The 72,089-nt window shown below is 44.3% G+C and overlaps 4 protein-coding genes and 1 pseudogene across 6 annotated transcripts in view; all 5 read right to left on the bottom strand.

The window, feature by feature from the left end:
* Window positions 1–22,906: 22,906 nt before the first annotated feature.
* On the bottom strand, window positions 22,907–23,724 carry LOC136513728 (subtilisin-chymotrypsin inhibitor-2B-like). Its single transcript, XM_066507683.1, has 2 exons — window positions 23,598–23,724; window positions 22,907–23,514 (listed from the first exon to the last, which is right to left on the bottom strand). Exons 1-2 carry the CDS (start codon window positions 23,670–23,672, stop codon window positions 23,239–23,241), a joined length of 351 nt encoding a protein of 116 aa, XP_066363780.1. The 5' UTR covers window positions 23,673–23,724; the 3' UTR covers window positions 22,907–23,238.
* A 2,508-nt stretch (window positions 23,725–26,232) lies between these two features.
* Window positions 26,233–26,886, bottom strand: LOC136513780 (subtilisin-chymotrypsin inhibitor-2B-like). 2 transcript variants are annotated; one of them, XM_066507749.1, is made up of 2 exons: window positions 26,848–26,881; window positions 26,233–26,737 (listed from the first exon to the last, which is right to left on the bottom strand). In XM_066507749.1, exon 2 carries the CDS (start codon window positions 26,673–26,675, stop codon window positions 26,451–26,453), a length of 225 nt encoding a protein of 74 aa, XP_066363846.1. In that variant the 5' UTR covers window positions 26,676–26,737; window positions 26,848–26,881; the 3' UTR covers window positions 26,233–26,450. The 2 variants fall into 2 exon arrangements, with proteins under 2 accessions (XP_066363846.1, XP_066363845.1); XM_066507748.1 differs by having other exon boundaries at window positions 26,234–26,737; window positions 26,831–26,886.
* A 4,421-nt stretch (window positions 26,887–31,307) lies between these two features.
* Window positions 31,308–32,023, bottom strand: LOC136513662 (subtilisin-chymotrypsin inhibitor-2B-like). Of its 2 annotated transcripts, none has more exons than XM_066507626.1 (2): window positions 31,936–31,982; window positions 31,308–31,842 (listed from the first exon to the last, which is right to left on the bottom strand). In XM_066507626.1, exon 2 carries the CDS (start codon window positions 31,767–31,769, stop codon window positions 31,545–31,547), a length of 225 nt encoding a protein of 74 aa, XP_066363723.1. In that variant the 5' UTR covers window positions 31,770–31,842; window positions 31,936–31,982; the 3' UTR covers window positions 31,308–31,544. The 2 variants fall into 2 exon arrangements, with proteins under 2 accessions (XP_066363723.1, XP_066363722.1); XM_066507625.1 differs by having other exon boundaries at window positions 31,310–31,792; window positions 31,936–32,023.
* Window positions 32,024–60,957: 28,934 nt separating this feature from the next.
* Window positions 60,958–72,089, bottom strand: part of LOC136513883 (subtilisin-chymotrypsin inhibitor-2B-like) — a 15,120-nt gene continuing 3,988 nt past the window's right edge. Inside the window, exon 3 of the mRNA XM_066507861.1 lies at window positions 60,958–61,447. Coding sequence (XP_066363958.1) covers window positions 61,316–61,447 — 132 coding nt within the window. The 3' untranslated portion in view covers window positions 60,958–61,315. The remainder of the gene's footprint in view (window positions 61,448–72,089) is intronic.
* Window positions 68,214–72,089, bottom strand: part of LOC136513490 (alpha-terpineol synthase, chloroplastic-like) — a 4,019-nt pseudogene continuing 143 nt past the window's right edge.

Raw genomic sequence — 72,089 nt, 5'->3', positions numbered from 1 at the left:
ATTGAGATTGAGGATGAAGAGGCTCCCACCACCGCCGAAGAGATGCTACTCCAAAATAATGACATTGCTCTTAGTGCCATCCATGATGCTTTGGATGAGAGAACATTTGAGCAAATCAAGAACATTGAGAGAGCTCATGAGGCATGTAAGAAATTGGAGGAATCATTTGAGGGCACTCAAGCCGTGAAGGGTGCAAAGGCATACATTCTCAAAGAGAAGTTTGTAAGCTTCAAGATGAAGGAGAATAAGAGTGTGCCAGAGATGTTCTATAGGCTTCAAGTGCTTGTCAATGATCTCAAAGCACTTGAAGAAGAGGTGAAGGACAAGGAGTTCTCCCACAAGTTCTTAAGATGTTTACCTTCAAGATTTGACACATTGGTCACTATTCTAGTGAGAAGTGGTTTGGACACCATGACACCAAACCAAGTGTTGGGAGATATAATGACCGATGATACATATAGAGATGATGATGAGAAGGAAGAAAAGAAGGAGAAGAAAGATGAGAAGAAGAAGAGTGTGGCATTCAAGGCCACATCATCCAAGGGCAAGGCCAAGCAAGAAACATCAAGTGAAGATGATGGCTCATGGGATGATGATGATGATGAGAAGATGGCTCTCTTTGTCAAGAAATTTGGCAAGTTCATGATGAAGAAAGGGTATTGTGCTAGAAGAAAGAAGTCTTCATCCAAGAACAAGGAAGAGTCAAGAAGGTGCTTCAAATATGGAAGCAAAGATCATCTTGTTGCTCAATGTCCATACAATAGCGACAATGATGATGACAACAAGAAGAACAAGAAGAAGGACAAGAAGAAAAAGAAAGAGAGGAAGGACAAGATGGCCTTCAAGAAGAAGAAGGGTGGTTCATATGTGGTCACTTGGGATAGTGATGCTTCCTCAAGTGATGATGATGATAGTGATGATGACAAGACCACCAAGAAAAAGGCACTTGCAAGCGTTGCAATCAATGAGAAGCCTTCTCTCTTCGACACTCCATCATGCTTCATGGCTAAGGCCACTAAGGTACAAACTTGTGATGATGGAAGTGATGATGAACATGATAATGAAAATGTGAGTGATAGTGATGATGATGAACCTACTAAGGATAAACTATGTGATATGCTAGAAGATGCTAGAGAACACTTTGATATCAAGAGAAGGGAATGCAAAAGCTTGCGTAAGGAATTAAAAGTCATTAAGCAAGCCTTTGATGAGCTCAATGCATCTCATGAGAGGCTAGAGGATGCCCATGAGAAACTTGGCAAGGCTCACAAAAAGCTTGAAAAGGCTCATTCCTCTTTGCTTGATGAGCAAAATAAAAAGAAGCATGTTGAAACTTGCAATATAGGCTTAACTTGTGATATAATTGATGAATCATTATCTATGCCTATCATTATTGCTCCCACTAACCCTTCTTGTAGTACTTCTACTTCCACCTCATCTAGTAGTGATGGTTTCACAAGTGATGCCTCACTAATGGTTGAGAATGAGAACCTCAAGAAGGAGGTCAACAAGCTCACTCACACTTTGGCTAAGGCCTATGATGGTGAGGACCGCTTGCTTATGTGCTTGGGTAGCCAAAGAGCTTCTCTCTACAAAGAGGGATTGGGCTATATCCCCAAGAAAGGCAAGGCGGCCTTTGCTCCTCACAAGACTAGTTTTATGAAGAACAATGGTCGGTTTTGCACTAGTTGCAAGCAAGTTGGTCATGAAGAGCATGAATGCAAGAACAAAAGCAAAAATTCTAATGTATCCTTCATTAAGCTTGATTCTTTCTATATGCTTACCAAGGGTGCAAATGGTGTAAAGGCTAAGTTCATTGGTAAACCATGGATGGGCTCAAAGAAGAAAGCCATTTGGGTACCAAAGAGCTTAGTGACTAACCTTCAAGGACCCAAGCAAGTTTGGGTATCTAAAAAGAATTAATCTTCTTTTGTAGGTAAATTACAAAGCTGGAGGAAGGCATTGGGTTCTTGATAGTGGGTGCACTCAACACATGACCGGTGATGCAAGAATGTTCAACTCAATCAACACCAATGGCAATGATGGTTATAATAGTATCACATTTGTTGAAAATGGCAACGGCAAGGTCAAAGGGCTTGGTAAGATTACAATATCCAATGACATGAGCATTTTCAATGTGTTGCTTGTAGAGAGCTTGAACTTCAATTTGCTATCCGTGGTTTCAAATGCATATTTGGGGTAAATGATGTAGAGATCATAAGTGTAGATGGCTCTAATTTGATCTTCAAAGGTTTTAGATATGAGAATCTATACTTGGTTGATTTCAATGCTAGTGAAGCTAGTTTGTCTACATGCTTGTTCACTAAGTCTAGCATGGGTTGGTTATGGCATAGAAGGCTTGGTCATGTTGGAATGAAACAATTGAATAGATTGGTTAAGCATGGCTTGGTTAAAGGCTTGAAAGATGTTGTGTTTGAGAAGGATAAGCTTTGTAGCTCTTGTCAAGCCAGCAAACAAGTTGGAAACACTCATCCTAAGAAAAGCATGATGAGCACTAGTAAAGCATTTGAGTTATTACACATGGACTTGTTTGGGCCAACACAATACACTAGCATTGGTGGAAACAAATATGGTTTTATGATAGTAGATGATTATATTAGATACACTTGAGTATTCTTTCTAGTGAACAAAAGTGATGTATTTGCAACATTCAAATCATTTGTCAAGGGCATTCACAATGAGTTTGAAACAACCATCAAGAGAGTTAGAAGTGACAATGGTAGTGAGTTCAAGAACACTAGAATTGATGAGTTGTGTGATGAATTTGGAATAAGACATCAATTCTCGGCCAAGTACACACCACAATCAAATGGTCTTGTTGAGAAGAAGAATAGAACACTCATTGATATGGCAAGGTATATGCTTAGTGAGTATAATGTGAGTCAATCCTTTTGGGCCGAAGCTATCAACACGGCTTGCTATTGTAGCAACCGCCTTTATTGTCACCCATTGAAAGAGAAGACACCATATGAACTCTTGAATGGTAGAAAGCCCAACATTGCATATTTTCAGGTCTTTGGTTGGAAATGCTATATCTTGAAGAAATGCACTAGATTGGGCAAGTTTGACAAGAAATGTGATGAAGGATTCCTACTTGGTTACTCCACTACAAGCAAAGCATATAGAGTTTGGAATTTGGATAGTGGTACTCTTGAGGAAGTTCATGATGTTGAATTTGATGAAACCAAGGGTTCACAAGAAGAGAATGATAACTTGGAAGATGTTAGAGGCATTCAACTTTCAAATGCCATGAAGAACATAGATGTTGGTGAATTGAGGCCTAGGCAAGTGAATGATGATGAAGATGATCAAGTGCAAGTGCTCTCTAACTCAAATATGCAAGATGATACAAATCAAGCTAGTACAAGTGGCTCTCATGACAATAAACAAGATCAAGTGTCTAGTACATCATCTCAACCCAATGATCAAGCAAGTGCAAGCAATCAAGTTCCAATCCTCCAACCAACAAATGTTGCAAGGGATCATCCATTGGACACTATAATTGGAGATATTACAAGAGGTGTACAAACAAGATCAAGATTGGCTTCATTTTGTGAGCATTTCTCATTTGTGTCATCCATTGAACCAAAGAAGATAGATGAAGCATTGAAGGATGTTGATTGGGTGAATGCTATGCATGAAGAATTGAATAACTTCACAAGAAATCAAGTATGGGAATTAGTAGAGAGACCAAAGGGACATAATGTGATTAGAACAAAATGGGTCTTTAGAAACAAGCAAGATCAAGATGGGATAGTAGTAAGGAACAAAGCAAGATTGGTAGCACAAGGCTATACACAAGTTGAAGGTCTTAACTTTGGAGAAACATATGCCCCGGTTGCTAGATTGGAAGCAATTAGAATCTTGCTAGCCTATGCTTGTGCCCACAACATCAAGCTCTATCAAATGGATGTTAAGAGTGCATTTCTCAATGGTTACATCAATGAAGAAGTATATGTTGAGCAACCTTCTGGTTTTGAAGATGATAAGAAGCCCGACCATGTGTACAAGTTGAAGAAGGCATTGTATGGCTTGAAGCAAGCACCTAGAGCATGGTATGAGAGATTGAGGGACTTCCTACTCTCTAAAGGGTTCATGGGCAAGGTTGACACCACTCTTTTCATCAAGAAGATTGGAAAAGATCTATTTGTATTGCAAATCTATGTTGATGACATCATATTTGGATCAACCAATCAAGACTTTTGTGATGAGTTTGGAAAGATGATGGCTAAAGAGCTTGAGATGTCCATGATTGGAGAGTTAAGTTACTTCCTTGGTCTTCAAATCAAGCAATTAAAGAATGGTACATTTGTGAGTCAAGGCAAGTGTATCAAGGACATGATCAAGAAGTTTGGCATGAATGATAGTAAAACCATTAGTACACCAATGGGAACAAATGACAACTTGGATAGTGATGCAAGTGGAAATATGGTGGATCAAAAATTGTATCGGTCTATGATTGGAAGCCTACTCTATGTGACCGCATCAAGGCCGGATGTCATGTCTAGTGTATGCATGTGTGCAAGATTTCAAACCTCACTAAGAGAAAGTCATTTGAAGGATACAAAGAGAATATTGAGGTACTTGAAGCATACACCAAATGTTGGTTTGTGGTATCCCAAAGGAGCAAAGTTTGAGCTAGTTGGTTATTCTGACTCAGATTATGCGGGATGCAAGGTTGAAAGGAAGAGCACCTCGGGCACATGTCAATTATTGGGAAGATCACTTGTTTTATGGTCATCAAAGAAGCAAAATAGTGTTGTATTATCAACCACCGAAGCTGAATACATATCCGTCGGTAGTTGTTGTGCACAAATACTTTGGATGAAGGCCACTTTGAGTGACTTTGGAATCAAATTCAAGAAAGTGCCATTGCTATGTGACAATGAGAGTGCAATCAAGTTAACCAATAATCCGGTTCAACATGCAAGAACAAAGCACATTGATGTCCGCCACCATTTCATAAGAGATCACTAACAAAAAGGGGACATTTGCATTGAGAGTGTAGGCACCGAAGATCAACTTGCCGATATATTCACCAAGCCATTGGATGAGAAAAGGTTTTGCAAGCTAAGGAATGAGTTGAACATATTGGATTTCTCAAATATGTGTTGATGCACCCCCCCACTTAAATGGCATGCCTCTCCTTCGAGCAATCTAAGGTAAAAGATTGATTGGCATGGCATACATCCTTGCTAAGGACTTGTTTAGTGCATCTAGACATCTCTCACATTATATAGGCTCATTCATGAAAATCAAATGATTTTGATGTTTGTATGGTACCACTATTGCTTCTATGCTTTACTTGATCTAGTGGTAGCATATGACATGTTTGTGGGCTTGTAAACCTAGTGTTTGATCTAGAAAATGAGCTCTAAGTGTTTAACTCAACATGGTACAAGATAACCCTTATTTAGAGGTGTGAAGAAGCTTGTCCTTGGATCAAACCGAGTTAACTATCTTTGGCAAATGATCTAGATTGGACTAAATTTGGGAAAATGGTCCTCACCCCATTGATTGACATTGATAATCCTAACCTATCTATAATTTAAGTCTTTGTGGTCATTGATGACAAAGGGGGAGAGAAACAAAGATATGAGTGATAGGGGAGTATTTGACATAGGGGGAGAGATATGATAAAGGTGGTAAAGGAAAAGGAGGATCAATTAAAATTTTGAGCACACAAGTAGGGGGAGCAAGCTCATGAACTTGTATGGTGCATTTGAATGTGCATTTTATATGTTTGCTTGCATGGCACAAGTTTTAAATTTCAATATCCATGCTTGTGTGGTGTATGCTAGTTGTAGGTTTGAATGATAAAATGAAAATCTAGCATGCTTAAGTTTATCTAGTAATTTTATTTCCTAGTGTTTCCAAGTGGTATAGAGTTAACCATGATGCTAAGGATGGTATAATGTTGCACTCCGATTGGTATCACGCTTCAAAGGTCCATCTTTTATACCCTAGCAGCATTTGGTAGATATTGTCTCCTATATTTTCTATCTAAGCATATGTGCAAGCTACAATCCAAACTCTTAGCACATATGTAGGGAGAGCAATCGCTACCATTTGGGGTTCATGAAACTTGTCCATATCCTTTTACACATGGTAAATATGCTTGGACAAGCAACATGGATTCAATAGAATTTCAATTCATATCTTTGTGAAAGGGTTATCATGAATTACCAAAAAGGGGGAGATTGAAAGCTCTAGTTTGGTTTGGGTGAATTGATATAACCCTAAGTGCTAGCCTAGTTTATCAAGTGATCATGAGATAGGTAGCACATTCCAAGTGGTGAAGCAAATGAAGATCATGAGATGAAGATGGCGATGCCATGGTGATGATCAAGTGCTTGGAATTGAAAAGAAGAAAGAGAAAAACAAAAGGCTCAAGGCAAAGGTATAAATTGTAGGAGCTATTTTGTTTTGGTGATCAAGACACTTAGAGAGTGTGTATACATTTAGGTTTGATAGCCGTACTATTAAGAGGGGTGAAACTCGTATCAAAATACGGTTATCAAAGTGCCACTAGATGCAATAACTCATTGCATATGCATTTAGGATCTAGTGGAGTGCTAACACCCTTGAAAATGTTTGTGAACATATGCTAACACATGTGCACAAGGTGATACACTTGGTGATTGGCACATTTAAGCAAGGGTGAAGAAGATAGACGTGAAGAGGAGTTGGTCTCGCTGGTCACAAAGTGACCGGATGCTGGTCTCAGAGGAACCAGCGCGTCCAGTCAGTTATAACAGCGAAGATGCTAGCGTCGGTCAAACGACCGGACACTGGAAGGCTATGTCCGGTCATGTTGATGTGGTAGCATAGAGGAAGACACCGTGTGATTGGACGCAGGCTATGTCCGGTCAAGCATGACCGGACGTGTCCGGTCGGGAAAAATTGTTTCTAGAAGCTTACTAGAAATGACCGGACGCTGGAGGTCCAGCATCCGGTCACTGTTAGCTACTGCATCTAGTCATCTTCTGATGGTTGAGATCGGGCGCACAACATTTGAAGAGAGGGACACATGGCGTGCATCACGTGATCGGACACTGAGGTCCAGCGTCCGGTCAATCTGACTGGTGCGTCCGGTCGGCCCGTGTTCTGTGCAGTGAGGAGCCCAACGACTCTATTTCATGGGGACTTCTATATTAAGCCCCATGGCCGGCTCAAGCTCACTCTCTTGGCCATTTGCATTAACATAACAACCTTGTGAGCTTAGCCAAAGCCCTCCCACTCATCTCCATCATAGATTCATCATCTTTGTGAGATTGAGAGAGAATCCAAGTGCATTGCTTGAGTGTTTGCATCTAGAGGCACTTGGTGTTCATGTTTCGCTACGGGATTCGCTTGTTACTCTTGGTGGTTGCTGCCACCTAGATGGCTTGGAGCAGCGAGGATCATCAAGCGGAGGGTGGTGATTGTCTCTAGCTCTGATCGTGGTGATTATAAGGGGTTCTTGACATTCCCCAGCGGAGAGCCAAAAGGTACTCTAGTGGATTGCTCATGGCTTGTGTGATCCTCATCTTGTGTTGGTTGTGCGGCACCCTATTGAGGGTTTGGCGTGTGATGCCAATTAGCGCGTGAACCTCGCCACAACGAGGACTAGCTTGCCGGCAAGCAAGTGAACCTCGGTAAAAAATCATTGTGTCATCATTTGATTCCGAGGTGATTGGTCTTCATTGTTATTCATTCTTATGATTGATTGGCTCCTTCCTCGACACAACGGTATAATCATCTTGCTCACTCTCTTTATATTACCGCAAACTAGTTGTCAAGCTCTTTAGTGTAGCTAGTCGTGAGAGCTTGTTAGTTTGGTTAGTGTGGTTCTTTAGTTAGCCTTTGAGAGCACACTAACTTAGTGTAGTGACATAGCTATTGTGTGGATAGAAACTATATTAACTAGAATTGTGGTAGGTGGCTTGCATTTTTAGTAGGCTAGCGCAACACTTGTTTTGTCTCATAATTGTCTAACTGGTTTGCTAAGTGTTATTGTAGAAATTTTTATTAGGCTATTCACCCCCTCTAGCCCTTAGGACCTTTCACCTACCCATCCCAAGAAGTTCAGCAGCTTGCAAGTCTGAGTTGCAAGGAAGCAAAGCCTTACCTTAAGGCCATAATAACCTCAGAACAGGATCAAGTGGTGTGTTTTTTTAGGAGAACAGGAGGGGTTTCCCCCTACTAGAAGTTTATTGAAACAAAACATAAAAGGTTCATACACTGAGATTACAAAACAAAGAATGTCGGGTTCATAAACCCGGGGTCCCTCATGGACCTGCTTCCTAGCAAAAGCTCGGCCTAGCAGACAACGTTGTGAATGACGCGCAACTCCTAGGACGGCCTAGAAGGGTGATCCAATCTCTGACTGGAAGGCTTGGCCAAAGAAAGGACAATGCTCGCTTCCGACTTTGGCCCTCCTCTCCGACCGGAAGGCCTGGCCAAGGAGGAACGATGCTCGCTTCTGATTCTGGTCCGCCTCTCCGACCGGGAGGCTTGGCCAAGGAGGAACGGCGCTCGCTTCCGACTCCAGCCGACCTCTCCGACCGAAAGGCCTGGCCAATGCCGCTTCTGACTCTGACCTGCCTCTCTGAGCGGAAGCCTAGCTAGCACCGCTTCTGACTCCGACCCACGTCTCTGACTGGGGATGCACCGAATCTCTACTTACAACTCTTCTCTGACTGGCGCAGTCGGAGCCGACTGAGACCAACCGACCGGGGACGCCAGCTCGGTGATGACCTAGGAAACGAGCAGAGCAAGTAAGACAGGGCGCTCAAGTCAACCACAATACCAAAGACCATACCCTATACACCTACAGCACAATACCAATAGGGCATGTTAGAAGGGTGCTCTGCCACCTTCCAGGCATGTCAGAGCCCTAGCAGTGTTGTGGGCACCGACGTTTGCCCTACAGTGTTGTGGGCACCCTCAACTCCCATACCAGGCAAACACGGTAAAACCCCCCACATGCCTCTAGACATCAACAGTGTTGTGGGCGCCATCATTTGCCATACATGGTGAATACGGTAAAACCTCCCAAATGCGTCTGACATAAATAGTGTTGTGGGCGCCTACAATCATCATTGTACCCGACGGCGTGGACAACAAGACTTAGTAGCATATGTAAACTCTCCCTCTCTCACTTATAAAGCCATCCCCTTCATCTATAAAAGGGGATGCGCTCTCTCCCAATAAGGACGACTCTGGGGCGATTTAGACACACGAACGATTCGACCACCAGGACGATCGATTCATAAAGTTGAACAACCTATGATTCGAACGATTCCAACAGAGCACACGCTCAAATACTTAGCGCACGTAGGAGCTCCCATCTTTCTCGGCCCTTTGGTCCAGAGTCCGACTGGACCTCTTGCACCTCCCATCTTACTCCTTCTCGTTTGTAACCCCACAGCACACTTCGAGCACCTGGGCTTAGGAATAAAGTCACCGACCGACTCAAACTGAACGTAGGGCATATTGCCTGAACCAGTATAAATGTAACACTCCTGGTGTTACGATCTTGTTTAGTACTGCGATTTAGGCCTAAGCAAAAAAAAATTCTGAAGCGAGTTTCCTCGGATTTTTAATTTAAAACGTACAGGAGGCGATGAGCGAATCCTGTGCGACCCGGTTTTGTGGACTCGAATCAACGTCCAGGTTAAATTTCAGTGCGTAAAAATATTTAGGAACGTCGAACGATAATCCTGGTAAATAAATAGCGAACGGTTTGTTCTATTAGATTAAGCAAGAAAAGCAACCTTTATAAATAAAATAAAATCTATTAATAAATAGAACGATATATTCCGCTGTTAATATATCGTTCTGGTTGGCATCCTCGTATCAAATGTGCGCCCACGGACATTTAACCACAATTTACTAGTAAGACACGGGAAAAACTATATTCCTGCTGATGCATACAGACTAGTATTATAACAATTTTATACATGTTTATATTATCAGGGTGTAATTAAGTAAGTTCGGGGCCCGCATTAGTGTAATAATTATCTAACAATTTTGCCATGGTTAACGCTGAGGCTCTGCAATGCTCTACATTAGGAATCCACATTTTTGTACTTCTACCCTATGCATGGTCAGCTATTAATATATTTTCTAACTTAATTGAACCGTGCTGTTGTAAACCTTTCGCTTTGGCCTTGGCCCCTCTGGATGTGTCAGGCCACTCTGTCCTCTCTCACTGTACATTTGACCGACTGTTCTCTTTCTTTTCTTTTCTCCGCTGCAACCCTGTATGTTCCTGTCTCTGTCTGTCTCCTGCTTGCGTTGCTTCCCTCTCTCTCACCCTTCCTTTTTCTGCATGTCGTGAGGAGACGCTCTAGCTCCAGTTCACCATCGCCCAGCCACAGAGCACAAGCGCACCGAGCCCCATGGCGCTGCTCCTCCCGCACCCCGCTGCTCACCGCACGCGCAGGCGTGCCGAGTCCGCACACAACTCCACCCTGTCGTCCTCCCCGCGAGCGAGCCCCCGACCCATGCGCAGTTTTGCCGCTCTCCTTCTCCCCGCAGCTAGCCGAGCCGCAGCGTCCCACCGACGCTGGCCCGTCCCCACGAGCGAGCGCGCCTCACTCCTCAGGTCCGCGTTGGTGCCTACTGCTCCAACCGTGGCCGTCGTGTGTGCGCGTGTGCGTGAGTTCCTTGTCTGCGCGTGGCTCTCCGTTCCTTCCCTTTCCCGCTGCCGCAATCACCATGGCCGATGTCCCTCTCCTCCTAAATTCGTCATGCATGAAGAGCCTCCCTCTAATTTCCTTGCACTCCCTGGTGTCCAAGGTCCTTAGCTTGCCAGTGAGGTCGATCGCGGGGTAAGACGTCCACAGGCGAGCTCACCCGAAGCCTCGCCGTCGCCGCTGGTCACCGTGGGTGCCGCACCAAGCTCGGTCTTGAGCCCTCCCATCCCTTCCATTTTTCTATGATCTTTTTAGTGTTATTGCTCCACGTTGATGCCTCGGACTCGCCTGTGGCACAGGTTTGTTAGAGCTCCAGTGGTTCATCGGAACGACGCTGGCGCTGCCGTCGTGCCCGCTCGGATCCACCCCGCACGTGACCCACCTCCTTCGCAGCTTTGCCTCACCAACCAACCATCGCAGCTCGACCTAGGTGAGCCTTGGTACCTTCGATACCCCTCTGCTCCTCCGATTTCATAGCTATATCGCCGGTACGTGCGCGCCATTGCCACCTTTCGTGTCTGCACGCGAGCAGACAGGCCCTGCACGCCACCATGGGCCGTCGGGGTCCTATGTAGTCTCCTAACCCTCCGGTGGCCCTGCGCCTTTGGCGGCCACCCCTTCGCCGCCTCCATGCCCTCCCCCAGTTTGGCCGCTGTCGGACCGCCCCCTTGGCAGGCGCTCTGCTCTGGAGTACGTCGTGGATCAGTGTTTGTGAATATAAATGAGTATAGGGGGTTATTGTGATAAGGCTGAGAGAGTGATGAATAGTGCAAATAGGTTTTGGCAATTAGAAAAATAGATAAGGGGTTTTCTATAAAATGGGCGTCCAACCCTGGGCTTTCCTAGCTGGGCCGGCCTAACGATGCGGTGCCTAGGCCGTTCGCGCTGCGTGGGCTGCGCACGCGCCCCGCCTCGCCTGGGCCACGTGTCCGCATAGCCCGCCTACCCCCACTGGACCGCCCGCGCGCCCGTTGGGCCAGCCTATCACCGCCGTGTCTGGGCCGCTCGCTTCTACGCGGTGGGCCGGTCGGCTGACAATGCGCCTGGGCCGCTCGGTTCACGTGGGCCGCTGGCTTTTAAGTTCTAAGCAATTGTCAAATCAGTTTTGGAAATAAACTTGTAAAATTCGTAGTAAATCATAGAAAAATCATAAAAATGCCAAACTAGTTTTGTTAGTCTCCTAAAATCATGACATACCTGCTAGTATAATTTGTTCACATAGTTGGATAATAGTCTTAGGAAACTATATAGTTAATTAGAGATAATTAATATTATGAAAAGGTAAACTTGTAGGAGTTTCCCTAATAAATTGGTAATATTGTTGAATCCAAAATTTGTACAGTAGGCTCCTAGCAATATTAGGTATTCGCTATAATTTTTGTAGCTCCAGAATAATTAGTTTGCTAAATAGATAATGATGTCTTATTTCGAATAATGATTAAATCAATAGAATAAAATAAAGAAACACCTTGGTTTATATAACTAAAAATTATTGTTGGGAAATAACGCCTCATCCAACAACATGTATATGTGGCCTAAGTACAGTCGTCGTTAGAACTAGCCCGTTAACTTGAGAGGCATAGATCGTATTTTACGAATCACGATTACAGTCAATTAATTATATCTTTGCATTGCACTACATTGCATATCATAATAGGGACATCGATGGATCATGGAGTCATCGGGAGTTGCTGGAGAAATGGTGCTTTTGGAGATCATGTCGCCATAATGGAAAGCTAACTTCTGATTATATTTTACCCAGGCAAGCCCCGGTGCATAACCCCTACTTTTCTACAATTTAAATTATATTTGTGCATTAAGTTTTAAGGAGTTGAATGAAACCCACTTGCATATATATCTTTATCCTATGAGTCTTACTAGTATGATAGGATCGTGTAGATTGCTATGCTACAGGACTCTGGTAGAAGTCGAGTGATTGCCTGTCACTCGCGAGATATAGGAAATATATTATTGATTTATCATCACTTGGAAAATATAAAAAAATGGTGGAAAGGAAAAATGGTGACCGGGCAGGGATATGGTTTGGGTATTGGTGGGTGTAAGAGGTTGTGTCGCCATGGACACGAGGCATAGCTTGGTTACACTGCTTTCCCTATCTAGTCGGTTAAGGACCGTTCGTTGCATAAGACTCTAGGCAGGTCACAGACTTATTATCCCGAGCACATACTTGTGTATGGACGCTTGGAAGACTTGTTGCTCTCTTATTGCAGATTCGGCTCTTTTCGGACCGACTATCAGGGTTTCTTTTTGGTGGAGGAGGTCCTTGCACCGCACTGAGTCCAGGACTCAAGGGGCGGGGGCCTGGAGTCCTAGTTTGGATGGGGACCTAGACACCTAGGATAGAAGAGTGATGGGTTGATCCTGCTTGTGCCTGGGGTACAAGCGGGGCATGTGTTTTCGAGGTACCCAACTAGGGGCATTGATTCACGAATCGCTGGGAGATCCGGTATGGCTTGTCTGCGGTTTAGCATCGTAGTAAAACCTAAAAGATGAAAGATGGAATGGAAGGAGGAACTCTGATTGCTCACCACCTGCTTGAAAGTAGTACAAGTGCTTACATAGAATGGTTAGTTAATGAACCCAATGCGGCTATTAATAAAAATTGAATATAAGGATGCATGCTTAGTAATGCTTCCTGCAAATGCAATAAACCCACAAGCCAAATAGCCTTGCATATTCTTGGAGTCTTTTCTTTCCTCCTGTCGGGTAAGTCTTGCTGAGTATAATCGAGTACTCAGGGTTTTATTCCCCCTGTTGTAGGTGACAGGTGGATGCTAGAGCTGACCCTTGTGTGTGGATACCTCCTGGTGGGCTCAGCGAGGATTCCTTTACGCTGCGATCATAGTTTTTACCTACAACTCTCACCAAATGTTTTTATAAACAGAAGTTTTATAATCTGTTGTCGTAGTTCATATATCAATACTTATTTAGGTCATGAATAGATATTTATTTCTGCTGAAATTCTGTTAACATGTTTATATTTTGCTGTAACTTAAATTGTTCATAACTCTGATAATATGATTTCATTCCACTGGTATAATAACAAATGTTATACTCTGATGTTGTACCAAAAGTGATGTAAGAAATGGTTAAGAATGATGTAAGCTTCATTCTCTCATTTGTGATCCTGATGGCAAAAATGTGGATTTTCGAATTTTCCCCTAGGGTGTGCCCGATGGAACCGAGTAATTTAGTGTTCTCCCTCAAGTGCTTAGTGTCTAATGGAAGACAAGCACTCTTGTGAGGCATTAGATTAAACGGTTCTGCCATAATAAACCCTGTGTCATTGAGTGCTAGGCCACAAACGATCACAACATACGGCAAAACTACAAATATTTATGTGTTGGTCACTTTCTGCACCGACAAAGGTGACAAAGAAAATCATCAAGATTACACAATACCACTAGTGCAGGACTGAGCATTAGTCCCGATTGGGAAACCCCCTTTAGTCCTGGTTTCCCAACCGGGATTGTGAATTCAGGACTAAAGGCCCCCCCCCCCTTTTAGTCCCGGTTTTGGCAACGAGGACTGAAAGTGGACCTTTAGTCCTGGTTGCTATTACCAACCGGGACTAAATGGGCCCCCAGACATTGCACCAGGGCTGGCACGTTTAGTCTCAGTTGATGTTTCCAACCGGTACTAAAGGTTCCTTTTTTATTTCATTCCTTTTTATTTTATGGTTTCTTTTTCAATTCAATTCTTTTTTGTTTCGATTAGCTTTTTGTATACGAATTCTACGCTGCTAATATACGTCCATATATACGTACGTATAAGGTTCCGTTCAAGCATTATACATAAATAACGCACTAAAATGTATGAAACTACAAATATACAAATATTTCAAGAGGTTGTACATGTATGGAATATGTACATAATAAAGTCATAAAAACCTTGTACTCATGTCCTTGTGATTTCATTTAACCCTAATCTTCAGTCGTATGGCTACTAGGTAATAATTCTTTAGGGTCATAGTAGTACATGCCTTTGGGATCTATGACCTCATCCATAAGAAATCCTAACAATGCCTCTTGAATTGCTTTGATCTGGTCACATCGCAGAACCTTTTGCTTCTTCCATTGAATCTTCAATTCGAATGAAAGGAAAAATATGAATATATATATATATATAATTATATATATAAACACAATGGTAATAAATAAATTGTGTATATTTTTTACATACTTCAAGGATCTCTTCACTTGTTCTCCTTGAGTACTCCATGAGGAACTCGCAGACATAGTATCCACATAAGCTGTTCCTCGATCCCTGCTGCCGACACCACTTTACGAAAAAAAGATTCATCATCAACTAATGAAGCATGGTAATAATGAATTGAACTAAATATAGATGCGGTGACCAAGCTAGTACTTACTTGATATTTGACTACATTTAAAGGCACTTTCCATTGACCATAATGGCATTTCTCGGCGAACCTTTTCCAAGCACTGCCCGACAAAATAAATAAATGGAATTATATCAATAAAATGGCATAAGAGAGTATACAGTGTGCGAGACCGAAATTACTACCGGAGAATATCTATCATTTCTTAGTAATCTTCTTGGGGTTTTATCGCTGAGTCAAAGATTTTTACAATACTCTTGGGCATATCGATGACCGGCAGTATCTAATGATATCTACATATTTATATGCATGCATAACTTATTAACTAAAGTCAACATGGAGTAAGCAAAATAAAATGGGCACAAGACATTAACACTCACTTGAAGTTGTAAGGGAAGAGTATCAGTGTCTTGTCATGCTAGTTATCTAAGAATCTAAACAGATTATTCTCCACTTGAGGTCGTCATCTATCATATGGAGTAACCGTGTCCTTGAATGTGCGATTTGGATCTATGAAACCAACATCAGTTAACCCTTTTTCTTTAGTTTCAGCATCTCATATCTGCATTTATATAGTACAAAAGAATATATATATATATATTGTGAGGATAACTATATATAGACAACGAACTAACAAACATGCAAGTTACTTCAATTGTAGAAAGAATCACTTACAGACACCAGCAGCTGAGGAGAGATTTGTCGTGAGCATCCTGATTTAATAGTTGGTGTAATTCATTGAACTTAATATGTAAAATGTCATAGCCATTGAAGTAATGCTCTGGTCTAATTCTGACAATAAGCCATGCCTCTTTGTTGTTACACGCTCTTAAGTACCACTTGTTTAACAAGAACATTTGTGTACCCAATGATGACAAGGACTTAGGGTTGACAAGACTCCTGCCATACTCATAGGTCCGGTAAATATTAAATTTGGCTGTTAGTATCGATCCTCCCCCCAATGAGTTGTTGTGGTGTGAGACCTATTGTGGCCATGAAGTCTTGGAGTGCCTCCCTCTCGATTGGACCGCCTTGTGCGTTTGTACAATCATCCTCAACAACTAACGGGTTGACAGATTACTTAGATTGCTGCCCGTGCTGTGCAACATCTTTCCCTACTCTCTTAGCTTTCAGTGATGCCTTATATGACTTGTCGAGAGAGCATTCATAGTCCGATAATGGTAGGGGCTTATATGCCTCATGCCACTTTTTCTCCACTTCATTGACTCTTTTCCTTAGTTCTTGTTGAGCTATGTAGTGCGGCTTTGGTAGTTTTTCTGAAGTTCCAACCTCCTTGCTTTTGATTCTACTAATCTTTTCTGTGAGTTATCCAAATCTTTTTGTGTCACCGCTTTTGATTCCTCTTTAGACATCTCATAAGGCAACTTCTCTAGACAGGGCTTTGTTTTATGACGACTAGCTTTCTTCTTCACCGGGGACTTCACTAGGGGCGGGGGCCTCTTCTGGCTTTGCGGCGCGGGAGGTGGAGGAGCAGGAGATCGCCTTGGAGGAGATGGAGATGGAGATGCAGCCATGCCGTGAAATGCATCATCATCGTCCAGAGCATAATCATCATCCATAGCACTCTGATAATCATCATGGGATGGAAGAAGTGGACTCAGGTTGGGAGACCTGTGAGTACAAAAATGATAATTACGCGAGAAGCCAATAATTGAGAATGATTATTAAAAATTATTTCGTTCACTTTCATCCGCACCTATAATGAGGTAGTTGAGGAGGCGACCGTACCCTAGCTGTCGCACTGGGAATAATGATGTAGCGCTTGCACCATAAAACGAATGAATGCTCTGCTTGTCCTAGGGTCTTCTCCCTATCACCTCCAGGAGAGTCAAGAGGCACTTTCCTATAGTCTTTGATATCTCCATCCACCGAGATGCTATAATAGCCAGGTGAAATTGGATTCCCATGGCTTGTTGGTGTCTTCCTAGGGACCACAGGAGAAATAATACCATGCGCCACCAAGAATGTGGCACCAGTATTCCCCAAGGGAATGTGCAGCTCACATGGCGTCAAAGGCATGGTGATGTCATCCACGGGGAAGTGCTGCAATGTGTCATCTTGATTTGGGAGCTCAGTTGAAGCATAGCTACTTCTTAGCTGAGGGGGGCTAACGTTGACTGCATGCTCTGATGTTGATGACTGCCTCTGCCTACTCAACTGTAGTGCCACTTGCCATTTGATTTCCTCTTGCATTCTCGCGTCCATGTGTAGTTCTCGTTCCTACAATCAAAGCACCGCCTCCTTTAACTTACGAATCTGCTCTGCCTCCTCATACTTCCTTCATTGGTGGCTTTCGTAGGTAGTGTTGTCCTTAGGGAAGCCATGCCACCACAAAATCAACCCTTTGCCTCGTGTTCGCCCAGGGTGTTCAGGAGTCTAGAAAGTGTACATCAGCTCATCATTCTCTCGGTTGGGCACAAAGGCACCACTGGCAGAAGCATCTACAATATCGATAAGTCTTTGTGCTGCTGTTTTGATTTCCCCACCAATAATCGGCTCCCCAGACTGTGGGTCCAGTGGTCCCCATGCGTGAAAACCAATTCTTGGAGCGTTCAGGCCATTCGAGTGAAAATGGATGGATCCCTTTGGCAAGCAGGTCTTCTTCCATTCTTTGTCACTTTGGAATGGCACTCCTATAGCCACCTGATCTCATTTTATGAAGGTATACCTTCTATCGTGCATTCTATTGGTTTCTTCTCACCCATTCCTCACCCTCTTCTGAGGTCTTGTACCTCACAAATTCAGGCCAGTCGTCCCTCAACTTTTGTACGGACTATTTTAACTAAAATATGGAGTTAGATTCTTCTTGACAAATTCATTATATAGCTTCTTCTTCTAGGTTTGAAATTGTGTGACCGTCTTATTGAGAGCCCAACTTTTAACTAGTTTGAAATGTGCGGTGATTGAATCTCAAAGAAGGTCCTTCTCTCGCTCAGAGACAAAACTGATCAGAGGATCATCCTTCCTCTTTTTCCATTCATGAACGCTGATCGGGACCCTATCCCTAACGAGAACCCCATAGTGGTTTATGAACTTCTTTGCATATATTGTTTTGGGCTGGAGCGGTTCACCAGTATTAGGATTGACTTCTGTGATTATGTAGTGGCCCTCCAACAGTTTTGTCGGCCCTCGTACACTTTTACTACTTTTCGTCGACGTCATCGATCTGGAGGGCTACGTATGTACAAACACAAAGATTTAGTAATACATATATATATATGAATTATTGGAATTATGTTTAATTTCATATATATAAGAGATGCAAGATTGTTAACAAATATACCTCTCCAGCATTTTCTTGCACAGGATTTTCTTGCTCATCTTCAAAATTTATTAAGTATTGAGAGTCATCATCGAAATCATGCGGGTCGACCTTGTTCTGGTTGGGGCCATATTGACTGCCAGCATTGATAATGTTCATCATGGCCTCATTCTCGTAGTCTTCTTGCGGGTCGGCCATCTTAACTACCAGAACTATATATAAATGAAAACCATATAGTAACCATGCATATGCTAATTAATGGATCAAGCCAGGGACTTAAACTTAAATAACTATAGAATTTAGGGTTATTATTTATGCCGAGCTCTGGTTAGGGTTTTCATGCGCGGAACTCGATCTAGTTAGGGTTAGCGCCTTAGTTAGGGTTTGGAGCGGATTCATGTCACACTAATTATGAAGATTGAAATTCAAATATATATATATATATATATATATATATATATATATATATATATATATAGAGAGAGAGAGAGAGAGAGAGAGAGAGAGAGAATTTAGGGTTATTATTTACGCCTTAATTGGGGATTGGAGCAGAGCTCGGCCAGGTTAGAATTTGGAGCGAAGCTCAGGATATTAGGATATATACCAAAAAATTCATAGCACATAAAATCAATCCTTTTAACTATTAAGATTTAAATATATTTCTTTAATATTATTTTCTACAGCTATATTGTTTAATTTTCTACCATTTTTCTATATATATATATTATAGTACACTACAATATGTCTATCTATTTTTCTATTTTTTCTATGCCAAAAAATAATATGCACATCACACACACACTCACTCACTTACACACAAAGTTTACAGATCATCACTCACACACATGTACAACATGATCATCATATTATATCACACGCATATATACACTATATACTCACCCACTCTGGTAAGGACGAGGAAGGAGAGGATGCCGATGTATGGTGCGCATGGACGACGATGGCGAGGCCGGCGCGGGGTGACGCGGGGCGAGGCTGACGGGTTGACGAGTGAGGACGGCACGAAGACGAGGCAGTGCTCGATCGTGGGAGATGATGCAAACAAGGACAATGAGATATGGCGAGGGGGACAACGAGAGCGGTGAGGTGTGCGTTCGCGTGAAACTAGGGATGAAGAGCGCGCACGTGACGAGGCGGTGATGGAGGTGATGACGAGGACGAGGCGCTCCAGCGAGGATGAGGGATGAGCAGCGAGCGGCGCACGCTCGGGCCGTCGGCTGACCGGAGAGACGAGACGTGCTCATGCGTGTGGAGCTAGGGACGAAGCGCGCACGGGACGAGGCGGTGCTAGAGGCAGAGCGACGTAACGAGCTAAGGGGCTTTTGGATCTCTCCTCTAGACTCTAGAGCTCTAAATTGTAGAGCTAAAGCTTTAAACAGGTGGTCTAAAGTTAATTAGCTATAAATTATAGCCCACCTCACATTAGAGCTTTAGACCTTAAATATGAGCTAAAGTGCTCTAAAGTTTTTGGAGCTCTATAGTTTAGAGGAGAGAACCGAAACAGACCCTAAGGATCGGAGAGGGACAACGTTAGTGATGAATAGAGCGCTATCTGATTATACAGTACTCCTTTATTTCAAACTATAAGATATTTTATCTTTTCTAGATATAATATTATATTGTTTTTGCTACGCACTTAGCTAGATATACATTATATCTAGACTAGATACATAATAAAAGTAATATATCTTAAAAAAAAGGGTCAAAATGTCTTCATAGTAAGAGCCACATAAAAACATGCAATTGTATAGTCCTTAGACTGTCTTCAACAAGGAACCCATATAGACACCCAATCTAAAATAGATAGCAAGAGATCTAAAATCAGTCTCCAATAGAGTATTTATATGGGAGACCTATTTTGGGTTGTCTGAGAGGCACAACCCAAATGTGGGTATCCTCTCTCCTGGAAACTCATTTGCAGAAAGGATTCTCAATTTGAGTCTTGTTGTTGGAAAAGATGTCGAATAAGTATTAAACCTTTTGCCTGTAGCGATACCTAAAAGACAAAAAGATCTTGTATTTTAAGTGTTGTTATTAGAGATAGCCTTATCTAATCAGATTAGTTTACGAACCCTCTTTATTGGTTGTGACATTCGTGCTGGTCCAGAGGCCTCACACTCACACCCATCCCAGCAGTATCGCTGTCCCAATCACGTCAATGTACAGGTTTTTGTTCGGCTTACCCCATATTTAGTTTGTTTGACTTTTTTTTTCCAGTCAGAACAGTGTTTTTCTCCCACAACAATTTAGCTGAAATAGTATTTTTCAGACAATTTTAGCCAAATTTCAGACAAATGAACGGAGCCACGATAGTATTGCCTGGACCCACCACCGTCCCGTGTGCCGACGTGGTTTTGGCTTCTTCTAGTACGTGTACGGTCTAGGTTGCGTGGACAACGAGCGGTGGAGAATGAAAGCCGCAGCCAATCGTCCTCCGCACGATTAGCGCTGGAAATGGATGTTTAGCTAACCATCTTATCAGACAAAACTTAAAAACAGATATTTATATTCGCATTTGTTCCTGATATAGAAGCTAAAATAGATGTATCTAAATTTGTTTGCCCTAACTTTTTCTCTATCCGATTCCATACGTATTTGAAAAATTATAGAATATCCGACCGCTATCTTTATCCGTCTCGAAGATGCACACAATGAAAATAATAAAAAGTTGTTTTCATGATGAGACTAATGATATCGGTTCTAGTATATATTACTAATAATATATGCTTTGAAACTATTTAAATTATCTGTATGAAAAAATGGTAATGACTAATGATATCAAACTTAAATGTTGTTTTGATTTAGCTTCAACCTTATATATTTTTTTGTTTTAAATTATATTTAAAAAATTATTTTTTGTTATTTATTTGAGGAATACGTTATTTTTCCCGTGTTAGTTACATGTGTTATATAATTAGTGTTGCATAATATTAATATTGTTCTTCAAAGAGAAACACCGATAAAATAATAGATAATCTACTTGAAATTGTCTAAACCCAGTAGATGTTTGAGTGCGAATCCAAACTCAAGATATTTATTGTGTCTTCGTGCGTACTGTGTACTGGGCACGACCTAAAATAAACACACATCTTGACTCCGAGGAGTCAAATATTTTAAAATTTGACTCAATTATATAAAAATATATTAATATTTATGATGTATAGTAATTATTATTAGATTGAGCATGCATAGAGTGCACTTTTATAATAAATTTATTTGGACATACAAATATTGATATTATTTTTTTATATCTTTAGTTAAACTTAAAAAAAATGTGACACCTCGACACATAAGATGTACATTTACTTTAGCAGGGAGAGAGTAAGAGCAAGTACAATTATTATTGGGTTTGTTCCATCAGATATATAAACTCCCGTTCCTGTTCTCCCGAGGCCTCACGTCCGCCCGGTCCATTGCCACGTCGATGCGTCCTGTGTGGACCCACCACACACCATCGATCCCGCCCATTGCTGCGTCGATACGTGTGCGTGCTTCCTGGACCCACTACCCGTCTTGTCTTGTGCGTGCGCCGACGTGGTTTTGGCATCCGTCTTGTCTTCCGTCGACTGATCGATTCTCCTTCTCCATCCCCGTCGTCGTCGTCGTCGTGGTCCTGTGGCCATCGCGGACATCTCCCCGCTCACAGCCACCGCTATCCTCCTCAACACCCCACTGGCCACGTACTTTCGACCCGTTCACCAGGGGCGACTGGTCCAGCGTCGAAGTCAAACGGACTTACTGTTCCATCGAACAGATTTTTTCGGTTTGCTGCGTGTCGATGTTTTTGTGCCGACACTTTCTTACTCTGAACCTCTAAGAGCCTATTTCATTCGACTATAAAAGGGGATAAACTCTCTCTTAGAAAGAGATCGTATTATTCGGACCTCAAGAGTTATAGAACTCCAAAGCTACACAAAGCATACGCTCTAATCCTTAGCGCACGTTAGAGTTCCCGTCACTCTCGGCCCTTCGGTCCAGAGTCCAACCGGGCCTTTAACATCATTTTCTTATTCCTACTCGTTTGTAACCCCACAGTAAACTTCGAGCACCTGGGCTCAGGAATAAAGTCACCGACCGACCGAAACTGGACGTAGGGCACGTTGCCTGAACCAGTATAAATCCTGTGTCATTAAGTGCTAGGTCATATCCTATCACAACGTACGGTAAAACTACAAATATTTACTTGTTGGTCACTTTTCACACCAACACTTCTCCTACCCAGAGCTAACGGTTCTTTTTACCACATCAATTTTAATTTCTGATGGCCCGATTTCTCCTTTTATTTATAAAACCGAATATTTAACTCCTCAACATTTAAAAATGTTTGTTTTTAAGAAAATTTTACTATAGGATATCGGTGAAACGTGGTACATGCTGCTGGATATCCTCAACTCCAGAATTTGCCTAATATTATTAGGAAAACGTGTATCTTTAATTTGCCTTAACGCACCGCACATTTTGTTCATTTCTCATATTCAAGAGAGAGGAGGTAGAAAAAATGTCTTTTCTACCCTTGTCATCAAATATCTTTCTTGACCATTTTGATGCTGGAAACTGCATGGTGGAGTCTCTTATTACTAGTGTCAAGACACTTTTTTCTGTCAATACAAAACAACTGGTCCCGTTTCATATATTCATTCCTTTTTTTTTGCGAATTCATATATTCATTCTTGCAAGCATGGATGACATTTTGATACATTTATTAATGCAAGAACGAGATAGTTTATACTAGGGAAGAAACACACGTACACACACCCATTATTCGGTAGATGCACTGACATGCATACATGGCATGTCCACGTTATTCATCATATCATATTTTGTTCAAGTTCCGGAGCACGGAAGGAAGCTTGGCATCAGCGGCTAGTTTATCATCCGACATGGGGCGCCTCGGCGACGGTGTCGACGAAGATGCGGACGCGGTCGGGGCGATAATCCGCGGTCACAATCGAGCCGACGGGCAGCACGACGATGTCCGCGTCGGGCTTGTCCTTGAGGATCGCCTTCTTGGCTTCCTCCACGCTGAGCCCCACCAACTCCGGCCACGACGTCTTGGCGCCGCCGCACTCCGGTGCCGCCGCCGTGGAGCTCATGGTCGTCTCCGGTCGCGAACTGCGAATAGCTAGATCAGCTGATGATGCTGTGGCCTGCGAATTCAATGGAAACAAACTAAAACTACTACTACTACTATATTATTGCAAAAATCGTAAGGTATAGATAGCACACTCACGGTGTGGTAAAGACGATATATATATGGCTTGTTATGCTGATTCTTGTACTGCTGCTGGTTAAGAGAGCTATGCATCGGTGAGGTATTTATAGAGAGCTGCTAGCTGCAGGCAGGACGAGTGTACATGTGCAGCCCCGGGGCGTAGGCACCGGTGTGCATAGGAGGAAGACGGAGGCAAAAAAAAAAAAAAAAAAAAAACGATATTATGGACATTTCACATTTGTATGTACCATGAGGAGTTATTTATTTTTATACATGTAAAACAGAATTGTACCCAACTGACCCTGGACTCTCGAAAATGTTCATAAAGATAATATATATATGGTGTGTGCCTTTATGGTTATGATTGTGTTTAAAAAATAAATGTATATTAATTTTAATGATATCATGTCTTGGATGATCCAATAAGGTAATATAAGGACACCACACCGGATGCTGCACAGCTGTTGGCTTCTTATTAGCTAACGTGTTGGACATGCAAACAGGATAATAATAATAATCCAACCGATCTAAACAACAAATATATCTCTATGGATATCGCGCGCGGCAGATAATAATAACAATATATAGGGGTCACTGTATATATGTAGCTTCAATAATTCTTTGTTGTTTATCCTTTTCTTCCATAGACGATCGATTGTGTTCAAAGTTTGGAGCTATACATTTTCTGGCAAAGTTTTGGCTATTTGAGACATCAGAAAAGTTTGATGCCATTGAAACTTGCCAAGTTAAACTAGTTATAAGGCCAGTCACAGTGAGAGTTTCACTAGAGTTTCATTTGCATTTAATAGCTTGCCACATATACACTTTTGATGACATAGCAACGTTTTAATGAAGAGAGAGAAGAATTGGGTTTCATGGGGATGAAACTCTCTTGGCACAGTTACCAACTTTCTATGAGTCATAGAATTAAATGTATATGAAACTATAGAATGAAACTTTCCATTGAGAGTGAAAATTTCATCCAAGTTTCATTTCATTCTATATGACATGTCAGTCTTGGAAACAACGAAATGAATCTCTCCACCGAGACTGGCTTAAATAACTATATGTTTTGACTATTCAATTGCTCTCAAACCAAAAAAAGAAGTAATAAAAAATTGACACAATAAGTAATTACTTCACGCTACTGGTTCCTTATGGTGGAACATGCTCACCTATATCATATGGGTGCTCATATTTTTTTGGATTTATATAAAATGCTTATATAGATATTTTTTTGGATTTATATGAAGTCTCTATTATAATTAGCCTACATCAATGACCCAAACTATGAAAAAGTTTAGCAACACAAGTGTCATGTAATGTTGTAACCACGTGATACTTGATCCAATTTGGTATAACTATGCTGATAAACGTTTTCTTGATAAGCTACACGAATGGAGAAAAAGCACAACCAAAATAGTAAGCTAGTATGACCCAATTTCTATGTTTTTAGTAGAAATAGGTCCTATGATGAGGGAAGCGTGGCAAAAAAAAAAAGCTACAAAAGATGTGTCGTTTGGCTTCTAGTTTCAGCTTATATTTGCTATAAACAGTTTATAATTAAACTATACTAAACAAACCCTTTAGTATGAACATAAGTGTATCACTTGATTCTATCTATGACTATGTAAGTGTAGAAAGTATGGAGAGCTGCTGTCAAAATGTGGATGACATGACTCATATATGTAACTCCACAAACACCAGCAAAAGTACGAAAAAAGATTTATATACAAAAACAAAAGGATAATAGATAACGAGAGTATATACTAGCGACAGTAGTCCGTGTCACTTAATCTTTTATTTAGTTTGGTTGATCAATATCGACTAATTATAATAAATAGAGAAAAATAAACATAAAAATGAGTCGACAGAATCAAGATTAGAGCATGATTTTTACAGTATCATTTGAACTCTAGATGGAAATCTCCCGCTGCTTTTAATGAAAGAAATTCAAAACAAACAACTGATCCCTCTTTCATATAGGTCTTTCTACTGGACCGTCGGGTGTTACGATAGTTACGATGAAGTGCAAATCGGAAGAAATTAAAAAAAACAAATAAAACATACAAACAACAAATAAAAAATACAGAAAATTAACCAGATTATTTCTATAGAAGCCGAATTGGAAGATTTCAAAGGAGAACCAAATCAAACATACAAAAAACAAAAAAAAAAGCTAAAAAATAATCAGATAACTGTTCGGGTAATTCTAATCATTCTCATTAACGAATAATCAATTTACACTAATTAAACATAGAACTTACACGTAAATAGAAGTAGTAAAATATGATTCATTAAAGCGTAATCTGCTCGTACTATAGAAATAAAACTGCACGTATACACACGAACATGATAGGGGCTAACGAGTGCTATATTTGTATGCAACGCGGGGCCAGCAGTCGCATGCTGTATCAGAACATGCTACTTGGTCTGCTGCACACGAAACATATGGGAAGAGGGTCCGCTGAGTCCCTAGAAGAAGCGTAGCTGCATGCCTCGGTACCCGTGAAAGGCTCATACTGCTGTTGTACGTTCACTGCTAGGCCAGAGATGAAAAACAAGAAAGAAACAGATGCGGCAGATTAAATGACAGAGGGATCGGACGGCTCAAAAAATCGAGTGTTGGACTCGGACGACGGTTGGATTTAGCGTTCATATATTCATTCGTGCAAGGATGAACGACATTCTGATACATTTATTTATGTATGCAAGAACGATGACACTATTTAGTGATAATGTATATAGTAGGGAAGAAAAACACGTATACATCCATTATTCGGCAGATGCACAGACATCCATTATTCAAGTTCTGGAGCGAGGAGCGAAGGAAGCTGGGCTGGGCATGCAGCAGCAGCAGCAGCGAGCTTATCAGCCGACATGGGGCGTCTGGGCGACGGTGTCGACGAAGATGCGGACGCGGTTGGGGCGGTAATCCATGGTCACAGGCGAGCCGGTGGGCAGCACGACGATGTCGGCATCGGGCTTGTCCTTGAGGATCACCTTCTTGGCTTCCTCCACGCTGAGCCCGACCACCTCCGGCCACGACGTCTTGGGGCCGCCGCACTCCGGTGCCGCCGTCGCCGTGGAGCTCATCGGTTGTCGGTCGCGAATTGAAATTGATGACGATAATATAATATATATAATGATGCTCTGCCCTGTGAATTAAAAGGAAATTAGCAAACTACTGGTAGCCACTATATTAGTATTGCAAAAGGCCAAAAGCGTAAGGTATAGAAAGGCTAACTCACGGGCAAGCGTGGCTTACTTATTGCGCTTCTTCTGCTACTCAGCTACTGGTTAAGCGAGTATGCACCGGTGAGGTATTTATAGAGCTGCTGCAACCAACAGGGGCAGATGTGTACGTGTGTGTGTTCTTCATCAGGATTATTGGTCTAAAGCTTGGCAGATATAATTAAACAGGAAAGAAAAAGATAATGTTGTTGATGGTGCCAAGAAATCGTAGCTGCTCACCAATAATGCATCCATTATATACGCACGAGGCACACGAGGTGGCCCCTGCAGCCAGTAGAAAACAAGAAAAGAAAAAGATAGCAACGCTACACAAACATGCATCCATGGTTTCTCCTCCCCGGCAACCAAATAGCTAGTCAGGCAGTCAGCAGCTTCAGTACGAGCAGCAGACACCGACAGAAACTTGACAATTATAGTGAATTATTAATGGTCCCTCCACGTTTTTCTCGTTATATTCTTCTCCTCTCGTCGACAACTAGCTAGTCTAGGATCAGCTCATCTTTAGCTACATATAGTTGCTCCTGCTACATATCCTTGATGGTGATACATGCCCCATTATCTGTGGATTAGATTCTGAGACGGAAGACCACTTAATCCTCAGATGCCGCTTCTCCAAAAATCAGTAGAACCGGATGGGCTTTGAGACTGAAAACGTCCAGGTGGCCTCGCCTCTCGGACATCACTCGGCCGACAGGATTCCATCCCCACCGCTCACTCAGCAAGTTTCATTCACCTGATATGCCGGATGTTATCGAAACACAGGAACGATGTGATCTTCAACAATATGGCGCCCTCGTACAATCGTCTCCGGGGAGCATGCAAAGACGCCGTGAAACCTATGGATGTTTTGCTTGCCTATTGCTGATCGGGGTGTAGCTGCCCACTGGTGTAATGTAGTTTCCTTATGAATTAAGTCCTACAAAAAACTGTCCTACCGTCCTCCAATGTACTCTGTCATATATAACTGAGCAACAAGCTTTTGTTGCTCCAATGCAATCAAGTAGGTGGGGAGTGCTTCTCCCCTCCGATTATCCTAAAAAAAATTATTACAAGATCTATCCTAGCTAGAGAGAGATTATTCAGTTAACCTGCATATGGAGAAACCAAGTAACCGACCGCGAATCTATCGACCGACCACTTAAACTGTCTTGTTAATTGACCCCAAATGCTATGCTTGTGGCACGGTGGCGGAATTTTTCTTCCATAAATGTAGTTTTTGTTAACTTTCAATATCACTGTCATGGACCTGCTCATGGGTTGTCCTCTGGGCCGTTCAACACGTGATGGAGTATGCACTGGGATTGAGGCTGTGTTTAGTTGGAGGAAAAGTTGTAATTTGGGTACTGTAGCACTTTCGTTTTTATTTGGCAAATAGTATTCAACTATAGACTAATTAGGCTCAAAACGTTCGTCTCATGATTTCCAACAAAACTATGCAATTATTTTTTTTTCGTCTACATTTACCGTTCCATGCACGTATCGTAAGATTTGATGTGACGGATACTGTAGCACTTTTTTGGAACTATTTTTAGAACTGAACACGCGCTGATTTGGCCGGTTGGCCCATAGAACTAATAGCAACTTGTTGTACAGAAGGAAAGTGAGCATCAACGCGGAGGGTGTCGGATGACCAGGGAATCTAAGGGGCTGTTTGTTGTGGCTCCTAAATTTTAGTCGTTGTCTTATCGGATGTTTGGACATATGCATAGAGTATTAAATATAGACTAATTACGAAACTAATTACACAGTTTACGACTAATTTGCGAGACGAATCTTTTGAGCCTAATTAGTCCATGATTTGACAATGTTTAGCTACAGTAAACATATGCTAATGATAGATTAATTAGGCTTAAAAATTTCATCTCGTGGAGTACTGACGGATTATGTAATTTGTTTTTTTATGAGTATCCGAACACCCTATACAACATTCTCCCGACACACCTCCTAAATTTTAGTAGCTGAATCCAAACACCCCTAAACTCAGCGGCGGCAGCAAGAGCTCGAGGCGAGCATACGCTCGATCTATCCCTTTCTCCTTTTCCTTGTTCTATATACTTCATGCGTATGCATTTCCTTGTATCTAGAAGCTTCCAGACCCCATTGTGTGCTACTCAGTGTCCAATCGTTGAGTAATACTAATACTTGTTGGTTCATGACAATCACCAGCTACATCAAGTTGATATACCATCCTGAAAACCCTTGCCCTGTGCTTATCAAAAAGATTCGCACAGCCTACAAAACTTTTCGGAAACGCACAGACAAAAGTATTTAACAAGGGTCTAAAGTTTATTGACTAAATTTTATATCACTTTAGCTCTCGAGTCAACCAAGATTCAATTATGTTGAACAGCTGTTTTATAATGAAAGAAAGTGAAAACAAACAACTAAACCGCTTACATTTATTCATTCGTGCAAGGATGGACGGCATTTTATTTATGCAAGAACGATGCCATTATTTAGTAATAATTTATAGGAAAGAAACACGTACATTATTTATGCAAGAACGATGCAAGAACGATGCCATTATTTATGCAAGAACGACCGAAGCTAGCTAGGCATCAGCCAGCATCTTATCAGCCGACGTGGGGCGTCTGGGCGACGGTGTCGACGAAGATGCGGACGCGGTCGGGGCGATAATCCGCGGTCACAATCGAGCCGACGGGCAGCACGACGATGTCGGCGTCGGGCTTGTCCTTGAGGATCGCCTTCTTGGCTTCCTCCACGCTGAACCCCACCACCTCCGGCCACGACGTCTTGGCGCCGCCCGGTGCCGTCGTAGCCGTGGAGCTCATGGTGGTCGTCGTCGGTCGAGAACTGCAAATCAACTGATGATGATGCTCAGGCCTGTGTGATCTGAAAGGAAATTTACGAACTACTACTAGTACTGTATTATTGCAAAAAAAAAAAAAAAACATAAGGTATAGAAAGGCACACTCACGAGCAATTGTTGGTTGTTATCGTGCTTTCTTGTACTGCTGCTGGTTATTAAGCGAGTATGGCACCGGTGAGGTATTTATAAAGAGCTGCTAGCTGCAGGCAGTATGTGTGTGTGTTCATCAGGATTATTAGCCTTTGGCTAGCTCGCTAAGCACAAACAAATAAGAAAAAAAAAATGTTGATGGATGGTACCAAAAATCGTAGCTGCTCCACAGCGCTCAACAATGCATCTACGCACGAGGCACACGAGGAGGTGAGCCCTGCATTGGCCCCACCAGCCAGAAAAAAAAAACAAGAAAAGGAAAGATAGCAACGCTGCAGAAACATCTCGCTTGCAGCCAACAAGTGATATTATTGCTTGCAGCCAGATAGTCAGCAGCTTCAGTACGCGTAGCTGGCACGTACTGTTATTGACACTCAGTGAGCAGTCCCATAACCCACTAGACGTTCGGGTGTTCGTATTACGGATATTTCGCGACAGTATTCGAGGCTGAATTTGTTTAGAGGCACTTAAATCTATCCGTATCCGAGTCTGGATATTCAACACCCGATATTATATCCGTATCCGAATATTCAAATCATATATTTATGATGTCGATATCCAATCGTATCATATCCGACATGGTTGACACTATCCGTATTCGAATTCGAATCCAGACAGAAATATGAAAATAAATGTAATATCAATGATATCCGTTCGTATCCGATCCGTTTTGATCCAATAGTTCCAACGACGTCTGTCACCCGAGTGTCATGTCTCCCTAAAACACGAGATTCCAACGAACAACACTAATCGAGTGTCGGATCCCATCCAAACACTCGATTTCTATAACCACTCTATCCAGATCTAAAGATTACAAATAAAATATATCAAGTAAATGCAAAAATTAAATTATAAAATAGCAAAAAAAAAATTACCAGATAATTACTATGAAGTGCAAATTGGAAGAAATAAAAAAAGCAAATAAAACATACAAACAACAAATAAAAAATACAGAAAAATAACCAGATTATTTCAAAGGAGAAGCAAATCAAACATACAGAAAACAAAAAAAAGGCCAAGAAATGATCAGATAACTGTTCGGGTAATTCTGACCATTCTCATTTATGAATAATAAATTTAAACTAATTAAATATAGAACTTACACATAAATAGAAGTAGTAAAATATGATTCATTAAGACGTAGTCTGCTCATACTATAGAAATAAAACTGCATGCATACACACGAACATGGTAGGAGCTAACGACTGCTATATTTGTATGCAACGCGGGGGCGGAGTGGCCGGGGCCAGGAGTCGCATGCTGTGCTGTATGTTTGATTTGCTTACGGTCTAGAGCCAGCTACTTGGTCTGCTGCACACGAAACGTAGCTGCATGCCTCGGTACCCGTGAAAGGCTCATACTGCTGTTGTACGTTCACTGCTACGCCAGAGATGAAAGACAAGAAAGAAACAGATGCGGCAGATTAAATGACAGAGGGATCGGACGGCTCAAAAAATCGAGTGTTGGACGCCCAGAAATCACTCGGACGACGGTTGGATTTAACGTTCATATATTCATTCGTGCAAGGATGAACGACATTCTGATACATTTATTTATGTATGCAAGAACGATGACACTATTTGATTTAGTGATAATGTATATAGTAGGAAAGAAAAACACGAATACATCCATTATTCGGCAGATGCACAGACACGCATACATATTTTATTCAAGTTCTGGAGCGAGGAGCGAAGGAAGCTGTGCATGCAGCAGCAGCAGCAGCGAGCTTATCAGCCGACATGGGGCGTCTGGGCGACGGTGTCGACGAAGATGCGGACGCGGTTGGGGCGGTAATCCATGGTCACAGGCGAGCCGGTGGGCAGCACGACGATGTCGGCATCGGGCTTGTCCTTGAGGATCACCTTCTTGGCTTCCTCCACGCTGAGCCCGACCACCTCCGGCCACGACGTCTTGGGGCCGCCGCACTCCGGTGCCGCCGTCGCCGTGGAGCTCATCGGTTGTCGGTCGCGAATTGAAACTGCAAATCAATTGATGACGATAATATAATATATATAATGATGCTCTGCCCTGTGAATTAAAAGGAAATTAGCAAACTACTGGTAGCCACTATATTAGTATTGCAAAAGGCCAAAAGCGTAAGGTATAGAAAGGCTAACTCACGGGCAAGCGTGGCTTGTTATTGCGCTTCTTCTGCTACTCAGCTACTGGTTAAGCGAGTATGCACCGGTGAGGTATTTATAGAGCTGCTGCAACCAACAGGGGCAGATGTGTCCGTGTGTGTGTTCTTCATCAGGATTATTGGTCTAAAGCTAGGCAGATATAATTAAACAGAAAAGAAAAAGATAATGTTGTTGATGGTGCCAAGAAATCGTAGCTGCTCACCAATAATGCATCCATTATATACGCACGAGGCACACGAGGTGGCCCCTGCAGCCAGTAGAAAACAAGAAAAGAAAAAGATAGCAACGCTACACACACATGCATCCATGGTTTCTCCTCCCCGGCAACCAAATAGCTAGTCAGGCAGTCAGCAGCTTCAGTACGCGCAGCAGACACCGACAGAAACTTGACAATTATAGTGAATTATTAATGGTCCCTCCACGTTTTTCTCGTTATATTCTTCTCCTCTCATCGACAACTAGCTAGTCTAGGATCAGCTCATCTTTAGCTACATATAGTTGCTCCTGCTACATATCCTTGATGGTGATACATGCCCCGTTATATGTGGATTAGCGCCATGTTTGTTTGGGTTTGTTTGGCTTATAAGTCGTATTTTTTCAGTCAACAAACAGTATTTTTCTCTTACACCAAATCAGCCAACAGTATTTTCAGTCATGGCTTATCAGCCAAACAAGCCCAAACGAACAGGGTGTTGATTCTGAGACGGAAGACCACTTAATCCTCAGGTACCGCTTCTCCAAAAATCAGTGGAACCGAATGGGCTTTGAGACTGAAAACGTCCAGATGACCTCGCTCTGGAACATCACTCGACCGACCGGATTCCCCACTGCTCACTCAGCAAGTTGCATTCAACTGATATGCTGGATGTTATGGAAACACAGGAACGATGTGGTCTTCAACAATATGGCGCCCTCGTACAATCGTCTCCGGGGAGCATGCATAGACGTCGTGAAACCTATGGAACTTTTGCTTGCCTATTGCTGATCGGGGTGTAGCTGCCCACTGGTGTAATGTAGTTTCCTTATGAATTAAGTCCTACAAAAAACTGTCCTACACCTCCTCCAATGTACTCTGTCATATGGAACTGAGCAACAAGCTTTTGTTGCTCCAAGGCAATCAAGTAGGTGGGGAGTGCTTTTCCCCTCCGATTATCCTAAAAAAAATATATTACAAGATCTATCCTAGCTAGAGAGAGATTATTCAGTTAACCTGCATATGGAGAAACCAAGTAACCGACCGCGAATCTATCGACCGACCACTTAAACTGTCTTGTTAATTGACCCCAAATGCTATGCTTGTGGCACGGTGGCAGAATTTTTCTTCCATAAATGTAGTTTTTGTTAACTTTAATATCACTGTCATGGACCTGCTCATGTGTTGTCCTCTGGGCCGTTCAACACGTGATGGAGTATGCACTGGGCTTGATTTTGGCAGGTTGGCCCATAGAACTAATAGCAACTTGTTGTACAGAAGGAAAGTGAGCATCAACGCGGAGGGTGTCGGATGACCAGGGAATCTAAACTCAGCGGCGGCAGCAAGAGCTCGAGGCGAGCATACGCTCGATCTATCCCTTTCTCCTTTTCCTTGTTATATATACTTCATGTGTATGCATTTCCTTGTATGTAGAAGTTTCCAGAACCCATTGTGTGCTGTGTCCAATCGTTGAGTAATACTAATACTTGTTGGTTCATGACAATCTCCAGCTACATCAAGTTGATATACCGTCATCCTGAAAACCCTTGCCGTGTGCGTATCAAAAAGATTCGCAAGCGCGTTTTCATAATCTTTGTGTGACAGGCCCCCGCGTCGCCCCCACGCAGGCGACACGGGAGGCGACCCAAACCCTAGCCGCCTCTCTTCCTTCCCTCCCTCTCTCCAGCCGCACCGTCGCCGGAGCAGGCCGCTGGCATGTCCGTGCAGCTTGCCGGGAGGGCGGCGGCGAGGCTCTTCTTCACGGTGGAAGCTGCGACGGTGGGGGACGAGCTCGCGTGCGGCGTCCTGGGGCACGGCGTGGTCGCTGGGGCAGGTGGTGGCGCCGGCGTCTTCAACGGCTGTTTGGGGCAGTCTCCTCGCTTCGGCGTCCGGATCCGGCGGTCCAACGACCGGATTCGCGCGGATCTCCAGCGGGCCGCGCCTGGGCAGGCGCTGGGTGGCGGTGGCGGCGGCGGCGGCTCGTGTCCAAGACACCGCGGATCCGCGGGTACGGCGCCTGCGGTGCGGGGCGTTACGTCCAGGGGCGCGCGCGGTGGCGGCTGCGTCGCCTAGGGCCAGGTCCCTTCCCTTCCTCGCGCTTGGTGGCGGCGTGCGCAGTAGCGGGGCGGCGGGGCGTGCCCTCGCGCGAGCCGTGTGGGGCTCGACGGGGCCGCCTGCTGCGGCTGCGGCGGTGCTGGCCAGTGCCCGTGCAGGTGCCGGGCGGTGGCGAGGGCTCCTTCTTCCTCCCGCTTCCCCCTTTCCTCCTCGACCATGGCGTGGAGGCGGCGGCGCCAGCTGGGGTCATTGGGTCTGGCGCCCTGACGGCCAGATCCGGTGCCCCCAGGGTAGGGGGCGGTGCCCGAGGTGGCTGGCGGAGGTCGGCAGCGTCGACGGCGGGTGCTTGAGCCGGCGACGATAGCTGGCGACGGCTTCGGCGTGCAGCGGGGTGATGTGCGTGGCAGGGTAAGTCCAGCTCTGCATGTTGCCCGGTCGGAGGGGATGGCTGCCGACGCAGCTGTGCGGCTGCTGTGAGCAGCCGGCGCGTCAATGCCCCTATGGAGGGGCTTCTGCGGGATGGCAGTGACGACGACGGTGGCGACAGGCTACATTCTGGCATCTTGGCTCGACGTTTGTGCTAGGGGCACCTTGGGCGAAAGCCTTGGCGATGGTGACACCTGTGGGCGCTGTTTTCCTTGTTGGGGGCGGCATGTTCTTGTGCCCCCAGCCATGTCTTCCACGGGTGGAAACCCATTCCATTCCTAGATAAGCGACGGCGGCGCTATCGACGTCGTACCCTTCCTGAAGGCGTCGCTGTGGAAATTCGTCTCGGCCGTGATGTCTCCTTCAGCGGATGTCCTCTGCCTCTCAGCGTCCGGTTGACGCGAGACAGCGAGTTCTGCATTGTGAAGTCGGAGCTGCTGCATCAGGTGATGTAGCTCGGCAACGATGACTCGGGTCGAACTCTCCTTCTCCGATGGCTGGGTTTCAGCTTTAGAGGCTCGGCAATCGCCGTGGGCGGGGCGTGGGATCAAGGCAGGAAGTCGGAGCTGCTCTTCGCGTAGTCGTTGAGCTCGGCAACGATGAGCTGTTGCAGCCTCCTGCTTCGGGCCCGTTGGTATGATATCTTAGGATGGGTCGTCAGTGTTTTGCCATGGGAAGTCGGAGCTGCTGGCTGCTTTGCAACCATGCTTGGCAATGATGACTTATGGTAGTGGTGTACTCTACTGCGTTGCGTGGGTGGGCTAACCTTTCGTAGTGTTTGGTGCCACGCTTGGCTACCTTTGCTTGTATATAAACTTCATTCGTCTTAATTGAAAGGCAGAGCTCCTGCCATTGTTTCAAAAAAAAGATTCGCACAACCTACAAACACAATTGGATTCAGGTGAGGCACTCGGCAAAGAACACACGGTAAAAAATTGATCGGCAAAGCCCTCTTTGCCGAGTGTCTTTTATCGGGCACTCGACAAAGAAAAGCGACCGTCACGGCGCCGGCCCCGTTGACGATGGCTTTGCCGAGTGCCAACCCTGTAGGCACTCGGCAAAGATTTTTTTTATTTTTTTTAAAAAATTTCTTTGTCGAGTGTCAATGCTGCAGGCACTCGGCAAAGATTTTTTTATTTTTTTTAAAAATTCTTTGCCGAGTGCCCACTGGCCGGCGCTCGGCAAAGTTTAATTTTTTTAATTCTTTGCCGAGTGCCCTCTTGCCATCACTCGGCAAAGTTTCGATTTTTTTTAAAAAAATTCTTTGCCGAGTGCCCTCTGGGGCCGGCACTCGGCAAAGTTTGAATTTTTTTTAATTCTTTGCCGAGTGCTCTCTGGCCGGCACTCGGCAAAGTTTGAATTTTTTTTAAAAAATTCTTTGCCAAGTGCCCTCTTGCCGGCACTCGGCAAAGTTTGAATTTTTTTTAAAAAAAATTCTTTGCCGAGTGTCCTTTGGCCGGCACTCGGCAAAGTTGGAATTTTTTAAAAAATTCTTTGCCGAGTGCCATGGCACTCGACCAAGCTGGAAAAATGGTTTTCCGTCAGCCCATTTTTTCAGCTTTGCCGAGTGCTATGACCATGACACTCGGCAAAGGGGTCCTTTGCCGAGTGCAACACTCGGCAAAGTGACCCAAAACGGCCATTTTTTATTTTTTTACATTCCATCATGACAAATAAATTCATACAATCATATAGCTCATTCATCACATATATATCTCATCCATCCACACATCCATCCGCACATATCACATCCATCACAATATATATCACATATATAATAATAAGTGCTCAAGTCCATCCAAATAAATCCACAAGTCCATCAAAGTCCATCAAAGTCCACAAGTGCATCACAAGTATATCACAAGTCTATCACCAAGTGAACAACAAATGAAAAAAATACAACATGGACTCATCTCGGGCACTACGACTGTGGTGAAGGCCCAGCTGCATCATTCGGAGGTGCATGAGGTGGATTATTCGAACCACCGTCAGATGGAGACTGCACAAAGGAGTAAAGATTGCATCTGAGACAAGATTATTTAGATAGCTAATCCAGGAAGGTAGAGGCCATACAAGCAAAACACAAGCGAAAGTAAAAAACTTTCATACTCACAGGAGTAGCTGCAGCTGCAGGACGCGGAGGCGGAGGTGGAACCAACAGCCCAGCTGGTAGAGAGAAGCCCACACGTTTCACAAGCCCTTGTAGGAACTCCGTAATGTCCATTAGCCTTTGCGCCTAGGCCTGCCGCTCAGTCCGCTCGGCGTCCAGCTGGGCCGCCAGCTCCTGACGTTGCCCATTTCTTGTTCCAGACGGGCCTGCAATATTTCACTCCAATGTTTCAGTAATGCAAAGCTAATTAAGGTGTGTAAAGATCAATGTATGATGAGTAAAACAGGAATAACATTGAGTGCCTCAACTCGGTGCTGTGCAGCGGTCGGCCATGTGCGAATGGCCGGGCTCTCGCTCGTGCTCCGTGCTCGGATCTAGGAGAGAGAGGGAGTAGAGGCCGTGTCGATGACGTCGTCGCCAAGCCAGAACCGCCCATGCTTCTTGCCTTGCCCCGCCCTCATGATGACCTCTACATCGAAGTCCTAGGTGCTCGGATCATGGTCTGACCCATGGAGCGACCTCGCCACCTTAGTGTACTCACTGATGCGGGAGTGGACGCTTGGGTTCGTGTATGTCTTGGGCGGTTCCTCCAGGTTGAAGGAGACATCGGACGTCGCCTTACCCTTGTGGGCCATACACCATGCCTGGAAGTCCGAGCAAGCCTGACCACTATGTGACACCACCTGCGAGAAAGACAGCACGATGATTACAAATCAGGCAGAACTGAGCGTCATAATAGATAAATGAATTCGCATACCTATGCTTGTTTGTATTCAGCGAGGCCGCGGCTGTCTTGATGGTGTGCTGGACCTTGCATCTACAAACAACGGTCCTGGGCATCCCTGTGCATCTTGAGGTACTCCTCCGTGAACCACCTCTCCACCACCATCGCCCAGCACTCGGGATACGCTTGGCACCACCAGGGAATCATCTACACGTCATCAAGTATTGGACATATAAGAAGATCAAATTAAACCAACTTAATCTCAAAACGAATCAATATTGATGTTCTTCATTTACCTCAAGGTACTGCTCCCGAGTCAGCTGCATCTCTCTTGCGTCTTTCTTGGTTTTCCTCTCTCCAAGCTTCGACCCATAGTAGGTTACGATGGTCTGGATGCGTGCCTCGTGATGCATGTCGGTGATGAGTTTTCTACAGGCTTTGGTAGTCACCTGCTCCGCCCTGGCCTCAAATCCCTCCTCGCATCTGTAATAAGTCTACATACAAAAGCGATGTATCCATTCATTATTTCAAGAAAAGTCCAATGAATGCGACGTATTGAGCAATGTTGTGCGAGGGAGACTTACCCAAAGCTCTGCCTTCACCCACGCCGCCTTGTTGGGGTACTCCACATTGGTGGCGATGGTGTAGTGGTCAAACGAGTAGGCCAGCTCCATCTTCGATGCGTACGTGACTATGCCGGGGAAGTGTTGCCTGCACAGAAGACCCAGGATGTCATTGACTAGCCATGCGTTACCACCCGACACAACCACCCAGTTTCTGCACAAGTGATTAAGAAAAATTATTAGTTTTTTTCATCATATCTGTTGTAACACGACCTCCGAGAGTGGCGGAGACCTACACGGCCAGCGGTTCGCAAAGACGTCTCCGACCAACTACCTAAGCAAAGGCCTAGCTACCACGCCTCCAGACCCAGAAAGATGACGGTTTCTCAGACTGCTTGCAGGACGCTGCCGGTGACCCTAGCGCAGCCTCCATCCGGTTAGCTCGTAGGCGTCTCCGGGCGGAGGGGCGGAGGCCGCCCCACTGCAAGTATAATCAAGTGCCAACGTTACCTACGTATGTGTGCAGGTAACCAGAGGAAGGCGCTCGTGGACGGCGCGGGCGCGCCGGTTTGGCCTCCGTTCGTAGGGCCAGAGACCCAAGCAGGAGGACGGCAATACTGGGCATCGGGGGTCTACGGCCTTGGCGTCCCAGGGTCGGAGACCGATGGCGGAGGCCTAAAGGCCCGTCGCCGAATCCTGAAGCCTCATGGGGCGGAGACCGACGACGGAGGTCCAAAGGCCCACCACCGAATCCTAAGGCCTGATGGGCCAGCTGATCGCGCAGGCCCAGTACCTGAGGGCGGCATGACAAGATTACCCCCGAGAGAAAAGGCGAGTAGTGGAATATTTTGAGAATGTACTGTAGCAGTTGAAGGGTACTATTGTAAACTCTGTAAAAGTGGTAGTTGAGCCCTATAAATTGGGAACACTTGTAACAGCACAGGAGGTGGGAAGATGAATGAATGAAACCCTGGTTTTATGTGCCATTTCCCTACACGCCCACTTGTCGTGCCTGTTTCCCGAGCCTCCGCCTGAGGGCAGCGCTTGGCAGGCGGAGGCCTCTACCCCCTCCATACTGTCTATGACCACAAGTCTCAACAATATCATATGAAGTAGTAGTGATAACATATAAAGTTACTTACTTTTGCCCTTCGGGGCGAATCACTGGGCGTTGGTGAGGAAGCGGAACATGTGGGAGGCTCGTGGGACCTCGCAAGTAGACACTCGAAGAGGAGTCGGAGGAAGCAGAACCCGTGCCTACCGCCTCCAACTCGTCGTCCTCGTGCATCCCCTCCTCCTCGTCCATCTGCCGAACTAGCTCATCGTCCGACTCATCCACGGGCGCCACCTCCTCCTTCGGCTCCTCCTCACACGGCGTGGGAGGAGACGGCCCCCTCATGCATCCAGCGGTCCTCCTCCTCCTCCTCCTGTCCAATCCCTCCATCGCCCCCTCCTCCTACAGCCGGCATGGTCTTTGGTAAATCGAGTTCACGAACCTATGACGGTCGCCTGCCATCTTTGTTCAATCACCTGCAACAAAAAAGAAAAACAAGACATAATTAGAAATAGGTGCAAAAATGAACAAAACATAATTACAAAAAATATAGTATTACATGTATTAGAAATAATCTTCATGATTGAGATTAGCTGGATCATAGGTCTCGTCATCACTATCAACATTGTCCAACTCATCAACACTATCCGAAGGAGGAATGTTGTCTTCATTGTCATTGCCTAAACATAATCGCTCAAGCATTTGTATGTCCTTCAGATTTCGCACCTCGTCTCCAGCGTCCTCGTCATCATCCCTTTCATTGTCTACTTCCATTCCTATCTCTTCAGTTAAGTCTATGTCAAACCTCCCTTGTAGTCCCTCTTCTTGATAGAACTCTCCATCATATGTGTTTGGGTTGAAGTTGTAATCTTCATTGTTTGGGACAGGTAGTTTACCGTGTGGCGATACCTTGTGCACAATAGACCAACCCTTAAGATGCTCGGCGTCTTTGCACACGTATGACATATAATAAACCTGGACGGCCTGTTGAGCCACAATGTAGACATCTTTTCCTGGATAGATGGAATCCTGTTGAATTTTGACTAGCCCAAGCTTAGGGGTCCGTCTCGTTACTCTAGGATGAAACCAGTGGCATTTGAATATGACAGGAGTAAGAGGTTTAGAACCATAGAATGATAGTTCGTAGATTTCTTCAATTCTTCCATAATAGTCGAGTCCATCAGTGCCGGGTGTAATAACTCCGCTGTTTGTGGTTTTTCGATTGGGCCGACTCTGCTCGTAGCTTGCTATGTGAAAACAATATCCATTCACGTCATAACTGGTAAATGACTTGACCCTAATGGCACAGCCGTTTGCAACCTATCTCAGCTCGTCACTTATAGACGCATCAGTTTGAGCTTTCTGTTTGAACCAACAAATGAAATCGGGGCTCCCTGGTCCCACACCCTGTGAAAGAAAGGTATCATTTTCTTGCAGGGTAGGTTGCCTTGATCCATGCCAGGATTGACGAAGAAATTCCCTATACCAACGAGAAACAAGGGGGTTGGACGAAAAAACAAGGATATACGGCGAAATGAAACAAGTTCGTTTAGAACTTACCCAATGAATGGCTACACCTTGACAAGGTTGGTCAACACATATAGCATGATACTATGCCACTCTTCATTTTTCAATTGCTTAGTGGTCGATGCACTTGCGCTTCCGAGTTGCCCTTGGAAAAGGTTGAGGTTCGATTCATTTTCGCCAGCATTGTAACGAGGGGGTGGATTATAAACGCTAGGAAGTTTCTCAGTGTAGTATTTCTCTATGAAGTTCGACACCTCCTCTAGAATGTATGCCTCTGCAATGGAAGCCTCAATTTTGGCTTTATTTCTACATTTTTTTACGAAGAGTCTTCAGACATCTCTCGATTGGATAGCACCAACGGTTCTGCATGGGCCCCCCCATCCATGCCTCATACGGGAGGTGCACAATCAAATGCTGCATCGGCAAGAAGCCGGGTGGAAAGATCTTTTCCAACTTACAAAGCAACACGGGTGCCGCTTTTTCCAAGTCATCAATAACAGTCCGAGAGAGCTCCTTGGCACAAAGCTGGTGGAATAAGTAGCTAAACTCTGCCAGCACTTGCCAGACATGCTCCGGGACATAGCCTCGAACCATCGCCGAAAGAAGCCGCTCAATCCATATGTCGTAGTCATGACTCTTCATCCTATTCACTCGTAGAGTGTCTAAGTTCACTCCCCTCTTTAGATTCGCTGCATACCCATCAGGGAACATTAACGTCTTGATCCATTCAAGTACTTCCCTCCTTTGGTCCCTTTTCAAGACGAAATCAGCCTTAGGCCTTCTCTAGGTCTTACCACGACTAGGAGGCTGCATCTCTTGATTTGGTCTATCGCACAATGTTGCTAGGTCCACTCTAGCCTTAGGGTTGTCCTTAGACTTTTCAGTGTCCATAAGTGTTGCCCAAAGTGCCTTGGCGACATTCTTTTCAGTGTGCATTACATCAATGTTATGTGGCAGAAGAAGGTCATCGAAATAGATTAGCCTCGTCATGCCCGAGATATGAGTCCACATATATTGCTCACCATATCCCACAAAACCACCTTCTTCATTAGGCACGAGAGCATCTATCTGAGCATGAACCTCGGCACCAGTCATCATCCGAGGTGCATCAGATATCACTTTGACACCTTTCGTAAAGTTCTTGATGTCTTGTCTGAATGGATGGTCAAGAGGTAGGAATTGACGATGTCTGTCGAACGATGAATACTTGCCACCCTTCTACAACCAAATGAACCTTACACCTTCCTTGCATATTGGGCAAGGGAACTTCCCGTGAACACACCAGGCGCAGAATATCCCATACGCTAGGAAGTCATGCAGGGAGTAGTGGTACCAAACATGCATTTTGAAGGTTGTCTTTGTAGCTCGATCGTATGTCCATGCCCCTTCGTCCCAAGCACAGACCAATTCATCAAACACGGGCTCCATGAACACACCCATATTACTCCCTGGGTGTCCAGGAATTATCAATGACATGAATACGTTATGTCGTTGAAAGGAGACACCGAGGGGAGATTAAGGGGGATAACGAAGATGGGCCAACATGTGTATGGGGCAGCCATCATTCCATAAGGATTGAACCCATCTGTTGCCAGCGCGACACGTGATCCAAGCTTCACCATCGGATGGATGTACCATCTTGTCAGGATTGTACTGTTTGCCATTTTTGTACCATGTCATCTGTTTTGCGGATTCCTCGGTCATATATAGCCGTTGGATCCTCGGTAGGAATGGAAGGTACCATAGGATTTTCACAGGGATCGTAAGGTGCCTCTTCTGGCCATCATCAAAGTCTACCTCTAGGTACCTGGAGGATTTACACTTTGGACAGAACTTTGCATGCTCGTGTTCTTTCCTAAATAGGACGCGCCCCTTCGGACAAGCATGTATCTACTCATACGGCATCTTAAGTGCTCGAAGGAGTTTCTGTGACTCGTACATGCTCTTTGGTAGAATGTGGCCCTCCGGAAGCAGGGTGCCAATCACGGCCAACATCTTATCGAAGCCTGGTCGACTCAAGTTTAACTTGGACTTCAACCCCATTAAGCGTCCAATGGCATCCAGTTGAGACACCATTGACCGATCATGAAGGGGTTTCTGTGCCGAGTCCATCATGTCGTAGAACACCTGTGCGACTGCCTCCATCTCCTCCTTCTCACGTCCCTCATCGAACTGTCCTTGGTGAAAGTCATCTAACATGGCTGATACCCCGGCATCAGCATCAAAAGCCTCCACCCGTGGTCTCACCACCTCCTCTCTCATACGATGGGCTTCACCATGGTGTACCCACCGGGTGTAGTCCGGTGTAAATCCATTCTTCACAAGATGTTTACCCATTTCCACCTTGTTTACCCTCCTCCTGTTTCCACATTTGCTGCAGGGACACAAAACTAGGCAATGTCCTTTAGTAGCCTTGCCAAATGCACTGTTCAAGAAAGCATCGGTCTTGTTCATCCATTCCATGGTGTAATCACTCTGACTTCTCCAGCCCGTGTACATCCACTGATGGTCATCCATCCTCTAACATATGTATCAGCGAGTAATGTAACCATCAATTGCATCTACATGGTGTTCCTACTATCTAATAGGTGAGGATAGGTCCTAATCCCACCCGCGGATACGTAGATGAGGTTAGTTTCCATGCTCTACTCCTATCCGAGACAGAATTTCGGCAGCACCTCCCCGCTCTTCTCCAGATACACGTCCTGCCAAAGAAGAGTGTGTATCCGAAGAACAACAGGGAGGTGATGCCGAAACTCTGTCTCGGACCAGAGCAGTCCATGGAAACTAACCCATCTACGCATCCGTGGAATGTCCAAAAAACGTGGACAATCCAAAACAGATACGGTCATAGATATTCAAAGATCTACATACCTCCAACCGTATCTCTTTCGAACGGGAGACGCCTAACTAGGTTATGCGATCTACGACCATGCTACGGAAAGAGGGGTTATACCTAGGGTGGCGGCGGAGTCAGGCTAGCGGGGCCATGGCGGGTTGGTGCAGTGGCGAGGCAGCGCGGTGCAGGCAGATTGGCACGGCGACGGGAACTCCGACTCGGCTCCGACGGGCTCTTCTCTACAAAAATGGAACAAAATACTGTCATTTAAAAAAAATTCAGCAGAACCTCCCCAGCACGGTGAGGTTTCCAAAACCTGCAAAAAACAGCGGCACGATGGCCGACAAGCACATATGTCTCAAGGGAAGCCATGTAATTTGGATATCAATCCATTCAGAAGAATATATCCAAGTAGTATCACTACTTCTACTACTACTTCCATTATTGCTACTACTACTACCACTAGTTCTACTACTACTACCACCACTATTGCTACAACTACTACCACTAGTTCTACTACCACTACTTCTACTACTACTACCACTAATTCTACTACTACTACCACTAGTTGTACTACTACTACTACCACTACTTCTAATACTACTACTACCACTAGCACTACTAGTACAATTAATACTACTACAACTATCACTACCACGACAACAACAAGAGAGAAGGCATACCTGACGGGCGCCGGGGGTAGGGGCGGGCGGTGTCGGGGTCGGGCGGCGTCGGGGTCAGAGTCGGGGTCGTCGGAGTCGGGAACAGGGTCGGGCACGGGCGCGGCCGGGGGCAGGGCCGGCCGGGGGTAGGGCCAGCCAGGGGCGGCCAGGGGCAGGGCACGGCCGGGGCAGGGCGCGGGTAGCGCGGGCGCGCGGGCAGCATCGGCGGCGCGGGCGCGCGGGTGGTGGCGGCGTGGGCGCGGCGTGCGGCGCGGGGGCTGGCTGGCTGTCTGTTTGACTGCCCGGCCGGCCGAATTTGCTTAAGTCCCAGAACCGCTCTTTGCCGAGTGCCGGATAAGGGAGGCACTCGGCAAAGATTTAATTTTTTTTAAATTCTTTGCCGAGTGTCCCAAATCTGACACTCGGCAAAGATTTATTTTTTTTAAAAAAAATTCTTTGCCGAGTCTCCTAGATCTGGCACTCGGCAAATTTTTTTTTTGAAAAAATACTTTGCCGAGTGCCCCTGGCACGACACTCGGCAAAGATTTATTTTTTTTTAAATGTCATTGCCGAGTGCCCTGTGAAGGCACTCGGCAAAGAGGAAAAATTTAAAAAACTTTACCGAGTGCCGGGGCATGGCACTCGGCAAAGGGGGTCTTTGCCGAGTGCCACAGATAAGGCACTCGGCAAAGAGGGTTTTGAATTTTTTAAAAAAAATTTCCTCTTTGTCGAGTGCTTTCATAGGGCACTCGGCAAAGACATTTAAAAAAAATTAAATCTTTGCCGAGTACCGTGCCAGGGGCACTCGGCAAAGTATTTTTCAAAAAAAAATTGCCGAGTGCTAGATCTGGGACACTCGGCAAAGAATTTTTTTTTAAAAAAAAATTAAATCTTTGCCGAGTGCCAGATCTGGGACACTCGGCAAAGAATTTTTTAAAAAAAATTAAATCTTTGCCGAGTGCCCAACAGCAGGCACTCGGCAAAAGAAGGACGTGGCCGAACACCGTTACGCGGGTCAGCATATGCCGAGTGCCGCGCTTTTGCCGAGAGTCTGGCACTCGGCAAAGAAGTCCTTTGCCGAGTTCATTTTTTTTGCCGAGTGCAATTCTTTGCCGAGTGCAGCACTCGGCAAAGAAGGTCTTTGCTGAGTGTCCGATTTTTAACACTCGGTAAAGTCTCTGTTTCCGGTAGTGAAAACTTTTTGGAAACGTACAGACAAAAGTCTGTTTGGATTTCCCAAGGGTCTAAAGTTTATTGACTAAATTTTAGATCACTTTAGCTCTTGAGTCAACCAAGATTCAATTATGTTGAACAGCTGTTTTATAACGAAAGAAAGTGAAAACAAACAACGAAACCGCTTACATTTATTCATTCGTGCAAGGATGGACGGCATTTTATTTATGCAAGAACGATGCCATTATTTAGTAATAATTTATAGGAAAGAAACACGTACACATAACACATTCATTATCCGGCAGATATACACGGACATGAATACATAGCATGTCCGAGCTATTCATTTTTATAGAATATTCACTTCTGGAGCAAGCAAGGAACGACCGAAGCTAGCTATGGCATCAGCCAGCATCTTATCAGCCGACGTGGGGCGTCTGGGCGACGGTGTCGACGAAGATGCGGACGCGGTCGGGGCGATAATCCGCGGTCACAATCGAGCCGACGGGCAGCACGACGATGTCGGCGTCGGGCTTGTCCTTGAGGATCGCCTTCTTGGCTTCCTCCACGCTGAGCCCCACCACCTCCGGCCACGACGTCTTGGCGCCGCCAGCCGCCGCCGCTGTAGAGCTCATGGTGTGGTCGTCGTCGGTCGAGAACTGCAAATCAATTGATGATGATGCTCAGGCCTGTGTGATCTGAAAGGAAATATACGAACTACTAGTACTGTATTATTGCAAAAAAAAAAAAAAATGTAAGGTATAGAAAGGCACACTCACGGGCAAGTGTTGCTTGTTATCGTGCTTTCTTGTACTGCTGCTGGTTAAGCGAGTATGGCACCCGTGAGGTATCTATAGACAGCTGCTAGCTGCAGGCAGGATGTGTGTGTGTTCATCTGCAGGATCAAACAAATTAAAAAGAGAAAAAGAAGAAAATGTTGATGCGTGGTGCCAAGAAATCGTAGCTGCTCCACCGTCCAACAATGTATTTACGCACGAGGCACATGAGGAGGTGGCCCCTGCATTGGCCCCCAAAAGCCAGAAAAAAAAGAAAAGAAAAGATAGAAACGCTGCAGAAACGCATCTCGCTTGTAGCCAAGTGATATTATTGCTTGCAGCCAAATAGTCAGCAGCTTCAGTGCGCATAGCTGGCACTGTTAGTGACACTCAGTGAGCACTCAGTCTCCCATAACCTCCGGCCACCACGTCTTCACAACATATATTCTTCTCCTCTCGTCGGCAGCTATAGCTAGTATATATCGGTTAAGCTCATCTTTACCTACATATATTATTGCTCCTGCTTAATTATCGTTAGAAAACCGTCTCAAAACAATTATCGTTAGGAAATCGTAGAGAGATTGTTCAGTTAATATAACCTGCATATGGACAGGCCAAGTGATCGATTGGTGCGAGGTAGATCCACCCAATCGATCAGCTAACCTGTTTTGTTCATTAATTATTACTCCTACCTGCAAGCCAACCGTTGAGCGTCACCGTTCTTGCTCGTAAAATTAGCCCAAATTAATGCTATGCTTGTGGCACGTTGGCAGATTTTTTTTTTGCATATATAAATGATGTTTTTATAGTTTCCAATATCATTTAATACGTCCATCTTGAAAGAACTCTTCGCCCTTACGTGTTCACACAGCCTACGGAACTTTTAGAGAACAATACTTCCGGTAGGGCGTCCGTCTATCTGGACGCTCCTGTTGGTAGCCCACGACACCAGCCTAATAACCTCCTCCTATCCTATCCTACTCATTCGTCCACTCATTTCTCCAGAAGACTCTCCAGCCACATATATAGTTTCTCAAAAAAATCACCGCAGCGCCGCAACCATGCTCCGTTGTGCGACCTTGGCATTCTCAATGGCATCCGAGCGCCCGCTGGCCAGCATATATCTCCACCGCGCCTGAACGTAGCCGCCCGCCATCCTCCCTCTCCATCACGCCTCCTGCTTGTCACGGCCGCCCGTCTTCCTCCTGGCCCTTGCGTCGTCCTCGCCTTGCACTGGTGCCTGGTGTGGCTGCCTCTTCAACCGCTTCGTCCGCCGTCCCATGACACAACCCTCCAGCCGGCGGCGCTCAGTAGATGAACTCCTCAATCACAGGTGTACGCAGACACACTACCCTCCTGTTTGTTATGCGTCGTGCTGTGCCAACTGCCTTGATGTGCCTTTGGCCCCCTCCTCATGTTGACGTTCTTCACGTTACTCATGCTAATGGTCGGCTTGCTCGTGGATGATCTTGGACAACAGCGCCATGGTGCCCTAGCGCATCCGGGGCGCACGAGTAGCTGTGCTCCCTCAATGCGGCAAGCAGCAAGATTGTTGCGCTGAAAGCGCATGTTGTAAGCGTATGTTTCAATTGTTTTAAATGTTTGTTGCAAGTGTTTCACATGAATATTGCAAAAGTAGATTGGGATATTGCATATGTTGCAATGGCTATACACGCATGTTGCAAGCGCCTGTTGCAAATATTTTATTTGTTTATAAGACGTATGTTGCAAGCGTTTTATCTGGATGTTGCACATGTTTCACGCATATGTTGCAAGTGTTTTATTTGTATGTTGCGTATGCTTGCAATTACTTTTCAAGTGTTTGTAGACGTTTTTGCAAGTGTTTCAGGCATATATTACAAATGTTTTAGCTATTTTAGATATACGTTGCAAGTGTTTTATCTAGATGTTGCTATATTTTGCAATAGTTTTTAAGTGTTTTAATGCTATGCTTGTGGCACGTTGGCATATTTTTTTTGCATATATTAATGATGTTTTTATTAGTTCTCAGTATCATCTAATACGTCCATCTTGAAAGAACTCTTGACCCTTGCTGTTCACACAGCGTACAAAACTGGGTGTTCGGCTGCACAAAAAAGATACAGCTGTTGCGGGCTGCAGCTACAGCTACAGTGTCCAGCAGACTGCACTAATAAACTACAATCTGTAAACTAGATACGCTACCGGTGAAAAATGTTTTGTTATCATTGCTTATTATAGTTTAGCTAGTGTCTTTAGTCCGAATATCTTCCGTTCTATTTGGCTAGTAATAACGAAGCGCACTTGCAGATCGAGTTGCAGTGTGCCTAGTACAATGGTATCAATAAAGCCCTCCAGTGCACGGAGTGGTGGAGCTACCGGCTTCTTGTTAATGATATCGCGGTTGGGCACGACACGTGTTGCACTGGCTAATTCGTCTCTAGTTGGATGGATCAGAGAGGTTCTTAGGGCACGAGTCACTGTTACTTATAACTGTCACAACCCATAAAACACCCTTGACAAAATTTTTGCTTAACACCTTAGTTAAGCTTGTTGTTTAGTTTAGCCGTGCGCTTCTTCAGATGGAGCCGCTGCCTAGGGTCTTCAGAAAAACACCGCCGCCGCCCTTGCTCCTAGGGCCTCGCCGTCGCCACGCCACCACCTAGGGCCCCTCTCCTTCTTCCTCTCAGGTGCGTCTGCTGGAGGTAAGAAGGAAAGTGGACCCATCTCTCTTTTCCACAGTTTATAGCAATGTTTTCCTAAACGGTAAACGGTAGACAGTCGGCGAGGTCTCGTGTAGCGTTTAGACCGTGTACACGGTTTTACACGGATTACTCGTTTTTACTTTATTTGTAAAAATAACTATAATAACCTGTGTATATATTCCTATAACATAGATAATATTTGTATATTCAAATAATTTTATTATGAAAGTATATTCCACAACTAATCTAATGGTACTTATTACACATCATAAACATTTGTAATATTTTGAAAATAACATAGATAAATTATTTTCAAAATATTACCCAGTGTTCGCCTACACGGCCGTGTAGACCGATTACACGACCGTTTTTTTACCGTTTACACGGCGATTCCGTGTAACCTACCGTTTATAGCCTAAACTGCACGTTCGGCTACCGAGTAGCGATTACACGCCGAGTAATCGGTCTACACGGCCGTGTAGGCGAACACTGGTTTATAGTTCCAGTTTGTTTAGGGTTTAGGCTAAATAAATTTTTGGTGAAATCAGATGATTTTCGGTCAGGATCATGTGTCCTACGATGTCTTCAGTGATTGCCACGACAAGATCACCGTTGCAGGCGTCGATTTCATCGGTAAACGGCCAATTTGTGACCTTTTATCTGCAATGGGAGGGGTGCTTCTGGGAGCCACCGACAAGGATAGCGACTCCGGGTCATCGATCTCATCGTCGATGGTCACGGAGAGGATTTCAAGGTCTTGAGGTGATGAATCTGCAGCCTATGTCGTACCCAACGATGCAACTGCCGATATTCTTTCAGTGATTTAGATGCGTTTTGGACTAGTTCCGAAGCGTTAGATCTTGTGGCATGTCCAATGTTTTGGGGGTTGGTTGTTGAAATCGGCATAAGGACTGCACTTTGGCTCTGGTGTTCGAGGGATGCCATCGGGGAAGGAGAAGATATAAGAATCTGGATATAATATTATGTATTTTTTATTTCAGATTTTTTCATGTGTAACTTGGAGATGTAGTGTGCAAAAAAAAGCTGGTTTTAGCCCTTGCCCAAACCTTGACCTAAGGTGCAATGCGGAGAAAGAGGCTCTATTGGGGGAGCGCATATAGCATATATGCATCCAGTGGTGGGCAACCCCTCCTCTTTTGGTAAAAAAAAAAAAAGTAAATCAAAGTTTCGAGAATTTAATTTAGACAACCGGGATTCAACTGTGTCGGACAGCTGTTTTTTAATGAAAGAAAGTGATAACAAACAACTAATCCCCTTTCATATATTCATTCTTTTTTTTTGAGACCAAAGAATAATTATATTAGATCATAGATGAGTATATAATCATGTTACAAGCAAACTGAAATACACTGTGTATATTCAAAACCTGATCATCTAGATTGTACCTACGCTTTGTATAGCCCAAAATCTCAACTCCAAACCTATATGACGACTCGTATAGTTGACCATAGGCAAACACTCGGTAAAAGGCCTGAGAACATATACCCAACGAACGACGGCCAACATTCCTGCAGACGAAGTGGAGAAACTTCTTCTTTGTTGTGTCTTCCTTCTTCTTTCTGCCACCAAAGAATAAGAAAAGACTGATCTGAACTTATTCTCCCTGGTCTTTCATTGTGGTCAGATCTAACCATAATAAAACGGTGAAGAGACCGGAAAAAATTATTCCATGACGACGACATTATCTCTGCCTTGATGTCGCCGTTCGGAATGCCAAGCCTCCATGTTGTCAAGCCGATGAAGTTGCCGACGCCGATGTCGCCCTCATTTTCAACAAAGCCGCCTTGGAGAAAACGAATCCATCCCACCCCCTCGCCATCGCCGGAGAGGAGGAGATAAAACCCTAGTACCAAGAAACTCGGCATGGAGAGACTCTAACCCTAGATGACTCTCTACTAGAAAACTTATAAAAAATGATAGATCGCTACTTCCTCCGGTCTCCGGCGACATGCATGAGGGGGAAGGGATGGGGACCAACGGTGGTGGATGCGGAGGCGACAGGGCGGCGGCGGCGCTAGGGCGAGCGACTCCTTTCATATATTCATCGGTGCAAAGGATGGACGACATTGTGATACATATATGCAAGAACGATGCCATTATTTAGTAATAATTTATAATAGGAAAAGAAACACGTACACATCCATTATTCGGCAGATACACACGGACACGATGGCATGTCCGAGTTATTCATTTTAATTATAGAATATTCAGTTCTGAAGCAAGGAAGGAACCGAAACTAAGGCAGCAGCTAGCTAGCCTCTTTATTATCAGCCGACGTGGGGCGGCTGGGCGACGGTGTCGACGAAGATACGCACGCGGTTGGCCACAAAATCGGTGGTCACACTGGAGCTGACGGGCACCACGACGATGTCGGCGTCGGGCTTGTCCTTGAGGATCACCTTCTTGGCTTCCTCCACGCTGAGCCCGACCACCTCCGGCCACGACGTCTTGGGGCCGCCGCACATCGTTGTCGTGGGTCGCGAATTTCAGTTAAACGATGACGATGCAAAAAAAGGAAACAGACTACTACTACATTGTTGCAAAAAACGTAAGGTATAGAAAGGCAGGCACACTCACGGGCAAGTGTTGCTTGTTATCGTGCTTCTTTGTACTGCTGTTGCTGGTTATATGAAGCGAGTATGCACCGGTGAGGTATTTATAGAGAGCTGCTGCAGCCTGGATGCACGATGGAGATGAATGGATCGGATGACCTGTTCTCTGCTTTCCTCTGAACGCAGACATCCCAATCCACAAGCAATCTTGTTGATAATTAGTCATAAGCCACGCAAGCTTAATGTGCAATCTATCTGTTGATCTTTCTACTGAATACATGCATGGCTGGTATATATGCTAGTACTAGTCGTACGTTTTAGCTAGCTGTGGTACGGCAAAATGCATGCGCATGTCATATGTTCAGACACTGCTTAACGTGCAACCTTTTGATCTTTCATCATCATTGATAAAGACACCACACGAAGATGCTGCACAGCTGAGACTCTCTCCAATAACCGCAACCCAAAATTCAAGACCCATTTGTTCTTTGGGTAGCGCTACAGGCAAAGGGTTCAATACATATTTTTGGTCTTCTCCAACAATAAGACCTAAAAGACAACCCTTTCTATAAATAAGTCTCTAGGAGAGAGGATACTCATATTTGGGTTATGCCTCTCCTGACACCCAAAATAGGTTTTCCATTTAGGTAGTCTGTTGGAGGCTATAGGTATTATGTTTGAGACCCATTTTGAGTTTGAGTTCCGCAATGGGTCTCCTATTGGAGACAGCCTGATGTGTTGGACATGCAAACAGGATAATCCAATATCTGTAAGGTGTAAGGAATATCGATCGTGGAAGATGAAGGATGCACCAAATTGTCAAAGCTGAATGCGTATAATGCGGGCAGAATTCCCAACCCTCTTTTGTCAACACGATTCTGCAGATTTCAAAGTTAAATAAAGGACTCTGTCTAGTGAAGAGTTTCGTGGCATTGTTTTCAAGACTGCCATGTCATATGAAATGAAACTTGGATGAAACATCCACTCTCAATTGAGAGTTTCATTCTACGGTTTCATAGGCATTTAATTTCATGACTCATATAGAGTCGATAATCATACCAAAAGAGTTTCATCTACATGAAACTCATTTCTTCTCTCTCTTCTTAAATACACTGTCATAACATCAAAATACCTATGTGGCAACGTATTTAATGCACATGAAACTCTCACAGAGACGGACCAAGTTCTTCTCTTTTCAGTTCAATGCGGCCTTACAGTTTAGGCGATTCAGACATCTGAAAGTTTGGTGCCATTAAAAATTTACAAAGTAGCCAGAGCTCTGCACTTACATATATAGTCCTTTTCATTTTATTACTTGAGAAAAAAAGAGCATGCAGTCATCAGTTGAGATTTGCCAACGAAGAAAGACGATGGTAAGCTTTTGTGAATTTAACCTAGCTTTTTTGTTAGCCTAGTGGCATGAGGTTGTCACCATTTTTGTTTGCCTAGTTGCATGAGGTTGTCACCCCTTTTTTGCGTTTGCACGTGTTAATGTTATTACTTAGACCATTCTCTTTTGCAACGAAGAACTTTCACACAAAAATTCATAAAAAAATCGATTAGACTTTACAAACATTGCAGGATGGTTTAATGGGGACTTAGGACATGTTTGGTTCAGTTTATAAGCAACTTATGATCCAAATAAGCTGAAATTAAAACACAAACATTGCATTTTTCTGCAGTTTCCTTTGACCGCCCTTCTCACAGTAGCCCCCATTTATATTAAAAAGTATAAGCTGGGTCAGGTCAGGTTATCCTCATCACACCTTTTCTTAATTTATACAGTTCTTATGGAAGCACTTTTCTAAAAAACTGTACCAAAAAGGGCCTTAATTAGTTTTTCTATAGCAGTTGAGAAAATGAGAGATTATATATGCTATCTCAGCTCAAGACAATTATCTTGAGTTAATAAAATACTTCGGCAATGAAAAAAAAACTTATCTACACCACCGGACATAGAATTTCATTCGGACAAATTGAGACAACCTTTACAAGGTTTGCAAAGATTACAAGAGCTCTAAATCATTCAGCTCATAGTTTAGCTAAACAAACTCATACACCTCTGTATAGATGGCCATCGGGTGTGCTGGCGTGGCGTCGTGCCTGCACGGGTCACTGTACCGGCCGTGCCGTGCCGCTGCTGTGCTCGTGCCGCGCCTCTGGCCCAAGGCACGGCCCACGGGCCGTTTTTCCGTGCCGTGCCGCCCGGTGAGCACGGCCAATTTCACCGGGCCGTGCCAGCCCATGGCCCGGCTGCCAAAAAACCTCTCTTTTTTCATCAAATTTTCTAAGTGTTTCACTTTCACAGTTCACATATTCCATTTCACAGACAATAAGACATAAGAGAGATATTATCATAATATCAAAATGAGTTGTTTGTGCAATGCTGCCTCATTAAAAACCTTTCTAGGTAAAACTCACCCTTGTGAGAAACCCTAGAAAGGAAAAAAGAGTACAACCAGCTCTAAATTGTCAAAGTCTTAGTTCTATCCTATTACAATAGCCAACATCAGTGGCAAAGCCACAGTGAGACTTAGTGAGTTCACATGATCACATCACAGCAGCAAGAAGTTCTATTTCTAACCTATTACAAAAGTTCATGTTCATCCATCCATCATCCTTGATCCTTGACTCACTCACTGCCTCAACTATGTCACAAACTCATAGTCCAAAAGTACCTGCAAAATGTCAATGTTAGATTGTTACTTTGTTAGACATAATGAACTTCAAATCTTGAATGTAAAGAAGTTTCAGTTTAGTGACTACCTCTCCTCTTCTCTTCTTCTTCTATCCACCACCAACAGCAGTATCGCCGCTGCCGGTGCCGCTACCGCTGCCGGTGCCGCTGCCTTCGCCTTGTTCATCGAGGAAGAGGTTGTTGAATGCCTCCTCCAGTTCCAGGTCCTCAGGTGTATGCTATTCCCTTCTTGCACCTTGTTCCCAGTCCTTGATGCAGGTGAGCATCTCAACATGCTCAGGCAACAAGCTCCGCCGCCGATCTTCGAGTATCCTGGATATACAGCTAAAACAGGACTCCGAAGAGATAGTAGACACAGGGACAGACATAATATCTCAAGCCATAATCGACAGGATTGGATAGGTTAGCTTGTGATCACGCCACCAGAGGAGTATATCAAAGGATTCCTCATAACATGTGACAGGGTCACTGTCCAAGTAAGCTTTGAGCTCACTAACAGCAGATAGAGTAGATGAAGATGAGGGGGAAGAGACAGGGGATTCACCAGGTTTTCCAAAGATCCTTCCCCATGCCTGTTTTGTCTTACCAGTATGAGCTGAAGGGACTGAAACCCTTTGACTCCTCACTGCACCAAATTTCTGTTCATACTTGACAAACAGTTTATACAATTCATCTTTGACATCAGCATAGTACACACTATAAGTGCATCCAGTTGCCTTAGGAAGCAATTCAAGCACATTAAAGAACCCTGTGGGATAAACAAGTGGAGCTGTGGGATAATACACACCAGACAGAATAACAGTGGAATTATAGAAGAGTTCCAAGAATATCATTATTTGTTCAGCAACATACCAATGCTGTGCAGTCAACAAAGTAGAACCATAATTTGATATAATGAACACATGAAAGACTTCCTTATATGGCAGCAAATGTTTGAGCATCAAATAAGTAGAATTCCATCTAACATCCATATCCAAGCCAAACTTTCTAGGTCTAAGACCCTAAGCTATGCAGTAGTTCTTAAACAATGCAATTCTTTGATTAGAGGAATTTAAAAAAAGTTATTGCAGTTCTGAAATCTTCAGTATAAGGTTTCAACCTCTTCATGTCAGATTTAACAATCAAATTTATTATATGGCATGCACAGCGTTGATGCACAAGCAAATACTGCACCTTGTTAGGATCATCTCTTGTAGGTGCAGGATAAGAACCTAAATAACCAAAGAACATAGGTTGCAAAATCTCAAAAGCCCTAGAATTAGCAGAAGCATTGTCTAGAGACACAGAAAAAACCTTGTCAATCAAACAAAACTCCTCAACCACACTAGCAATCCTATCAGCAATGTTTTCACCAGAATGAGAAACATCAATCAGCCTTAAACCAACAACTTTTTTCTGTAATTCCCAATCTGCACTAACATAATGAGCAACAACAGAAATATAATCCTCTTTAGCATTACCAGACCATATATCAGATGTTAAAGAAACAGAAGATGCAGCAGGCAACAAAGATTTCATAAGCATATCACGTTGTTCATCAAACAGTTTAGACATATCTCTAGTGGTGGTCTGCCTAGAAACCTTTTGAAACAGAGGATTGTGAGCACGCTTAATGTAATCCTCCCAAGCCTGGGTCTCACCAATCCCTAAAGGAAGGTCTAGCCTAGCAATCAAACGGCACAACTCAGTGCGAGCAAGCATAGGATCATACACCCAATTTTTCAAACCATTAGGATTCATAGCAAGTTTAGATTGGACCATACTAGCATGCTTACGTTTTTCATACAGGAAAACATGTGCCGTCTCAAATGCCTAGTGCCAGCAGTAGACCTAGCACTGTAACGCGCACCACAATGTTTACAGATGGCCCTCACTCGAATTTTATTCTCCTTAATCTCATGGAAGTAATCCCAAACATCAGAAACTTTCTTACCAGAGGTGGAAGAGGTTCCATGAGTGTCAGTGGAGACCTCAACTCCACCATCACCGTCGTCGCCATCGAGATCGATGGACTGGTTGCCGTCACCGTCACCGAGATCGATGCCGAACAGACCGGCTGCGTCATCACGCAAGTCGTCGTCGTTCTCGATTTCTAGCTCCTCATCCGGGTGCGGCGCTAGGTCCTCGCCGTCGACAAGGGGGGATGCTGATCCGCCCCCTGCGTTGCGAGCCCAGCACCAGCACCAGCCTGAGCCCGACCCCGACATCCAGCTCCAGCACCGCCCCTCGACGGGTGCTTCGGCGGCCTGGCCATGTCCACTCCAGAGGAGGACGCGGCGTCAGGCACGAACCTACAACTCAAAAAGACAGAGACAGAGTGAGTAGAGAGAACAAGAACTGACGAGCAGATCCAAAGAAAGAGTAGGGTTAGGGTTAGAGAAGAACAAGACGAACCTGCGCTTCGGAGCCCGGTGCCGGAGATGAAGAAGCCAGAGCCAAAGGTGGGGAGGAGGAGACAACGATTAGAATCGACGGCGAGGTGGGCGAGGTAGGATAGGGAAGAAGAACACGAACTCACATGGCTCACGGTTCACCGAGAGCGAGAGGAGAGGGAAAGGAGGGAGGAGACGGGGACAGCCGGACGGGGTTAGCGAGGTGGAGTGGAGGAGCGCCGGCGAGGTCACCGGAGCCGAGGACGGGGCCGATGGCGGTGGCGGCGGTGGATCGAGATCTAGAGCAGAGCGAGAGCGAGGTGGAGCGAGCGAGAGAGAGAGAGACGGCTGCGCGGCAGCGAATGACGGGGTTAGCGAGGTGGAGTGGAGGAGCGCCGGCGAGGTCACCGGAGCCGAGGACGGGGCCGATGGCGGTGGCGGCGATGGATCGAGATCTAGAGCAGAGCGAGAGCGAGCGAGCGAGAGAGAATGAGGATTAGGGTTAGGGATTGGGGAGGCCGGGAGGGAATGATGGATTGGGGGCAGCCGGGCAGGGCTCCTGGCCTCCTGCGCTGCGCTTATATTTGCCGTTGCCGGCCTTCGTGGGCTGCTGGGCCAAATGGGGCACCGGGCCATCACCGTGCCGGCCTGCACCACCGTGCCGTGCCCGGGCCGTGCCACGGGCCAGGGTGGCGGCCCAGACACGGCCTGGTCCATCGGGCCATGCCGTGCCCGTGTCGGGCCAAAAGGCCGGGCCACGGGCCGTGCCAACGGGCCTCGGGCTGCATGGCTTTCTATACACCTCTGTCTTCTCATCCCTCTCAAACTATCTGCATCTTGCACACATGTTGCTCATGTCAATCAGTGCCCTGGTTAGTGGTTAAGCAAGCACTCACCTCTGTAATTGGGAGCCTTTCAGGCAATACACACCGTACGCTAGCTGTTCTTAAGTGCAACGAAGTTTCCTGTTTAAAAAATGGTCAGCTGAACTTTTCATTGGGGCACATTTGTGGCTGAATGATTTGTCCATCATCACTTCCGTCACCAGTTCGTATAGTACGTTCATCCATGCAAAAGGATTGGAACGTGCTTTGGACATAAAGAACAGTGATAACACACTAATTCTCCATATGCAGAACGACGACATGCCGGAACATGAGCATTGTTATTTACAGTAGTATATGTAATATGGTATCATTCATAGAAAGTAAAACACACATCCAGAACCATTGGGAAGATGCATGAACAGGGTACATGATAGATCGATCATGGCATCTTCTGAGTTATTATTTTGAGTTTACTACACATATATTATCTTTTATTCAGTTGTGGCTGGAGTAAAAGGGAGCTGGGCAACTAGCCAACATGGGGCGTCTCAGCGACGGTGTCGACGAAGATGCGGACGCGGTCGGGGTGATAAACCGGGGTCACAATCGTGCCGACGGGCAGCACGTCGATGTCGGCGTCGGGCTTGTCCTTGAGGATCACCTTCTTGGCTTCCTCTATGCTGAGGCCAACCACCTCCGGCCACGACGTCTTGGCGCCGGCGCTCCCCGGTGCTGTCGTCACCGCCGCCGTGGAGCTCATGGTCGTCGTCGTGGGTCGCGAGATTAACTGCGAATCAGTTGATCGATGACGATGCAAAAAAGGAAACAGACTACTACTACTACATTATTGCAAAAAAGCGTATGGTATAGAAAGGCACACTCACGGGCAAGTGTTTGCTTATTGCTGTCGTACGTGCTTCTTTGTACTGCTGCAGGTTATATGAAGCGAGTATGCACCGGTGAGGTATTTATAGTAGAGCTGCTGCAGCCTGCAGGATGCATGTACGATGGAGATGAATGGATCGGATGACCTGTTCTCTGCTTTCCTCTGAACGCAGACATCCCAATCCACAAGCAATCTTGTTGACAATAGAGAATAGACACACACTTAAACTAGATCTGAATTAGTCACAAGCCACGCAAGCTTAACATGCAACCTTTTGATCTTTCTACTGAACACATGGCTGGTATATATTATGCTAGTACTAGTCGTACGTGTTCTAGCTAGCTGTGGTGCAAAATGCGCGCATGTCATATGTTCAGACACACTGCTTAACATATGCAACCTTTTTTGATCTCTTCACCATCATTCATAAAGACGCCACGCGAAGATGCTGCACAGCTGTTGGTTTCTTATTAGCTAACGTGTTGGACATGCAAACGGGATAATCCACCGATCAAATTAAGGCCTTGTTTAGTTTCACGGAGTAAAGTTTTAGGGTGTCGCATGGGGTGTCATATGGGGGTGTCGTATTGGGTGTTCGGATATTAATACAAAAACAAATTATAGAATCCATCGGTAAACCGCGAGATGAATTTATTAAGCCTAATTAATCCGTCTTTAGCACATGTGTAACCGTAGCACTTTATTATCAAATTATGGACTAATTAGGCTTAAAAGATTCGTCTCGCAAATTATTCGTAAAACTGTGCAATTAGTTATTTTTTTAGTCTATATTTAATATTCTATGCATGTGTTCAAACATTCGATGCGATAAGGTTTAAAGTTTTTGAGAGAAACTAAACAAGGCTTAAACAACAATATCTGTAACGGATATCGATCGTGGAAGATGAAGGACGCAGCAAATTTGTCAACGCTGAATGCGTGTAATGCGGCCACGAATTCCCAATCCTCTTTTGTCAACACGGTTGTGCAGATTTCAAAGTTAAATAAAGGACTCTGTCTACTAACTTGTAGTGATTGAAATTGTTTTCTTTCCAGTTCAACGTTACCTTACAGTTTAGGCGATTGAGACATATGAAAGTTTGATGCCATTAAAAATGTACAAACAGCCTGTTCGGTTGGCTGGTTCGTATCGTTGCTGGTTCGTGAAGAAGCACTGTTGGCTGGTTTGTGTAAGAGAAAAATACTGTTCCGACTGAAAATTTACGATCGTTTACGACAAGCCACAGCTCTGCGCTGTTACATATATTATATAGTATATGATCGAACATAGGTAGTCGGTATGTTCGCTGGTTGGTTTCTGGGTTGATAAGCCCGGCTGGTGTTGGTAGGGATGAAAACGGTACGGATATTTTCCGATCGTATTCGAAACCGAATCCGTTTAGAGGGGTTGAGATCTGTCCGTATCCGAGTCCGGATATCCAACATCCGATATCGTATCCGTATCCGAATACTCAAATCACATATTTATGATATCGATATCCAATCGTATCCTATCCGACATAGTTGACACTATCCGTATTTGAATCCGAATCCGGACAGAAATATGAAAACAAATGTAATATCGGTGATATCCGCCCGTATCCGATCTGTTTTCATCGTTTGTTGTGAGAGAAAAATATTGTTGGCTGGCTAATAAGCCCTGGCTGAAACCAACAAGCGAACAGGTTGAGTGTCTGTGGTCCTTTTCATTTTACTTGAAAAAAAGAACATGCAGTCATCAGTGAGATTAAAGGGGTCATACCCAGTGTAGAGAGCTCCCATTCTGTGCGGGATCTGGGGAATGGTATCAGTGTCAAGCCTTACCATCGCCTGTGCAATGCGAGGAGACTGCGACTCGAATCAAGGACCTTCCGGTCACAGACGGTGAGATTATCCCAACGAATTAAGAAAGACGATGGTAATCTTTTGTGAATTTAACCATTTTTGTTAGCCCAGTGGCATGAGGTTGTCACCATTTTTTTGGCCTTCATGTCAAAGTTGTTACTTAGACCGTACTCCTTTGGAACAGAAAATTTTCACAAGAATCGTACAAAAATTTTATAAAAATGATTAAAATTTACAAAAATTGCAGGTGGTTTACAAAAATGACTCGCACATCTATGTCTTCTCATCCCTCACACAGGATTTCATTCAGACAAATATAGAGACAACCTTTACAAGGTTTACAATATTGCAAGCTAAGAGCTCTAAATCATTCAGCTCATTGTTTTTTTTTTTTTTGCAAGGATTCACCTCATAGTTTAGCTAAACAAGCTCATACATCATACATCTCTGTCTTCTCATCCCTCACACAGGATTTCATTCAGACAAATTAAATATAGATACAACCTTAACAAGCTATACAAGATTGCAAGAAATCTAAATCATCCAGCTCATAGTTTAGCCAAACAAGCTCATACATCTCTGTCTTCTCATCCCTCTCAAACTACTATATCCTGCACACATGTTGCTCATGTTAATCAGTGCCTGGTGGTTAATGAAGCACTCACCTCCGTAAATTGGGAGCCTTTTATTGGTGCTACTCTCTGTACTCTGTTTTTAAGTGCAAGGAAGTTAGGCCTTGTTTAGTTCCATGAATTTGGATTTTGGGTCTACTGTAGCATGTTCGTTTTTATTTGGCAAATAGTGTTCAAACATGGACTAATTAGGCTTAAAACGTTCGTCTCGCAATTTCCCACCAAACTGTGCAATTAGTTTTTCTTTTCGTTTATATTTAATGCTCCATGCAAAGGCCGCAAACATCTGATGTGACAGGTACTGTAGCAACTTTTTGGAAATTGGGGTGGAACTAAACAAGGCCTTACTTATAAAAAATGCAATCGGCACATCTGTGGTCAGCTGCACTTTTCATTAGGGCACATTTGTGTCTGAATGATTTGTCCATCATCACTTCCGTACGTACGTACGTTCATCCATGCAAGGATTGGAACGTGCTTTATACATAAATAACAGTGGTAACACATTAATTCTCCATATGCAGAAAGACGATATGCCGGAACAGGAGCGTTGTTATTTTTTTTTGTAGTATAATATGGTACCATTCATAGAAAGTAAAACACACATCACATCCGGATCCATTCAGAAGACGCATGAACAGGGTACATACGATAGATCATGGCATCTTCTGAGTTATTCTTTTTACTATACATTATATATGTTTTATTATGTTGTGGACGGAGTAAAAGGCAGCTGGGCATCTAGCCAACATGGGGCGTTTCGGCAACGGTGTCGACGAAGATGCGGACCCGGTCAGGGCGGAAATCCTTGGGCACCGGCGTGCCGACGGGCAGCACGATGATGTCGGCGTCAGGCTTGTCTTTGAGGATGATCTTCTTGCCTCCTCCACTTTCAGCCACTACTACAGAATTAATTTTTAGGGGTGGCTCATAACTATTTATAGGGACGATTTGGCCAGCCGTCCCTACCGATTTGTCTCTACAAATCATACATTTGTAGAGACAGTTCCCAGGCCGCCTCTACAAATCGATTTGTAGGGGCGGCTCGTATTACCAGCCGCCCCCTACAAATCGATCTGTAGGGGCGGTTGTAGTACCAGCCGTCCCTATAAACAGGTATTTTTAGAGACGGTTCAATCTAGAATCGCCCCTACAGTACGTTTTCCCGCAAAAAAAAAAAATCGAATTTACAATTCAAAATCTCGTTGCCGAACGTCCCGCGACCAACGTTCCGAACCGCGTTCGCGTTGCCGAACGCCTCGCGACCAACGTTCCGAACCGCGTTCGCGTTGCCGAGCGCTCCGCGACCGCGACTACAAGCACAAGAGTTCCATTGCTAAAAATCGTTTTTTATATAGTGAGCCCGACCACCTCTGGCCATGACGTCTTTTCGCCAGCCGTCGACGAGCTCATGCTCGCTGGATATGAGTGGCTTAAGTGAGGCTTCTTATGCTTCTGATATAGCACTGCTAGCTGTATATATGCACAGAGCGAGGGTGCGCTATTTATAGAGCTGATGAAGGTAGGAAAAGTGTAATGGTCGTATGGTAGACTTATCTTGGTAGTTGGTAGATGGTGCAAGCAAAGCAAATAGAAAAAATGCTGATGGTGCAAAGAAATGGTACACGCCTGCTAGCTCCATGTCCACCACTGAATAACGAAGGCACGAGGCACACGAGGTGGCCCGTGGATGCTGCTGCCGACATCCACTACACAACAAGCGGAGGATATGAGCGCGGAAACTAAAAATCCATAACCACGTGGATGATCATGACACATAACACCATATGTCAAAATAATGTCATTTTCATCGTTCAATCAATGAGAGGATGTTACTCCCTCCGGAAGTTTGAGAAATCAAACAATTTTAAATTTGACTAAATTTATACAAAAAAATATTAATATTTCTTATGAAAATATATTTTTCCTATTATAAGTATTTGTAGTCTAAAAATTAAAGCTAATAATATTTTTCACAAATGTAGTCAAATTTAAGGAAGTTTGATGAATCAATCCAAACCTAGAATTATGTCTTTTTAGGACACAGAGGTTGTTCCTCACAAAAAGAACAACATATGTTCGTGTGACTAGCGCCAGGACGTCCGGACGCTAGCCCCCATCTGAACGCCTGCGCTTGCCCCGCCTCCTGTGCCTGTTGCGCCTGCCCGCCCACCCCCGCATGTTGCTGCGGGCCCATGCCTGCTGCGCATGCAGGTGGGGGCCACCCACACCCGCTTCGCTACCCACATGCACGCGGAGACCGCCTGTGCTCGCGGGAACCGTCTCTGCTTGTGCCCGCTTCGTGCGCCTATTAATGTTGCAACATGAAGCACTTCTGCAACATACGTTTGAAACAAGTAAAACGTTTGTAACATACACTTTCAACATATGTACATAGCCACAGCAACATATGCAATATCTAGATAAAACACTTGCAACATACGTCTGAAACAGATGAAACATTTTGTATAGACGCCTGCAACATATCTCTGAAACACTTGCAACATACCTCTAAAACACTTGCAACATGTGAAACATCCCAATCTACTTTTCCAACATCCATATAAAACATTTGCAACATACCTCTCTGAAGCACTTGAAACATGCATTTGCAATATACGGGTCCTCCTGTCGTGGTGTGTTTGGCCGACCACGGGAGATGATGCCCTGGCCGGCGATGACCTTCTCTCGGTGGCGCCGGAGTGGTGTGGTGGCACGGTGCACGCCGTGGCCGCGATGGGCGAGCACGGATGGGGGCACGACGGGTGGATGGCCAAGATGGCGAGGCGGAGTGGGACGGGGCAGCGCTACGCGGCACAGGATGGGGCGCGCGAGGGGGGATGACGGAGTTGGACGGCTAGGTACAGGATGGGGGCGCGCGCGCGGGGATGGCCGTGGCGGCGAGGCGAAGTGGGACGAGCGGGAGATACTTTTTAGGGACAGAGCGCATCAGAAGTCGGGCGCGCGGCGTCCGTATGGGGCGGACACCAGTGGGCAAGCATTAGCGATATATATACCTCATCGCCTTCAAGAGTAGTGCAACACTTAGTTTCGTCATTAGTTCCATTGCATTACACTGCTATAAAAAAATGATTTTAGGTGTCCCTAGCAAAGATCTACATCTCGAATTAGTCAAAGGGCCCAATGGCATTGGCTAGCCTATAGAAACCGTCTCTGGAAATGGTGTTATTTCAGAGGCAGGCTCCTTAAGTGTAACACCCGAGAATACATGGCATAAATACAAATGTTAATATGGATAAGTGTTTTATTTAGCGAAGGTTGACCGGCTATAAAGGAAGATTAAAAATTTTACTTTTTGATCCATTGCTCGGATGGATGAATGGAGACCACGGATGCATAGAGCTCATCTTTCCGTTTGACTACTTATTCACATTAATCGGAGTTCGGATCATAGAGTTATGTTCTTAACAAGGTATAGAAAGGAAAAAAAGGCCACAATGCCACGCGAGCTACAGTGATCATCAGCCAGATACAGTCCCCGAGTTGGAGTTCATGCCATGGCGTGGTTTTCTTTCTCTCCGTATTTTTTTTCTGCCGAACCCTACCCTTGGACAACCCTACAGCCATAGCACCCCTATACACGCAAAGGAGGAAAAGAAAGAAGAGAGAATAAGGATTAAGAGAGGACTAGGCTACCATCACTACTGGAGGCCGCGGCTTTGCCGAGTGTTTTTACACTCGGCAAAGAGCCCTTTGCACTCGGCAAAGGCTTTGCCGAGTCTAGCACTCGGCAAAGTCCGCTCGGCAAAATTTTTCTCGGCAAAGGGTCTTTGCCGAGTGCTTTTTATCGGGGCACTCGGCAAAATAAAAAAAAAACTTTGCCAAGTGTTTGGGGCGGCACTTGGCAAAATATTTTGGCCGTTGTGGCGCCGGCCGTTAACGGTTATTTTACCGAGTGCCCGACCCAGCACTTGGCAAATTTTTTTTTTAAATTACTTTGCCGAGTGCCCCAGCCCACGCACTTAGCAAAGTTTTTTTTATTTTTTTAAAAAAGTACTTTGCCGAGTGCCCCTGCCCAGGCACTCGGCAAAGTTTTTTTATTTTTTTTAAAAAAGTACTTTGCCGAGTGCCCCTGCCCAGGCACTGGGCAAAGTTTTTTTTATTTTTTTTTAAAAAGTACTTTGTCAAGTGCCCCTGCCCAGGCACTCGGCAAAGTTTTTTTTTTAAAAAAAAAATTACTTTCCGAGTGCCCCTGCCCAGGCACTCGGCAAAGTTTTTTATTTATTTTTAAATAATTTCTTTGCCGAATGCCCCTGTTTTGGCACTCGGCAAAGAATTTCTGATTTTTTTAAAAAAAATACTTTGCCGAGTGCCTGGGAAGGGGCACTCGGCAAAGTAATTTTTTTAAAAAAATAAAAAAAAACACCGTACATAAACAGAAAATAGGATTGTTCAACATCACAAATGCAGACACCGGAGAGAACAGGAAACAGAGGGCCTGACACACACAAGCTGTAGTTGTCGAGCATAAAAACAGGGGCGTGAGCCACGCTCGTCCGTCAGTCCCAACTGGTCTACCTGGAGACGGAACCACGTGGCTGACAGGGGCTGGACCCACCGTACATGAACAGAAAATAGGATTGTTGTAAGATCTCTTGAGTTGAGTTTGTCATTTGGAGGCATATAATGTAAATGAACCATTCTGTAAGGACCAGTGAGTTCTCATTGGTGCACTGGAGGGCACAAAATATGATGCCTGTTGTTATACTTATTAGATTTGAAGGAACAAAATATATGTTGAGTGAATCGACCATAACAAAACTAAATATAGGAATTGCACTTGCCTACCAACTTCGTCACTGTCTCCAGTTTGGATGCAACCTTTTTTGCAAACCGTGAAAAGAACAGCATTGCCATCAATTCCAAAAGGATAAGAGCATGCTATAACAAAGATGAGGAAACTTTAGGATGCATTTGTGTCTTGAGGTGTACACGTAGCTAGTAGGGATATCTATTTTTCGAACAAAGGAATAGACTGGCAGTCATAAGGAAAACATAAAACGATACAGGCGATTAGACGCAGAGGTCACACTAAAACACTCCATGGTACTGTATGGCCCACACCAAACATAAGAAAAGAACAAAGTCAGCAATGTTTGGTTGTTTGATAAAAAAAGTATATGTATATAACCTAATAACGAAGGAAAATGCATGAGATGTTCAGGACTTACAGATACAGATTGGCCATGATGCGACCTATGTATTGTCTATTGCTAAATAGGTTGTCCTAACTAACAGAAGCATTCATTAATTATGAGCAAATGCCGAGTAATCAAACTGCATCATGTAGATAAAGGCCCAAAATGAGAATAGAGATTTATACAGGGAAAACTGACCTTCAAATTTGGAGGGAATAGGCTGCACAATGAATAGGTTGGTTCATATGAAACAAAGTAAAATAAAATGAGGTTTGCAGCTCCAAATCCAGAAGTAGGCAACCTGTAAGAAACCAAATGCTCTCTGCATTAAGGAATCAAGTGCGACCTCTCAATGTACTGGTACAAAATTACTGTTGAATCTATGAACTGTTGGCATCTAACCATAACAAAAATTTAATGCAAACAGAAATGGCAGGATGAGTACCTTAAATTCTAAAAACACTATTAATCTCACATTCTCATTACTGAAAGAAGAAAAGTGGAGACCATAACCAGCATGAGGTTCCATTGTGAATCAAGATCTTGCAAATCTCCATTGACATATAACTTTAAAGATAAAGTGATTTGTAGCATAAACCAACAATAGGGAAATGCTCTCCTCCTTCCTCTCCTCCTCCTTCTCCTTCTTCCATCTCCTTCTTCCTCATTTTTCTTCCTTCTTCTTCTTCCTTCTTCTACTTCATTCTTCTTCTTCCTAGTACCTCCTTCTCCTTCTCCTTCCAAGATGGACGCGGGCAAGGCTGGGGAGGGGCGGGCCGCGGGGATGGCCGGGGGCCGCGGCGATGGGCAGGGGAGGGGTGGCCTGCGCCGGCCAAGGGGATGGGCTGGGGGCGCGGCGCTACGGCGGGCAGCGCTGCTGCTGCGTGCGGCGCGAGCACGGCGGCGCACGCGGAGGCGCTGCGGCGGCGGGCAGGGGCGGGCTGCGCGGGCGGGCGGCGCTGCGGGGGCGGGCTGCGCGGGCGAATGATCACATGTGGAGATGTCTGGGTTTTTGGCATCCGACGTCACTACTTGCTCGAAATCTTATCAATTTTTTTACCACAGCCTCCACATGCGATAACACGACACCTCCACAAGTTTCGTGATTTTCGGACTTCGTTTGGATTTTATATAATTTAAATTCACTTTTCCCACAACTAACTCGACATGTTACGTCAACGAGATGCTCGAGATTTCATGTGACTCCCTGGATACAGCCTCAACATACGCTAAATATCATGAATATCAATTTTTGGATGACCAAATTCCATTATTGAAAGAAATATACCTAAAAAAGTCAAAATTTCACCAAATTTTAGACTAGAGCTTTAAATATTGTCACAAGGCTACACAAAAAAATTTGGGTCCAAAATAAAAAAAAAATATTTTGCCGAGTGCCATGGGGAGCACTCGGCAAAAATGTCTTTGCCGAGTGCCGGGCCCAGGAGGCACTCGGGAAAATTTGTTTTCAGAAAATAAAAAAAATTGCCGAGTGCCCAAGGATGGCACTCGGCAAAGTTTTTTTTTTAAAAAATAAAAACAAATTTTGCCGAGTGTCTGATGGCTGGCACTCGGCAAAATCTGACGGTAGGTGGCCGCCGTCACGGTCCGGCTAAATTTTGCCGAGCGCCTGGATTTGCCGAGTGCCTGACTTTGCCGAGTGCCTGGCACTCGGTAAAGCTTGCTTTGCCGAGTGCTACACTCGGCAAAATATTGCTTTGCCGAGTGCCACGATATTTTGCACTCGGCAAAGTATCAGGCACTCGGCAAAGTACAGTTTTCCAGTAGTGCATCGCCGACATGGCCATTCTTCTCCGAGAAAATCCATCGAACTGATGGCCCCATCGTAGCGACGAGGATCGCCGTGTGGTGAAAAGAAAAAAAGGGAGTAGATCGCCGGAAATTTGACATCGTGCTCACTGTTGTTGCCCTAGGTGAAATGCCAAATCTTAATCCACATCTCTTAATCAGTTTTTTGGATGAAATCATCGAATTAGAAGGGGTTTATTAGTTGGAGGAACTCTCGAAATTCCCAAGTAACCCAAGGATTGGGTATATAGCTAGTGACCCCACACTATATGTATGTAACTACTCTCACCTATATGTGATCCTAGTAACCCAAGGGATGAGATGAGCATTGAGTGTGTGATCCTACTACCTATCTTGGACAGTACATAGAAAGAGTATGTGAGTATACGTAGACTATTTGGACATACACCTATATTTATGAATTATGCACCAGTATGTAAGTATAACAACAAACTAAATAATAGGACATGCTTTAAACTTTTCTTGTATTTCACTTTGAAGTTTATGACAATGTGTAAATAGAGAAATAAGAAAAATGGTAAATGAGTATGCTGTCATATATACACATAGTGGTACATTGACGATGCCAGTAGCTACAAGTTTGTGTAGAAAAAATCGTCATACTATACTGTACCATAACAGTTTATTTGATGGTTGCCAATGGCAAAATACTAAACTGGAATGAGAAATGGTTCCGTCAATAACGAATGGATAGTATCCTTCAGGTTGCAGCAATTTGTGAAATTATCCTCTTGATTGTACATGAACTCCATTGTCCTTGTCAAGTTGAATATCCGCTCCAATAGTGGCTTTGGATAGGAATTATCTGGATTCAGCCACTCGCTGTTAAAATCTTTCCATGATTCCTCTTTTAGTTTGTGTATCTGCTCACGTGCAACTTCAATTGAAACATTGTGCTCCTTCATATAGCTATCGATTGTCGAAGCAACATGAGGGATCAGTTGCTCTCGCTGCATGAAGTGAAATATTGAAAGATATTGGTAAGAAATAAGGTAGAACTCATGCAAAGAAATATCCATATCAGGTTGTCAAGAAAAGTCCCTCAGCATTGCTAGATGGGAACACAACTATGTTATGTACTGATGTGAGTAATACCAAAGGTCAAAGTGCAAACTAAAAATGCCAGTTATCAGTCTGCGTGCTCTCGGACTTCAAAGTTATCATTTAAGCTAAAGATTGAGAGATATTACCTCATATGACTGGAGGTCATCTCCTAGTCTGAGAATTACGGAAAGTGCCTGGACCATTTTATTAGGAACACTAGAAACCCAATCCAAGCAATCCTCTGTTGCTACATCATCATGCATCCCAATGAATGAAGAACATGACAACAGGGAACATGCGCTAGTTCTTGATGAAACCTTAAGATGCTCCTCAACAGACTCTGGAATCTATCCTTCTTCAAGCATTTTGACCTCCATCTGGTAGGCTCTAACAAGGTCTTTTGTCTGTAAATTTATGAGAGTAAATATATTGCCAATTTTCAAATATTTAAAAGCTAGTTTGAGTGTGTGTTTACAAAACATGTTTGCACTGATAGCAACATCAAGTTATTATGCAAGGCTAGTAGCTAACTACATATAACATACGCTTTTGCAGATAATTATTCAGAGTGGAGACCTGAAAATGAATTATGTACATGAGGAAGGAAAAAGTCATGACTAAGTATCTTAGGTATGGGATACGATAACTCTCATCCTGGTGAAGCATATTTGCAATGGTTTCATAGCTATCCAATATTTCCCCCAAAGCGAACTTCATGCACTCTGGGAGATCATTTGCACCCTTTGTATCCCACCTGCACATGAAAATTCAGGAAAACAAATGAATTCTCTATATTATCATAATGATAGATATATATGCTTAAACTTTTTAGTGCAATGTGATTATCTAATTATTCCTTTATATGTTATTGGTTTGCCCCAAAGCTAGCTGGAACATTTGGTGCTGACCGCATGTTGGAGCTAACAAAGATTGACCAAAAAGACATAACTTATGACCATCGCAATATATTTATCTCAAGGAAACAATAAACTCTCTAGTTTTGTATCTTCATATATATAGAACTTTGATAATCCTATTTGTTTTACTGAACATATATATAACTTATTCGCTAGATAAAAGTAGCACATATTTTTCTGTGTTGTTATTCTTTGCAAGTTCCAATGTAAAGATATGTGTAACTTCATTCTGTGAACCTAACATATGATATTTGTACGTAAGAAAGCAATACGAACCTTTCAATGCACTTGGTAAATAATATACATTCTTTTGGAGTTGCATAAGAATCATAAATATCATCCAAGATAGTCACAATGGCAAAAATCATTGTCAATATTATTCTCCCTCGTGAATAACATGATTCATAGTATACTCCTAAGGCCCACAAATATCACTCCACAAGTCTATCTCGAACAAATGGAAGCCTCGATTCAACTTGTACACCCTTCCACCACCTTTAAATACATTAGAGGCAATAATATTGTCAATCATGGAACTAGTTTGTAATTTGGGAAATAATTATTTAATATTTTCTAATGAAAATAATTGCTTCACCTTGTAATGATACCCAACTCATGTTGATGATGGAGCTGCATAATATTTGAGTCCAACTTTGCAAGTTTCAACACCTTCTCAGGCATCATGGTGTCTTTCTCATATGCTGAGATGTAATACTTCAACTCATAAATTCTAACCCTTCTAGGAAGGGGGATCTCAAGTGCAGATTTTATTTCACCAGCTAATGAATCCTCCATGTAGGGCATCATTGTTTCTAAGTGCTTTTGGCTGAATAGTATGGCCTGGTCAAGTATTATCTCTGCATGGGTCCTCAGATGCGCTGCATTGTAAAGGTTCAGTAGATTTTTAGGACTGTCTGCAATAAAACATCCCTCTTCATCTTTGAACCTCACAAACACATCTGGAATATGACATAGAATTTGTCAAAATATCAGCTGCTTTTTAGAACTAGAAGAAAGTATAGCATGCTTTCAAAAACAATTTTCATATTTGAGCTATAAAGATTAGACATAATGTTGCCACAGTCCATGCGCTGTAGCACCACATGCCCAGCCACTACCGGATTTAGCTTCTTTACCGAGTGCCTCAGGCACTCGGCAAAGGCCGATATAGACTCGGTAAAGGGCGCTCGGTAAACAGTTTATCAGCAAAGACCTCTTTGCCGAGTGCACTTTATCGGGCACTCGGCAAACCTTTGCCGAGTGCTAATCTGACACTCGGCAAAGAAAAGTCGTCGTGACGGCAAGCGCCACCATGACGGCGGCTTTGCCGAGTGTCAAGGTCAAGCACTCGACAAAGGTCTCCGCTTTGCCGAGTGCCGTTGACTCAGATACTCGGCAAAGGTGGCCACTTTGCCGAGTGCCACCGGCAAGACACTCGGCAAAGGTAGCCTATTTGCCGAGTGTCCTGTCAAGACACTTGGCAAATAGGCGACCTTTGCCGAGTGTCTAGCCCGTGGCACTCGGCGAATCTGTGATGTTTGCCGAGTGCAATGTCCTTTGCACTCGGCAAAGCATGTTCCCAGGTAGTCACTTTGCCGAGTGTCATGATCATTGCACTCGGCAAAGTGACTGAAAACAACATTTTTTATTTATTTTTTACATCCCATCCAAACAAACAGAAGATATATATAACAAACATCACCAACATCACATATATATCATCAACAGCACATATATATCACCAACACCACATATATATCACAAATGTCACATATATATCACAAACGTCACATGTCTCACAATATATCACAAATAAGTTCACAAGTAATCCAAGTGCTCCATCATCTACAACCACAATTGCAAATAGAAGTAATATTAACAACCACAAGTATCATCACCAAGATGGCCAATGAGACTGATTTGGTGAAGGATTCGGATCGTTCGATGCCGCCGATTGATTCTGCACAAAGGAGAAGAGATTGCATGTGTGAGACAAGATAAATATATACCATACATGAATAAAACTTTCATACTCCACTAGGTTTGACCGTAAGCATGAACATACAAACTAAAACATTTATATTCACAGGAGTAGAATAGTGAGGAGGTGGAGGTGGAGGTGGAGGTGGAGCGAATAGCGAAGGTGGCGGAACTACACCCGTAGCGGCGCCAAGACTTTGCATGTACTGAAGAATCTCCGCCATCCTCCGCCGCTCGGCCTCCACCCTCTCCATCTTCGCCTGCATCTGCTCCCGTATCCTCCTCTCTTGTTCCAGCTGGGCCTACAATATATTCACCCCAATGTTACAATAATACAAAGAAAAGGTATGAAAAAACTAATGAACGATGAATAAACCAGGAAAAACCTCGAGTGCCTCCACCCGGTGGCGTGAAGTGTCCTACCGAGGTCGTATGGCCGAGCTCGTGCTCGTGCTGCTTGCTCGAATCTGGGAGAGACTGGGAGTAGTAGTCGAGTTGATTGCGCCGTCGCCAATCCAGTACCGCCCATGCTTCTTGCCTCCTCCCACCCTCATGATGACTTCTCCATCAAGGTCCTCGGTGCTC

This window comes from Miscanthus floridulus, chromosome 16, assembly GCF_019320115.1.
Source record: "Miscanthus floridulus cultivar M001 chromosome 16, ASM1932011v1, whole genome shotgun sequence".
In the NCBI taxonomy this organism is placed as follows: Eukaryota; Viridiplantae; Streptophyta; class Magnoliopsida; order Poales; family Poaceae; genus Miscanthus; species Miscanthus floridulus.
This window is presented reverse-complemented; position numbering and strand designations above follow the sequence as displayed.

Coding starts and splice junctions, on each gene's coding strand:
- LOC136513728 (XM_066507683.1), bottom strand. CDS start 23,672: ATGCATAGCTCTCTTAACCAGCAGCAGTACAAGAATCAGCATAACAAG. Junction 23,515..23,597: donor TATATCGTCTTTACCACACC/GTGAGTGTGCTA, acceptor TTGAATTCGCAG/GCCACAGCATCATCAGCTGA.
- LOC136513780 (XM_066507748.1), bottom strand. CDS start 26,675: ATGAGCTCCACGGCGACGGCGGCACCGGAGTGCGGCGGCCCCAAGACG.
- LOC136513662 (XM_066507625.1), bottom strand. CDS start 31,769: ATGAGCTCCACGGCGACGGCGGCACCGGAGTGCGGCGGCCCCAAGACG.